Source organism: Melanerpes formicivorus, unplaced genomic scaffold, assembly GCF_026170545.1.
Source record: "Melanerpes formicivorus ecotype bairdi unplaced genomic scaffold, bMelFor1.0.p_v2 SCAF_9, whole genome shotgun sequence".
In the NCBI taxonomy this organism is placed as follows: Eukaryota; Metazoa; Chordata; class Aves; order Piciformes; family Picidae; genus Melanerpes; species Melanerpes formicivorus.
This window is the reverse complement of record NW_027142361.1, coordinates 12,623,035-12,694,380: the sequence shown is the minus strand read 5'-3', so window position 1 is coordinate 12,694,380 and position 71,346 is coordinate 12,623,035. Positions and strand designations below refer to the sequence as shown.

General features: G+C 48.6%; 2 protein-coding genes across 7 annotated transcripts in view; both read left to right on the top strand.

Moving 5' to 3' along the window:
* The window catches only part of HADHB (hydroxyacyl-CoA dehydrogenase trifunctional multienzyme complex subunit beta), a 21,013-nt gene extending 17,889 nt beyond the window's left edge, over window positions 1–3,124 (top strand). For all 6 annotated transcript variants that reach the window (XM_068143044.1, XM_068143046.1, XM_068143043.1 and 3 more), the window contains exon 9: window positions 2,752–3,124. In XM_068143044.1, the coding sequence (XP_067999145.1) occupies window positions 2,752–2,964 (213 nt within the window). In that variant the 3' untranslated portion in view covers window positions 2,965–3,124. The remainder of the gene's footprint in view (window positions 1–2,751) is intronic.
* A 19,286-nt stretch (window positions 3,125–22,410) lies between these two features.
* Window positions 22,411–66,644, top strand: LOC137443388 (interferon-induced very large GTPase 1-like). The gene is given in 13 exon segments (XM_068143040.1): window positions 22,411–23,106; window positions 28,936–28,939; window positions 33,429–34,203; window positions 36,486–36,770; window positions 37,227–37,385; window position 37,617; window positions 50,490–50,708; window positions 51,290–51,518; window positions 51,979–51,985; window positions 54,519–55,638; window positions 57,633–58,712; window positions 63,934–65,972; window positions 65,974–66,644. Coding segments are annotated over 13 exon segments (6,951 nt in total). The 5' UTR covers window positions 22,411–22,664; the 3' UTR covers window positions 66,565–66,644.
* The last annotated feature ends 4,702 nt before the right edge of the window (window positions 66,645–71,346 follow it).

The following is a 71,346-nucleotide window of genomic DNA, read 5'->3' as shown; positions in this document are numbered from 1 at the left end:
TCCCCACAGTCACTGGGGACATCCCCAACTAGGTCAGGCTGCCCAGGACCTTGTCAAGCCTCACCTTGAATATCTCCAGGAAAGGACCCTCAACCACCTCCCTGGGCAACCTGTTCCAGTGTTCCACCACCCTCATAGTGAAGAACCTCTTCCTGATTTCCAATCTAAATCTGCCCTTCTTTAGTTTGAAGTCATTTCCCCTTGTCTTGCCATTGCAGGCCTTTGTAAACAGTCTCTCCCCATCCTTCCTGTAGGACCCCTTCGGGTACTGGAAGGCTGCTATTAGGTCACAGTATCACCAAGGTTGGAAGAGACCTCAAAGATCATCAAGTCCAACCTCTCACCACAGGTCTCCCCAGAGCCTCCTCTTCTCCAGGCTGAACAACCCCAGCTCCCTCAGCCTGTCCTCATAGCAGAGGTGCTCCAACCCTGTGATCATTTTTGTGTCCCTCCTCTGGGCCCTCTCCATCAGCTCCATGTCCTTCCTGTCCTCAGCACAGGAGAATATTGCACCTGTTGGAGTGGGTCCAGGTGAGGTCATAAAAATGCTCCGAAGGCTGAAACCCCTCAGCTGTGAGGACAGGCTGAGGCAGTTGGGTTTGTTCAGCCTGGAGAAGAGAAGATTCTAGGGAGACCTTCTTGTGGCCTTTCAGTGCTTAAAGGAGCAAATAAGAAAGATGAGGGCAGACTTTTTATCAGGGCCTGTTGTGACAGGACAAGGGGTGATGGTTTTAAACTAAACGAGTGGAGATCCAGACTAGATAGAAGGAAGAAATTATTCACACTGAGGGTGATGAGATGCTGATCCAGGTTGCCCAGAGAGGTGGTAAATGCCTCATCCTTGGAATCATTCCGAGTCAGGTTGGATGAGGGTCTGAGCAACCTGCTGTAGTTGAAGGTGTCCCTGCTGACTGCAAGGGGTTTAGCTAGATGGCCTTGAAAGGACTCTTCCCGCCCAAACCAGTCTGTGGGATGATGCTGAAGAAGTCACACTTTTAGTAGATTTCAGATGTAATGCAGCTTTGACAGGGATTCAGTGCTGAGCCCCATCCTGTTCAATATCTTTATTGGTGATCTGGATGAGGGGATTGAATCCATTATCAGTAAATTTGCAGGTGACACCGAGCTGGGGGCAGGAGTTGATCTGTTAGCGGGTAGGAGAGCTCTGCAGAGAGACCTTGCCAGGCTGGACAGATGGGCAGGGTCCAAGGGCATGAGATTTAACACATCCAAGTGCCAGGTTCTACACATTGACCACAACAACCCCATGCAATGCTACAGGCTGGGGTCAGAGTGGCTGGAGAGCAGCCAGGAAGAGCGGGACCTGGGGGTACTGGTCGATGGCAGGCTGAAAATGAGCCTGCAGTGTGCCCAGGCAGCCAAGAGGGCCAATGGCATCCTGGCCTGCATCAGGAACAGTGTGGCCAGCAGGAGCAGGGAGGTCATTCTGCCCCTGTATTCAGCACTGGTTAGGCCACACCTTGAGTCCTGTGTCCAGTTCTGGGCCCCTCAGTTTAGGAAGGATGTTGAGTTGCTGGAAGGTGTCCAGAGAAGGGCAACAAAGCTGGGGAGGGGTTTGGAGCACAGCCCTATGAGGAGAGGCTGAGGGAGCTGGGGTTGCTTAGCCTGGAGAAGAGGAGGCTCAGGGGTGACCTTATTGCTGTCTACAACTCCCTGAAGGGAGGTTGTAGCTAGGAGGGGGTTGGTCTCTTCTCCCAGGCAATCAGCACCAGAACAAGAGGACACAGTCTCAAGCTGTGCCAGGGGAGGTTTAGGCTGGATGTTAGGAAGAAGTTCTTCATAGAAAGAGAGATTGGCCATTGGAATGTGCTGTCCAGGGAGGTGGTGGAGTCACCATCCCTGGAGGTGTTTAGGAAGAGACTGGCTGGGGTGCTTGGTGCCGTGGTTTAGTTGATTTCATAGTGTTGGGTGATAGGTTGGACTCAATGATCTCAAAGGTCTTTTCCATCCTGGTTTATGATGTTATTCATGAGGAAGCTGTATGTCTGCCACTGCTCTCTGGCTTGCAGGCTGCCTGTGTAGCAGAGATGAGATCCAAAGTCCAAATAAGAGATGAAAGTGGCAGACTTTAATGTGTGCAAAGGATCTTCCTGTGTGCTGCTGGTAAAATTGAAGTCCAGCTGAGCCCACCTGGTGCCTCTGGTTTTGCTGGAGGAGGTGTTTGACAAGGCCTCAGGATGCATTGTTTCACTGTGACCCAAACAGTCACAGAATCAACCAGGTTGGAAAAGACCTCAGAGATCATCAAGTCCAACCTATTACCTAATACCTAACACCACCTGACAACTAAACCATGGCTCCAAGTGCCACATCCAGTCCTTTTTTGCACACCTTCTGGGACAGTGACTCCACCACCTCCCTGGGCAGCACATTCCAATGACTGTGAAGAACTTTCTTCTCACCTCGAGCCCAAACCAGTCACCCATTGTAGCAGAGTCCTTGTTAAATGACCAAGGCAGCTGCTCTTTGTCTGTATGTGCAAACCCAGTGCAGCTCTTGAACCCAGCAGGCTGCACCTCCATTTTTAATCACATTTCCTAAACCCATTGCAAGTTCATCTCATCCTTCTCACCAGCTAGTTTCCAGCATGGTAATTGCATAACTCAAGTATTAACTGCTCTGCCTAACCCAGGGGGCTGACTCTGCAGGACTGAACCAACACCTCAGCTCAGTGTAACTGCCCAGGGGGAAGGAATTTTTATCTCCTGACTTGATTTTTCTGTCTTGTAGCTCCCAGCTGTGGCAGAGTTCTCCACCAGCGAGACGATGGGGCACTCTGCTGACCGTCTGGCTGCTGCCTTTGCCATTTCCCATTTGGAGCAGGATGAGTACGCCCTCCGCTCACACACCCTGGCCAAGAAAGCCCAGGATGGAGGCTTGCTGCTCGATGTGGTACCCTTCAAAGTGCCAGGTGGGACATATTTCATTGCTGGCAGGTACTAGTTGTAGGTAGTTAGGACCCGGCGTTCGGAAGATCTCGCGTTGTACGGGAAGATAGGGCCCCTCTCCTGATAGCCAGTAGTGTTTAGTTTACGGAAGTGATGTAAATTTTAGTTATATAGTGTAGTGTTGTTCACTAATAAACGCCATTTGCCATCCACCACATTGGTGTCGGCGAGCTGATGGACCGAGTGGCCTGGGGTTGGCCGCCGTGCTGTTCCTGAACCAGGTCGCCACGCCTACGACAGGCAACAAGTGGTGCCGAAACCCAGGAATTCGCCTGGAATTGGGTGAACGGCAGCCAGAGCGGCTGGACCAGCCCAGCGGGGAGGACGCTTCCGGACCAACAAGGAGGATGGAAGCCCTTGTGAAGGTCGTGTCGCAGTTACAGAAGCAGTGGGGTATTGATTGTGAACCCGAAGAATTTATTCTCGCAGTTGCGAGGTTGTTGCAGCTTGGGGCTATAAGTCAGCCGGTGGACATTCTCCACCAAGAAACGTGGAGCAGATGCACTGAAGCGCTAGCTCTGGAGACGATGTCCTCAGGCTGTGGGAAGGATCTTAAGTCGTGGGGGAAAGTTGTGCGGGCTCTGCAGAGGGCCAGGCAGGAGAAGGAGATCTGGAGGGCGATGAAGGACTGTTTGTCGGCTGTCCCGAGGTGGGGAGTTGGGACAGCCATGCGGACTTCGTGCCCCCCAGATGATGGCAATTCTACCGAGCCTGAGGAATTGCAGGAGGGTGATACGCCCCCCGAACCCCGACTCACTCGCGGAGGGACAGAATCAAGCCAAATCCTTCTGGGGTGAGTTAGCCGAGGAGGCCTGGGGTGCCGCGGGGAAATCGGAGTCTGAGGACGTCTGGGCTAGACCTCCGCCATATGCGCCCCAAGATGGTGCCAAACGAAAAGGGGAAGGGTGGGGCGAGCATTCTACCGGCGGGAACAGGGAGGAGGCGTTACAACCAATAAGCGCACACAAATGGGAAGGGGAGGAGAACGAGAAGGAGAAAGGTGGTGGGGGCGAGCCAAGCAGGGAGGAGCGGCCCGCCCGCGAGGGAAGTGGGTGGGGCCGGAGCGTGAGTGAGGGGTGGAAAGCCAATCAGAACGACTATTTGGAAAAATACCTTTACAGGGCAAACCCCCCGCCGAGTAGAAGGCGGAGCGAGCCAAGAGGGAGGGAATGGCCTGCCTGCAAGGGAGGTGGGCGGGGCCAGGGCCCAACAAAAAAGTACTGGAATTTAAAAGCAGCCGGTCAGTCGAGTTCTGACTCTGGGTCAGATACTAGCCAGGCCGAGTGGCTCGCAACTGATTCAAACTCTGAGGAGGAGGAGGTGGGGGTAGACAGAGTCAAAAGACAAAGTATCCCCATCCACTATAAAGAGGGACCACGAGGGGGAAAAATTCCTCTCACGGATTGGAGGAAAATAAAGATTGCATGTGCTGATTGGGCCCCAGCAGCCACACTAGCGTTCCCGGTCCGGGTGACGGACAGGGGACAAAGGGTCCACACGCCAATAAACCCTAAGGATGTGCAAGCGATTGTTAAAGCAATTGCAGACAAAGGGCTTAATTCTGCCATGGTCTCCACCCTTATAGATGGGGTTTTTGGGGGAGATGACATGCTCCCGTTTGATATAAAGCAAACCTGTAGATTGATTTTTGATGGGGCAGGGATGATTGTATTTAAACAAGAATGGGAGGACAACTGTACAAGGCAACTAGCTCAAGTAACTGGGGCAGATCACCCGCTCCACAGCTCCAGCCTGCAGCGGCTAATGGGTACAGACCCAACAATGATTACCCCCCAGGCACAGGCCCAAGGCCTGCGGGCCCATGAAGTTATGACAACTACTTGTGCAGCTAGAGAGGCCATTCGTACAGCTTCTAGAGTTATCGCCAAGCCATCGCCATGGTCTGCAATAAAGCAAAATGAAAGTGAGAGCTTCACGCAATTTGTGGATCGTCTCCAGGCAGCGGTCGATTCTTCGACCCTGCCTGCGGAAGCAAAAGGCCCAGTCCTTGCAGACTGCTTACGTCAGCAGTGTAATTCAAAAACCAAAGATATTTTGCGATCGCTGCCAGCGGGGTCAAGTCTCGCAGACATGATTAAGCATGTCGTACATGAAGAGCATTTGGCCCCAATTCAGGTGGCTGTTCGCACTGCAATAGCTGACGTGATGGCATGTTTTAGATGTGGCCAGGCAAGCCACGTTGTGGAAAACTGCCCTCGGTTGGGGGATTTGCCAACATCGTTTCCCCTGCGCCAGAATCAACCCAGAGGACCGTGTTGGGCCTGTGGAAAGAAAGGACATTTTGCTAAGGATTGTAGATCTAAAAATCAGGGAAACGGGGTGGGGAGAGGGCACTCGGGCCGCGTATGGCCCTCTCCCACTTGGAACATGAGGCGGCCCAACTATGCCAACCTCAGATGGGGCAAAGCGTTTTCGAACTCGCTGCCCCTTCGAGAAGCGACCAACTTTATGGTCCAACCGATGATCCAACTGAATCTGCCTCTATCTCAAGAACAGCAAGCACCATCCCTTGGGGGCGAGACCTTAGGGTGGCCCTGGCAGTGTGACAACCCACCAGTGGTGTGGGTGATCTGTTCTCTCTATAATGCCCCCAATGGCACCACCATTAATGTCCCCTTCTTGATTGACACTGGAGCAGATGTTACGGTTATTCCTGAGACAAATTGGCCTCCATGCTGGAAATTGGAAGATGTCCCCATGGTGGGTGGAGTTGGGGGATTGACTCGAGCTCGGAGGAGCGTTCAGTTGGTAGCAATTACAATTTACAGTGAAACGGGACTGGAGAAAACCATCACCCTTTTTCCATATGTTATGTCAGGAGTCCCACCCCTGTTGGGAAGGGATGCTCTAGCTTTATTAAAAGCCAGGGTGACAAATTTATTCTAAGGGCCACTGCTGCACATCCACTTCCACCGATTAAATTGACGTGGAAATCTTCCGACCCAGTATGGGTCGAGCAGTGGCCCTTATCAAGGCCTCGAATGGATGCTCTTCTTGAGCTGGTTGATCGCGAGCTGCAGCGAGGGCACATAGAGCCTTCTACTAGTCCGTGGAATACCCCAGTTTTTGTAATACCCAAACGAACTGGTGAAGGGTTTCATCTCCTTCATGATCTGCATGAGGTAAATAAGAGAATTCAACCAATGGGTCCGGTTCAAACGCTGTTGCCTATGAACTCTATGATACCAGAAGGACAACCTTGTGCTGTCCTCGATATTAAGGACTGTTTCTTTTCGATACCCCTGCATGAGGAGGACAAGGAGCGGTTTGCTTTTTCTTTTGTGTTTCCAAACAGTCAACGCCCTAACCTACGCTTCCAGTGGAAAGTGCTGCCCCAAGGAATGATCAACTCACCTACTATCTGCCAGATTACGGTGGATCGGGTATTGGTACCAGTTCGGCGTAGTGATCCAACTGCGACTATCATTCGATATATGGATGATATTTTGATCGCTGCGCCGTCAGGAAGTCAGGTGGACCAGTTGGTGTCAACAATTTCAGAGACTTTAAAAGCAAATGGGTTTGAAATCACGAGTGCAAAGATCAGAAGAGGACCATGTGTAAGTTTCTTGGGAGTGGAGATCACAAGCTCTTACGTGACCCCCCCCAAATGAAGATTCGTCGGGACATCAAAACACTCCGTGATATGCAACAGTTAGTGGGGTCTTTGCAATGGCTCCGTAATATTGTCCTGATACCTCCCGAAATCATGGCCCCCCTGCACGATCTTTTAAAAGGACAGAACCCATGGGAACCAAAAACTCTAACAACGGAAGCAATGAACTCTCTTGATTTTATTGAGCAACAGGTATCCTCAAGTTCACTCGCAAGATGGAACCCTTGTGTACCACTTGATCTATATGTGCATTTTACGGCTGTGGGAGGGGTAGGGGCATTGGCCCAGGGCCCCCCTGATAAAGCTCAACCAATACAATGGATAGTCCTGGGAAAACCGTCATGTGCATTCTCTCCCAGAGTTGAGTGCCTTGGTAACCTCATTATGAAAGGCAGAGAACTCGCCCTAAGACACCTAGGCATTGAACCTGTCAGGATATACCTACCCTTCCGTAAACAGCTCCCAACGCAATCAGTGGCGATGTCAGAGCATCTAGCCATAGCCCTTGCTGGATTTGGTGGGAGAGTTCAGTATGCTACAAAGCCCCCCTGGACTCAACTGTTGGCAATTGTTAATATTGACCTTCCACAGAAGATCATGGACCGGCCCCAACCAGGACCAACGGTCTTCACAGATGCATCCTCAACGACCTCAACTGCAGCAGCAGTATGGCAATCGGGAGGAGAATGGCACTGCATTAAAATGACCGACTGCGCTCTTTCGGTCCAGCAGCTAGAAGTGACGGCTGTAGTACTAGTGTGCGGACTGTTCCCAACAGAACATCTCAACATAGTAACTGACTCAATGTTTGTAGCCAAACTTTGCTTGGCCATGTCAGGACCTGGTGTGTCAACATCCACAGCAGCCCTAATGCTGGAAGAAGCACTTTTTTCTCGAAAGGGCACCATATCGGTCATCCACATCAAGAGCCACAGCCCAATTAAAGGATTTTTCCAGACTGGTAACGACAAAGCAGATGCCACTGCAAAAGGATTGTGGACACTAAGAGACGCCCGTCAGCTACATGAGTCTCTCCATGTTGGAGCTAAAGCGCTAGCGAAGACATGTGGGATTTCAGCCACTGATGCAAAACACATAGTAGCTATGTGTCCTTACTGTCAAAAAGCACCACTGTGGTCCAGTGGAGTTAATCCCAGAGGTCTTAAAGCCTCTGAGGTGTGGCAGACGGACTTTACGCTCTGTCAGTTGCTGAAGCCTCGAGCGTGGCTAGCGGTTACTATAGACACATATAGCGGGGTGATTGTGGCCACTCAACACCTTAGGACTGACTCCAAAGCAACCATTCAACATTGGCTTACGGCCATGGCATGGCTTGGTGTCCCTAATCAGATCAAAACAGACAATGGTCCCAATTTTGTGTCTAAATCAATCCAGGCATTTGCTCTGAAATGGGGTATCACCCTAACACACGGCATCCCGTATAATAGCACGGGACAGGCCATAGTAGAATGAGCGAATCAAACTTTGAAAACTAAATTGGAGGTATTAGCAAAAGCAGAAGGTTTTGTCAACATCATTCCCCCAGCAGACCAAGCATGCCTCCTGGCGACAGCTTTGCTAGCACTGAATCAATTCCCCAGGGGGGAGGAGGTGAATAGCCCCACTCAAAAACATTGGGCCACTAGAGCACTAGAGGAAGGCCCGTTGGTCATAGTTAGAAATGAACTGGGAGAATGGGAACAGGGGTGGAAATTAGTTCTGACAGGCCGAGGGTATGCTGCAGTTAAAAAAGATGGTAGAGTTAAATGGTGTCCACTTAAGTCCATTAAACCAGATCTTCAGAATAAAACTAATGAAAGCTGTGAGTTTCTTTTCACAGGACCAGATCATTGGACACCCTTGTGATCCATATACCCCAGTGGCAAGAGAAGATGACGAGGTGGCAAGTGTCCTATCCAAGACTGAGAGTTCCCCACTAGCAGAATCCAACGGCAAAATAGAATAGAATAGAATAAACCAGGTTGGAAGAGACCTTCAAGATCATCGCGTCCAACCTATCATCCAACACCACCTAATCAACTAACCCATGTAACCAAGCACCCTATCAAGTCTCCTCCTGAACACCTCCAGTGACGGCGACTCCACCACCTCCCCGGGCAGTCCATTCCAATGGGCAATCACTCTCTCTGTATAAAACTTCCTCCTGACCTCCAGCCTGAACTTCCCCTGGCGCAGCCTGAGACTGTGTCCTCTTGTTCTGGTGCTGGCTGCCTGGGAGAAGAGACCAACCTCTGCCTGTTTACAACCCCCCTTCAGGTAGTTGTAGAGAGCAATAAGGTCACCCCTGAGTCTCCTCCTCTCCAGGCTAAGCAGCCCCAGCTCCCTCAGCCTCTCCTCATAGGGCTTGTGTTCCAAGCCCCTCACCAACTTTGTTGCCCTTCTCTGGATACCTTCCAGCAAGTCAACATCCTTCCTAAACTGAGGGGCCCAGAACTGGACACAGTACTCGAGGTGTGGCCTAACCAGTGCAGTGTACAGGGGCAGAATGACCTCCCTGCTCCTGCTGGCCACACTGTTCTTAATGCAGGCCAGGATGCCATTGGCCCTCCTGGCCACCTGGGCACACTGCAGGCTCATGTTCATCCTACCATCAACCAGCACCCCCAGGTCCCTCTCTGCCTGGCTGCTCTCCAGCCACTCTGACCCCAGCCTGTAGCACTGCATGGGGTTGTTGTGGCCAATGTGCAGAACCCGGCACTTGGATGTGTTAAATCTCATGCTGTTGGACTCTGCCCATCTGTCCACCCTGTCGAGGTCTCTCTGCAAAGCCTCTCTACCCTCTAGCAGATCAACTCCTGTCCCCAGCTTGGTGTCATTGGCAAATTTACTGATGATAGACTCAATGCCTTCATCCAGATCATCAATAAAGATGTTTGTGGTGGGTTGGAAGGGTAAGGCCAAGAAGCCTCCTCCCTTCCCCCTTGTAAGGTAAAGGGAAAGAAAAAAATTGAAGGGAAAGGAAAAAAAACTCAAAAGCTGAATTAGCAAAGCAGTGGAGCTTTATATTTACAAAGCAATGGAGGATATGCAGGGGAATATTTACAAATTTACAATATTTACAATATATACAAAGATATACAACAGAGTAACACAGAAATGAGAGTAACCCCCCTCGGCAGAGGGGGTTCCCCACCTCCGCTCTCCCCTCTCTCCCTCCCCTTTTCCCTAGAGTAGGTCAGAAAAAGAGAGAAAGAAGAAAGAAAGAAGTTAAAAGCAGTTTCGTATTAATTAGAAAGGAGTCAATACAGGCCTTCTATCTTATCGGTTTCAAGGCCGAAGTCTTGGCAGAAAGCCCAGCACAGAGAGAGCTGCTACCCAAAGAAGAGGCGGAAGCAAGACTGAAGATAAAGTGCCGGAGTGCCCAGGATATCTTTCCTGCACTCCCAGTTCAGAAGGTGCTTCCTCCCACTTCACCAATGAAATTAGTTTAAATTATTCTTTCCGTTTACCAACTTCCGTCCACCATATTCCCTTTCTTAAGGGGACAACGTCAACCGGCCACAGTCCACCCCTTCTAAACAATTTCATTGGCCGTTCATACTGTCCATTCAATCCAAAACTATATTTACAGTTCATGAGTAAAGTTCATAGTCCATTCCAGCTATGCTCAGATGTAGATGATTCCAAAGTCCAAGAAAATCAGAAAATGAGAAAAATGGAAAACAGTTCATTTCTTCGCGGACGAAGCAAAGAAAAAGGAAACAGGGATTTTCAGGGTCTCTTAGTTGACTCAGGGCTCTCAGGGATTTCAGGGTTCGTGCACCGTAGACTCCTCGTTGATTCTTCTTCTGGACGTGATGTAGCTGTACAGCAGTTCGAAATTAACCTCTTTCAGCTAAAGTTAAATTTCTTTGTGGAATACACTGAATTTCACCATTCTCTTGCATTACCCAATAAGTGTGACCTGGAACTTCAGCTGAAACCACCCCTCGGACAGGTTTAGCCTCTCCTGAGGGTGAAAATACCCAAACAGTTTTACCTAACAGAATCTTTTCTCTAACAACAGGAACTCTGTCACCTTCTACTTTCCGTAGCAAATCTGAATGTGCAGGTCCAGCTCGGTTCACTGAACCTCTACTATTTACCAGCCAGGTTGCTTGTGCTAAATGTTTTTCCCAGTTTTTCAAAGATCCACCCCCCATGGCTTTAAGAGTGGTCTTCAACAAACCCTTGTAGCGTTCAATCTTCCCTGAAGCTGGTGCATAGTAGGGAATGTGGAATATCCACTCAATACCGTGCTCTTTTGCCCAGTTCTTGACAAGGTTGTTCTTGAAATGAGTTCCGTTGTCTGACTCAATCCTCTCTGGAGTTCCGTGTCTCCACAGGATCTGTCTCTCCAGACCGAGAATGGTGTTGCGTGCAGTTGCATGTGGAACTGGATAAGTTTCCAACCATCCAGTGTTTGCCTCTACCATAGTAAGCACTTATTGCTTACCAGAACGAGAACGTGGTAGAGTGATGTAGTCAATCTGCCAAGCTTCACCATACTTGTACTTGGACCATCTGTCACCATACCACAAGGGCTTAAGTCGTTTTGCCTGCTTAATAGCAGCACAAATGTCACAGTCATGGATAACTTGTGTGATAGCATCCATGGAAATGTCTATGGATCTGTCACGAGCCCATTGGTATGTTGCATCTCTGCCTTGATGTCCTGACGAATCATGAGCCCACCGAGCTAAGAATATCTCACCTCGGTGTTTCCAGTCGAGATCAAGATTAGAGTCCATGTCTACTTGAGAAACTCTTGCAGCTAGATCTGCCTGATGGTTGTGTTGCTGTTCCTCAGTAGCTTTCCTCTTGGGAATGTGAGCATCAATGTGTCTCACTTTCACTGGAATTCTCTCGATTCGATCAGCAATGTCCTGCCACAGGTTGGCTGCCCAAATGGGTTTTCCTTTTCTCTGCCAACCATTCTTCTTCCTGTTCTTTAGCCAACCCCATAGAGCATTGGCTACCATCCATGAGTCGGTGTAGAGATAAAGCTTTGGCCATCTCTCACGTTCAGCCACGTCGAGAGCTAGCTGGACAGCTTTTACCTCTGCGAACTGACTGGATTCTCCTTCTCCATCTTTCGCCTCTGCAACTCGGCGTGTTGGACTCCACACTGCAGACTTCCACCTTCGCTTGTTCCCAACAAGACGACAGGAACCGTCTGTGAACAAAGCATATTTCTTTTCATCATCAGAAAGGTCATTGTAAGGAGGAGCTTCCTCAGCACGAGTCACTTTCTCCTCTGGAGGTTTAGCACAGTTGATACCTTCAGGCCAACTTGAGATCACCTCCACTGGACCAGGTCTTTCAAGATTTCCCATTCGAGCTCTCTGTGTTATCAGAGCCATCCACTTAGACCATGTTGAGTCTGTGGCATGATGTGGTGTGGAGCCTTTGCCTTTGAACATCCAATTCAAAACTGGTAATCTGGGAGCTAGAAGAAGTTGCGATTCAGTTCCAATTACTTCAGAAGATGCTTTCACCCCTTCATAGGCAGCTAAAATTTCTTTCTCTGTTGGAGTATAATTAGCCTCTGAACCTCTGTAACCTCGACTCCAGAAACCAAGAGGTCGTCCACGTGTCTCACCTGGAGCTCTTTGCCACAAGCACCAGGTTGGACCATTGTCGCTTGCAGCCGTGTACAAAATGTTCTTAATGTCTGGACCATCTCGGACAGGTCCCAGACCCATTGCCTGAATCACCTCTTGCTTTATCTGGTCAAAGGCTGCTTGTTGTTCAGGTCCCCAGTGGAAATGGTTTCTCTTTCGAGTCACATCATACAGAGGTTTCACAATCTGACTGTATCCAGGAATGTGCAGTCTCCAAAATCCCACTATCCCCAAGAAACGTAGGGTCTCTTGCTTGTTTGTGGGATTTGCCATGGTAGAGACTCTATTTACCACATCCACTGGAATGTGTCGGCGTCCATCCTGCCATCGCACTCCCAGAAACTGAATCTCTGTGGTAGGTCCTTTCACCTTGTCTCGTTTGATGGCAAAACCTGCATTCAGAAGAATGTCAATGATTTTGTTACCTTTCTCGAAGACTTCCTCAGCAGTTTTACCCCAGATGATGATGTTGTTGATGAACTGGATGTGTTCTGGAACACTGCCTAGATGTCTTTCTATTCCATTGTCCCTCGAGAGAGTTCCTAACTGAGCTGCTGACTTGTCTCCAACTGTTAGAGCTGGAGCACCTGTATCGTAACACCTACTAAGCCAAGCTAGAACTGGCTCCTTATCTGCCCTGGTGAAATCTTTACGGACATTTCGCAATTCCTCACGTGGTGACGAACATTCTGAAATATCATCTTCCTCCTCGTCTCCCTGAATTCTTTGTCCATATAATCCTGCTGTCATTCTCCTAAGGATCTCTTTAAGCTGAGAACCACCTTTGCCAGCTGCTTTCCTAACTTCATCTCTATCCTGCTTTGATCTCACTAGGTTAGCTAGATCTTTAAAACAAACCTTCTCTTCCTCCTGAGCAGGATCTTTTAGAGTAGAGGGCCCCTCACCAGGATCAGTCTCCACCTCTTCTCCATCTTTGGCCTTTCCACCTCTAGTCTTTAAAGGAGCCACCTTAACTGGAGCTGTGTTTGAATTTACAGCCACCTTAATGGAAGCTGACAGGTCCTGAGATAAATCAGCTGCTGGGGCAGTGACTTCCGGTCCCACCGAGGGAGTAGGCGGAAGTGACGTTGCTCCGTTAATGGCCGACGGAGAAGAAGAAGAAGGAGTAGGATCCATGTTGATGCCGGCCACCGCCCTTGGCAGCTTGCTAGAATCAGCAAAGTCATTTAGAGCTGCTTTGCCAAATAACTTTTTAGCCTTCTTTTTAACTGACACAGATTCTGCACATTCCTCGTCACTAGATGACTCTGGGACTGATCGAGAGCCACGGCGTTTTCTTTTTGATCTAGTTTTAATAACAAAACACGCCCTGGACACCTTTTTCTCTCGCCACAAGGAATACAGAGAAAACACATTAGTTATCTCCAGCAGCAGAATTATACACATCACATAAATCACCTTTGGATCCCAGGCATCACCTAAAGTTACTCTCTCCTCAGGCGGAATCCTAAAACCCTTTATCTCAATTGGGAGAGTGGTGGAGGTAACATTCCTGTATCTCACTGGCCATAATAAATTAATACATTTTCCATACCATAATCTAACTCTATACATAACCCACATATAAATTGTCCGCACCAAATATTTACCCAGGTAATCCAAAATCAAACCCAAACAATATCTGTAAACCAGAGCCCCAAAAATTGAAAAGAATAATTGCTCCACAAACCACAATACCTTCATGTTTGCTAATTCAGCTGGAAAACACTAAATCAATCAAGTAATAAATTGAACTAATTATCTGCCGCACGTTGGGTACGCCAATAAAAAAAAAATGTGGTGGGCTGGAAGGGTAAGGCCAAGAAGCCTTCTCCCTTCCCCCTTGTAAGGTAAAGGGAAAGAAAAAAATTGAAGGGAAAGGAAAAAAAACTCACAAGCTGAATTAGCAAAGCAGTGGAGGTATTGTGGTTTGAGGGGGGTTTCCCACCTCCGCTCTCCCCTCTTTCCCCCTTTCCCCAGTGTGGGATAGAAAGAGAAAGAAAAGAGAGAAAAAAAAAATGTTAGAAGCAGTTTGTGTTAATTGGAAGGGAGTTAATACCGGCCTTTATAAGGTCTTCAAGGCCGAAGCGTTGGCAGAAAGCCCAGCACAGAGAGAGCTGCTACCCAAAGAAGAGGCGGAAGCAAGACTGAAGATAAAGTGCCGGAGTGCCCAGGATATCTTTCCTGCACTCCCAGTTCAGAAGGTGCTTCCTCGCACTTCACCAATGAAATTAGTTTAGATTATTCTTTCCGTTTACCAACTTCCGTCCACCATATTCCCTTTCTTAAGGGGACAACGTCAACCGGCCACAATGTTAAAGAGGATGGGGCCCAGCACTGATCCCTGGGGGACTCCACTACTGACTGGTCGCCAGCTGGATGTGACACCATTCACCACCACTCTGGGTTCGGCCATCCAGCCAGTTCCTAACCCAGCTCAGAGTGCTGCTGTCCAAGCCATGGGCTGACAGCTTGGCCAGGAGTTTGCTATGGGGGACGGTGTCAAAGGCCTTGCTGAAGTCCAGGTAAACTACATCCACAGGCCTCCCCACATCCACCAGGTGGGTCACCTGCTCGTAGAAGGAGATCAGGTTGGTCAGGCAGGACCTGCCCTTCCTAAATCCATGTTGGCTGAGCCTGATCCCTTGGCCATCCGCAGAGGGGGGCTGTGATGCCTTGAGCCATCTAAAGAATGTTTACCTAGTGTTATTCTCAGTTATCACATAAGGAGCCAGTTCTAGCTTGGCTTAGTAGGTGTTATGATACAGGTGCTCCAGCTCTAACAGTTGGAGACAAGTCAGCAGCTCAGTTAGGAACTCTCTCGAGGGATAATGGAATAGATAGACATCCAGGCAGAGCTCTCGGTAAGGTTAATCTGTGGATACGCCTTTTAATGGCGGCTGCCCTGAGATACCCTTCCTGAGATGATCTTCCATGGAACCCTAAACCCTGGACTACCATAGACGAGGGAATTAAGCGCTTGAGAGAATTTGCTGTTAGAGAGCTACTCTATGGTGAACATGAAACTCTGAATCCTGATGACATTCCTGTGGGTATTGGTCTTGCTAAAGAGATCATCAAACTTGCTCCTTCTAATTATGCAAACATTCTGGCAAGCAGAATTGTGTCAAGAAGTTATGGTGGAGCTTCTCCCACGGTTGGCCAATTCAGTGATCAAATGAGACAATTGGAGGATAGCATGACACGTGGTTCTTTGGTTTCGGCCATTAAAACTATGTCTGGTGATATACAGAATTGCATAAGAGAGTTAAATGATGAATTTAGAAATTCCATATCCCAATTGGCACAAAGGGATAATTTCAATTCTCCCTCCAGGTGGGTACAAGTTTCATCTGTGAGGAATACACGTCCTCCAAGGAGGTCATTCCAAAACATATCAAATCAAAACAGACCACCAAGGCAGTCACGTAGAACTATTTGGATAACTCTGCGTGATCAGTTTGGTGAGAACATGAACCGCTGGGATGGCCAACCAACTTCTAATCTTTTCAGGAGACTGAGGGAATTGCAAAGTGGCAGAACCCGAGGTAGCAATACCAGAAGGGTAGCTGTTACTTCCACAGTTCCCCAGAACGACTCTTGTGGCTCCAACAGTGGCTCCAGTTATAACATGCAAAGTTATAACCCTGCAAACTATGTGCAATGCACATGTGGGCATGTTCCCCATAACTAGGGGTGCCCTGCCTCCCGCCAGGGGGAGGAGAGGGATAACAGAGATGATAGAATCTATTGGGATGTGTACATCCAGTGGCCTGGCACTTCGCAATTTCGGAAGTACAGGGCCTTGGTTGACACAGGAGCTCAGTGCACCATAATGCCATCAAATTATCAGGGATCAGAGTCTATAACTATTCTGGGAGTCACTGGTGGATCTCGAGAGTTAAGTAAGGTGGAGGTTAATATAAGTTTAACTGGTAAACAATGGAGGAAGCATACAGTTGTGACCGGACTTGATGCACCTTGTATTTTGGGAATTGATTTTCTAAGAGAAGGGCGTTTCAAAGACACTAGAGGTTACAAATGGGCTTTTGGAGTAGCTTCTATAGAAATTGATGGACAAAAATTAAAGCTGTCTGCTAGACCTGAGCTCTCTGATGAATCTGCGGTTGTGGGACAACATAAGATACAGGACATTAAATTGCCGGTTGCTTCTCAGACTGTGCATCACAGACAATACAGAACCAACCGTGACTCTTTGTTGCCCATTAAGAATCTGATTCGTCAGTTGGATAGTCAGAAAGTTGTCAGCAAAACTCATTCACCTTTCAACAGTCCAGTGTGGCCTGTGCGGAAGCAGAATGGAGACTGGCGTCTGATGGTAAACTACCGAGCCCTAAATGAAGTGACACCACCTATGAGTGCAGCAGTACCAGACATGATGGAGCTGCAATATGAGCTGGAATCCAAAGAGCCCAAATGGTATGCTACCATAGACATTGCTAATGCATTTTTCTCTATTCCCATAGCAGAGGAATGCAGGCCTTACTTTGCTTTCACTTGGAGAGGAATCCATTACACTTTCAACAGTTTGCCAATGGGCTGGATCCACAGCTCAAGCATCTGTCATGCAGTGATCCACGATGCTCTGGAGAAAGGCGGTGCTCCAGAACACATCCAGTTCATCGATGATATCATCGTCTGGGGTAAAACTGCTGAGGAAGTCTTCGAGAAAGGTAACAAAATCATTGACATTCTTCTGAATGCAGGTTTTGCCATCAAACAAGGTGAAAGGACCTACCACAGAGATTGAGCTGCCTATGAAGGAGTAAAAGCATCTTCTGAAGTAATTGGGACTGAATCACAATTTCTTTTAGCTCCCAGATTACCAGTTTTGAATTGGATGTTCAAAGGCGAAGGCTCCACACCACATCATGCCACAGACTCAACATGGTCTAAGTGGATGGCTCTGATAACACAGAGAGCTCGAATGGGAAATCTTGAAAGGCCTGGTCTAGTGGAGGTGATCTCAAGTTGGCCTGAAGGTACCAACTGTGCTAAACCTCCAGAGGAGAAAGTAACTCGTGCTGAGGAAGCTCCTCCTTACAATGACCTTTCTGATGATGAAAAGAAATATGCTTTGTTCACAGATGGTTCCTGTCGTCTTGTTGGGAACAAGCGAAGGTGGAAGTCTGCAGTGTGGAGTCCAACACGGTGAGTTGCAGAGGCGAGAGATGGAGAAGGACAATCCAGTCAGTTCGCAGAGGTAAAAGCTGTCCAGCTAGCTCTCGACGTGGCTGAACGTGAGAGATGGCCAAAGCTTTATCTCTACACCGACTCATGGATGGTAGCCAATGCTCTATGGGGTTGGCTAAAGAACTGGAAGGAGAGTGGTTGGCAGAGGAAAGGAAAACCCATTTGGGCAGCCGACCTGTGGCAGGACATTACTGATCGAGTCGAGAGAATTCCAGTGAAAGTGAGACACATCGATGCTCACATTCGTAAGAGCAAAGCTACTGAGGAACAGCAACACAACCATCAGGCAGATCTAGCTGCAAGAGTTTCTCAAGTAGACTTGGACTCTAATCTCGATCTCGACTGAAAACACCGAGGTGGGATATTCTTAGCTCCGTGGGCTCACGATTTGTCAGGACATCAAGGCAGAGATGCGACATACCAATGGGCTCGTGACAGATCCATAGACATTTCCATGGATGCTATCACACAAGTCATCCATGACTGTGACATTTATGCTGCTATTAAGCAGGCAAAACGACTTAAGCCCTTGTGGTATGGTGACAGATGGTCCAAGTGCAAGTATGGTGAAGCTTGGCAGATTGACTACATCACTCTACCACGTTCTCGTTCAGGTAAGCAGTACGTGCTTACTATGGTAGAGGCAAACACTGGATGGTTGGAAACTTATCCAGTTCCACATGCAACTGCACACAACACCATTCTCGGTCTGGAGAGACAGATCCTGTGGAGACACGGAACTCCAGAGAGGATTGAGTCAGACAACGGAACTCATTTCAAGAACAACCTTGTAAAGAACTGGGCAAAGGAGCACGGTATTGAGTGGGTATTCCATATTCCCTACTATGCACCAGCTTCAGGGAATATTGAACGCTACAACGGTTTGTTGAAGACCACTCTTAAAGCCATGGGAGGTGGATCTTTGAAAAACTGGGAAAAACATTTAGCACAAGCAACCTGGCTGGCAAATAGTAGAGGTTCAGTGAACCGAGCTGGACCTGCACATTCAGATCTGCTTCAGAAAGTGGAAGGTGATAGAGTTCCTGTTGTTAGAGAGAAGAATCTGTTAGGTAAAACTGTTTGGGTATTTTCACCCTCAGGAGAGGCTAAACCTGTCCGAGGGGTGGTTTCAGCTGAAGGTCTGGGTCACACTTATTGGGTAATGCAAGAGAATGGTGAAATTCAGTGTATTCCACAAAGAAATTTAACTTTAACTGAAAGAGGTTAACTTCGAACTGCTGTACAGCTACATCGCGTCCAGAGGAAGAATCAATGAGAAATCTATGGTGCACGAACCCTGAGATCCCTGAGAGCCCTGAGTCAACTAAGAGACCCTGAGATTCCCTGTTTCCCTTTTCTTTGCTTCGTCGGCGAAGAAATGAACTGTTTTCCATTTTTCTCATTTTCTGATTTTCTTGGACTTTTGAATCATCTACATCTGAGCATAGCCGGAATGGGCTATGAACTTTGCTCACGAACTGTAAATGTCATCTTGGATTGGATGGACAGTGTGAACAGCCAATGAAATTGTTTAGAAGGGGTGGACTGTGACTGGTTGACGCTGTCCTCTTAAGAAAGGGAATATGGTGGATGGAAGTTGGTAAACTAAAAGAAGGATCTAAACTAATTTCATTGGAAGAGTAGGAGGAAGCACCTTCTGAACTGGGAGTGCAGGAGGGTATACTGGGCATTCCGGCACTTTATCTTCAGTCTTGCTTCCGGTCCTCCACAGGGCAGCAGCTCTCTGTGCTGGGCTTTCGGCCAAGGCTTTGGCCTTCAAACTGACAAACCTGATAAGGCCTGTATTAATTCCTTTCCCATTAACACAAACTGCTTCTAACTTTTTTTTTCCTCTTTTCTCTCTTTCTAACCCACTCTGGGGAAAAGGGGGAGAGAGGGGGAGAGCGGAGGTGGGGAACACCCTCAGTAGAGGGGGGAACTCTCATTTCTGTGCTACTTTATTGTATATCTTTGTATATATTGTAAATATTGTAAATTTGTATATATTCCCCTGCATATCCTACATTGCTTTGTAAATATACAGCTCCACTGCTTTGCTAATTCAGCTCTGAGGTTTTTTTTTCCTTTCCCTTCAATTTTCTTTCCCTTTACTTTACAAGGGGGAAGGGAGGAGGCTTCTTGGCCTTGCCCTTCCAACCCTACAACACCAGTCGAAACAATGCAACTCCACAATTGCCTTTTTCAAGCCATCCAGGGTGCCGCAACCAACCGCTTCCATCCATGGTCCAAAACCACACGGATACATGTCCGAGGCACTCTGCCCCCCACTAGGCGTACCCGTACCAAGACATGACAGCATCCGGCTGCACCCCCCCCCCCCCCCCCGAAAAGGGAAGGGCTGCACTACAGCTCACTGAGAATAAGGGAGGTGGAACCAGGCGCTCGGTGCCAATTTTGTAACTGATCCAAAAATATCGGGGAAAGAGATTGGAGCCGGCCCTACGGCAGCTCGTGTGCACGGCCGGGACCACCGCCACCGCTCCTCTGAGCGCACGGCCGGGCCTGCCGGCGCCGCACGGCACACAGCAGGGCTCCGCCCACCTCTACTGCCACAGCACAGAATCAAAATCACCTCCACCCCTCAGACACTCAAACGGCTTCTCCAGAGAAAGCCATACACGCGTTCTCAGAGCCCTTGAAAACGGCTTTCCAGCTGGAGTCCCCATCGGCCCCCCAGGGTTTTGGGAGCTGGCTCGCCCGCTCGCAGCGGCTGGCTCTATCCCCGCAGCGAGAACAGACCTGACTCTGATCTGCTCGCCGCTGCCCCTCCCCCACTTCGCTCCCTGCCGCAGAGAAAGGGCAGGTTCTGCATTCTCAAGCAGTACCCCGATGCCGATGGTGAAGAACCACTCCTGCTTGAAATAGCAGGAGAAGGTCCGTGCCACCGGCAGCGCACCAGTTATCCCCCCACAATCCACAAGAACTTACACGGCCGCCCCGGCAACATCACTTGAGCCCCCAACTGCCAAACCCAAACCGACGCCCAGAACTAAATTTAAACTCTCCATATTTTGCAATCGATCTGCAGAGTGGGCAGAACAGCCAGCCCAAAGTTGGTGCGCCAAAATGTAATGGGTTGAGGCAAACCCCCTCCCCACCACACGCAGAAATAACGACTCAAACAAACAAATTGCAAAAGTGATGGAAAGTTTAAATAGAAAACAATGAGTGCGTGCAGAGAATTAGAAACACAGTGACAAGAAGAAACCCCAAAACAGACCCAGAGAGATCCCATCCCCACCTGAGGGTGCACCCAAAACCCCCAGGGCTCCTGCTTCCCCCCCCTCCCACTGCTAGGCTAATCTCAGCTGGCCAGATCTGAGACTGCCCATCCCCCCATGGCCTTGGGCCTAACCAGGCCCATGGCCGGGAGATCTCTCCCCCAGTTACCAGGTGGCGGAGAGGAAGGAAAGAGGAAGTGCCAGACCCCACCGTGAAACTTATAGTGGTGCAAGGGATCATGGTAGGAAATAACCTAATTTCCTGTGTCCACCCACTGGGCTGGACTTCTGGACACAGGAAACACCCCTGTAGCAGAGGGCACCCAGCCCAAACTACGACAATGGGATATAAAGTGAAGTGGGACCAATAAAGAAAACCACACGGGGATTCAAATGGCACAGGGTGGTGTCAGAGATAATGCCAAAGCCTCAATTTCTCCAGATACTAATGATCATAGAATCACAGAATAGTTCCTTATGTCCAACCTAAACCTCCCCTGGCACAACTTGAGGCTGTTTACTCTTGTCCTATTGTTTGTTGCTTGGGAAATTAGACCAACCCCCACCTGGCTTCAGTCTCCTTTCAAAGACTTGTAGTGAGTGAGAAGATCTCCTTTGAGCCTTCTTTTCTCTAGGGTGAGGGGTTTGGAACACAAGCCCTATGAGGAGAGGCTGAGGGAGCTGGGGTTGCTTAGCCTGGAGGGGAGGAGACTCAGGGGTGACCTTATTGCTCTCTACAGCTACCTGAAGGGAGGTTGTAGCCAGGTGGAGGTTGGTCTCTTCTCCCAGGCAGCCAGTACCAGAACAAGAGGACACAGTCTCAGGCTGTGCCAGGGGAGGTTTAGGCTGGATGTTAGGAAGAAGTTCTATACAAAGAGAGTGATTGCCCATTGGAATGGGCTGCCCAGGGAGGTGGTGGAGTCACCATCATTGGAGGTGTTCAGGAGGAGGCTTGATGGGGTGCTTGGTGCCGTGGTTTAGTTGTTTAGGTGGGTTGGATTGGTTGATGGGTTGGACGCGATGATCTTGAAGGTCTCTTCCAACCTGGTCTGGTCTGGTGTGGTCTGGTCTGGTCTATTCTATCCTATCCTATCCTATCCTATCCTATCCTATCCTATCCTATCCTATCCTATCCTATCCTATTCTATTCTATTCTATTCTATTCTATTCTATTCTATCCCTGGAATGGGTTTTCCAGGGAGGTGGTTGAGGCCCCATCCCTGGAGGTGTTTAAAACCAGGCTGGATGAATCTCCGGCCAACCTGATCTATTGTGGGGTGTCCCTGCCCATGGCAGGGGTGTTGGAACTAGATGATCCTTGTGGTCCCTTCCAACCCTCACTGATTCTATGATTGTATGATTCTATGATACAAACTGAGCTTCAGGGTTGAACCTGCAAATGGGAAGCAGCAGGCATATCCATTGTCCCAGGGTGGAGACCTCCAGGTTTTGGGGTACCCCAAGCTGGGCTCCAGCAGCTGGGTAGCAGGAATCTCCAGGAGCTGCTGAGGAGTGGCTGACTCAACTGGGGTTGTTGACCCTGGAGAAGAGAAAGCTTAGAGTAGACATTCTCACTCTCTACAACTCCCTGAGAGGTGGTTGGAGTGAGGTGGAGTCAGTCTCTTCTCCCAAGAAACAAGCAATAGGATGAGAGGAAATGGCCTAAGATTGCACCAGGGAAGGTTTAGGTTGAACACAAGGAACATAAAGGTTGTCAAGCCTGGAATGGGTTGCTCAGGCTAGTGGTGGAGTCGCCATCCCTGGAGGGGTGTAAGAGCCGTGCAGATGTGGTGCTGAGGGACATGGTTTAGTGGTGACTGGGCTGAATGCTGGGTTAATGGTTGGACTTGATGATCTTAAGTTTCTCTTCCAAAGAAAACAGGTCTGTGATTCTAGAATTCTATGAGACCCCTCTGACAAGAGGCTGAGGCCTTCTACAAGGTAATTTAAAAAATGTCTGTTTTCTTCTTCTGCAGCCATGGATTCCCAGGAGGACAAACTAGGGGATGATGAAAAGGCACATCTTGCTAAAAAACTACTGGCAGAAGCATGTGAGAAAGAAGGACTGGATGAGCACATCCAGAAGGAACCGGAGCAGCAGGAGTTATTAGTGGTCAGGGAGGAGAATGTCTCGGCCACAGAGGTCCTGAGACGGGCATCAGGGGGACTGGCCCTGCAGGGCATCTACAGAACCAGCAGCCTTGCCGATGCGCTGGCAAAGCGAGACCAGCTGATCAGGGTTCCTGATGGATTCAAGCTTGCTGGTCCAGAGCATGGATCACTGCTTGAGAGGAAGGAGTTCTCCTCCTCTGCAGAAGAAGCCAATTTCACCAAGTCCATGGAGCAGCTGAGATTCAGCATCAGTGTTTCAGCCAAAGGCAGGTACTGGGGATTTAGTTTTGAATCTGATGTAGATTACAGTAGGGATATGGATATCAGCGATGGAGATAGGAATCAATACGACTGACCAATATGATGGAGTATTGTTCCTTTATTGTTCCAGTGTTGCAGGCCGATGGTGCAGGCCTGAGGTGCAGGCCTATGGAGCAGGCCTGTAGTGCAAGTATAGCACAGTAAAGTGAAGAAGAACAGGAGACAGGAAAGGCAGAAGTGCATAGCAAGGCAATTGCTACAACTTATATAAACTCAGAGTGCCCTGTTGGCATAGCTCCATTGGTTCCCTATGAGTGACCACACATTGCACTATTACAGATTATTGGTCCAACTACTAATGACACAACGAGGTTCTTGATGCAGGTGCATGTCCTGTTGTCCCAAGATAACAGTCCAGGTTTATAGCTACCAGTGTCCTGTTTTAGTTACATGCTGCAGGCACAGCACTGTTTTGCTCCACTGCTAGCTGACTCTGCATTTATGCTGAGCATGGCCTGCCACCATTTTATTTTTATTTTAGAATAAACCAAACCAGGTTGGAAGAGACCTTCAAGATCATCGCGTCCAACCCATCAACCAATCCAACCCACCCAAACAGCTAACCCATGGCACCAAGTACCCTATCAAGTCTCCTCCTGAACACGTCCAATGACGGTGACTCCACCACCTCCCTGGGCAGCCCATTCCAATGGGCAATCACTCTCTCTGTGTAAAACTTCTTCCTAATATCCAACCTGAACCTCCCCTGGTGCAGCCTGAGACTGTGTCCTCTTGTTCTGGTACTGGCTGCCTGGGAGAAGAGACCATCATCCACCTGTCTACAACCTCCCTTCAGGTAGTTGTAGAGAGTGATAAGGTCACCCCTGAGTCTCCTCTTCTCCAGGCTAAGCAACTCCAGCTCCCTCAGTCTTTCCTCATAGGGTTTGTGTTCCAAACCCCTCACCAACTTTGTTGCTCTTCTCTGGCCTCGTTCCAGCAAGTCAACATCCTTCCTAAACTGAGGGGCCCAGAACTGGACACAGTACTCGAGGTGTGGCCTAACCAGTGCGGTGTACAGGGGCAAAATGACCTCCCTGCTCCTGCTGGCCACACTGTTCCTGATGCAGGCCAGGATGCCATTGGCCCTCTTGGCTGCCTGGGCACACTGCAGGCTCATGTTCAGCCTGCCATCGACCAGTACCCCCAGGTCCCTCTCTGCCTGGCTGCTCTCCAGCCACTCTGACCCCAGCCTGTAGCACTGCATGGGGTTGTTGTGGCCAATGTGCAGAACCCGGCACTTGGATGTGTTAAATCTCATGCCGTTTGATTCTGCCCATCTGTCCAGCCTGTCGAGGTCCCTCTGCAGAGCCTCTCTACCCTCCAGCAGATCAACTCCTGCCCCCAGCTTGGTGTCATCAGCAAATTTACTGATGATGGACTCAATGCCCTCATCCAGCTCATCAAGAAAGATGTTAAAGAGCACAGGGCCCAGCACTGATCCTTGGGGCACACCACTAGTGACTGGCCGCCAGCTGGATGTGGCACCATTCACCACCACTCTCTGGGCTCAGCGATCCAGCCAGTTCCTAACCCAGCTCAGAGTGCTGCTGTCCAAGCCATGGGCTGACAGCTTGGCCCGGAGTTTGCTATGGGGGACGTGTCAAAGGCCTTGCTGAGGTCCAGGTAAACAACATCCACAGGCCTCCCCACATCCACCAGGTGGGTCACCTGATTGTAAAAGGAGATCAGGTTGGTCAGGCAGGACCTGCCCTTCCTAAATCCATGCTGGCTAGGCCTGATCCCTTAGCCATCCTGTAAGTGCTGTGTTATTGCACTCAGGATGACCTGTTCCATGATCTTGCCTGGCACTGAGGTCAGGCTGACAGGCCTATAATTCCCTGGCTCATCCAACCGGCCCTTCTTATGGATGGGCACCACGTTGGCCAGCTTCCAGTCTTCTGGGACCTTGCCAGTGAGCCAGGACTGCTGGAAAATGATGGATAGTGGCTTGGCCAGCTGTCGTGGGTTGGAAGGGTAAGGCCAAGGAGCCTCTTCCCTCCCCCCTGTAAGTAAGGGGAAAGAAAAACTGAAGTGAAAGGAAAAAAAAACTCACAAGCTGGATTAGCAAAGCAGTGGAGCTTTATATTTACAAAGCAATGTAGGGTATGTGGGGGAATATATATATACAAATTTACAATATTTGCAATATATACAAAGATATACAATAAAGTAACACAGAAATGAAAGTTCCCCCCTCGGAAGAGGGGGTTCCCCACCTCCGCTCTCCCCTCTCTCCTCCCCTATTCCCCAGAGTAGGTTAGGAAAGAGAGAGAGAGAGAAAAAAAATTAGAAGCAGTTTGTGTTAATTGGAAAGGAGTTAATACAGGCCTTTATCAGTTCTCAAGGCCGAAGCCTTGGCAGAAAGCCCAGCACAGACAGAGCTGCTGCACTGTGGAGAGGCGGGAGCAAGACTAAAGATAGAAGTGCCGGAGTGCCCAGTTTACTCCCAGTTCACTCCCAGTTCAGAAGGTGCTTCCTCCCACTCTTCCAATGAAATTAGCTTAGATTATTCTTTCCGTTTACCAACTTCCGTCCACCATATTCCCTTTCTTAAGGGGACAGCGTCAACCGGTCACAGTCCACCCCTTCTAAACAATTTCATTGGCCGTTCATACTGTCCATCCAATCCACAACGATATTTACAGTTCGTGAGTAAAGTTCATAGTCCATTCCGGCTATGCTCAGATGTAGATGATTCAAAAGTCCAAGAAAATTAGAAAGTGAGAAAAATGGAAAACAGTTCATTTCTTCGCCGATGAAGCAAAGAAAAGGGAAACAGGGAATCTCAGGGTCTCTTAGTTGACTCAGGGCTCTCAGGGATCTCAGGGTTCGTGCACCGTAGATTTCTCGTTGATTCTTCCTCTGGACGCAATGTAGCTGTACAACAGTTCGAAGTTAACCTCTTTCAGTTAAAGTTAAATTTCTTTGTGGAATACACTGAATTTCACCATTCTCTTGCATCACCCAATAAGTGTGACCCGGACCTTCAGCTGAAACCACCCCTCGGACAGGTTTAGCCTCTCCTGAGGGCGAAAATACCCAAACAGTTTTACCTAACAGATTCTTTTCTCTAACAACAGGAACTCTATCACCTTCTACTTTCCATAGCAAATCTGAATGTGTAGGTCCAGCTCGGTTCACTGAACCTCTGCTGTTTACCAGCCAGGTTGCTTGTGCTAAATGTTTTTCCCAGTTTTTCAAAGATCCACCTCCCATGGCTTTAAGAGTGGTCTTCAACAAACCGTTGTAGCGTTCAATATTCCCTGAAGCTGGTGCATAGTAGGGAATATGGAATATCCACTCAATACCGTGCTCTTTTGCCCAGTTCTTTACAAGGTTGTTCTTGAAATGAGTCCCGTTGTCTGACTCAATCCTCTCTGGAGTTCCGTGTCTCCACAGGATTTGTCTCTCCAGACCGAGGATGGTGTTGCATGAAGTTGCATGTGGAACTGGATAAGTTTCCAACCATCCAGTGTTTGCCTCTACCATAGTAAGCACGTATTGCTTACCAGAACGAGAACGTGGTAGAGTGAAGTAGTCAATCTGCCAAGCTTCACCATACTTGTACTTGGACCATCTGTCACCATACCACAAGGGCTTAAGACGTTTTGCCTGCTTAATAGCAGCACAAATGTCACAGTCATGGATGACTTGTGTGATAGCATCCATGGAAATGTCTATGGATCTGTCACGAGCCCATTGGTATGTTGCATCTCTGCCTTGATGTCCTGACGAATCGTGAGCCCACCGAGCTAAGAATATCTCACCTCGGTGTTTCCAGTCGAGATCAAGATTAGAGTCCATGTCTACTTGAGAAACTCTTGCAGCTAGATCTGCCTGATGGTTGTGTTGCTGTTCCTCAGTAGCTTTGCTCTTAGGAATGTGAGCATCGATGTGTCTCACTTTCACTGGAATTCTCTCGATTCGATCAGCAATGTCCTGCCATAGGTTGTCTACCCAAATGGGTTTTCCTTTTCTCTGCCAACCATTCTTCTTCCTGTTCTTTAGCCAACCCCATAGAGCATTGGCTACCATCCATGAGTCGGTGTAGAGATAAAGCTTTGGCCATCTCTCACGTTCAGCCACGTTGAGAGCTAGCTGGACAGCTTTTACCTCTGCGAACTGACTGGATTCTCCTTCTCCATCTTTCGCCTCTGCAACTCGGCGTGTTGGACTCCACACTGCAGACTTCCACCTTTGCTTGTTTCCAACAAGACGACAGGAACCGTCTGTGAACAAAGCATATTTCTTTTCATCATCAGAAAGGTCATTGTAAGGAGGAGCTTCCTCAGCACGAGTTACTTTCTCATCTGGAGGTTTAGCACAGTTGATACCTTCAGGCCAACTTGAGATCACCTCCACTAGACCAGGTCTTTCAAGATTTCCCATTCGAGCTCTCTGTGTTATCAGAGCCATCCACTTAGACCATGTTGAGTCTGTGGCATGATGTGGTGTGGAGCCTTTGCCTTTGAACATCCAATTCAAAACTGGTAATCTGGGAGCTAAGAGAAGTTGTGATTCAGTTCCAATCACTTCAGAAGATGCTTTTACTCCTTCATAGGCAGATAAAATTTCTTTCTCTGTTGGAGTATAATTAGCCTCTGAACCTCTGTAACCTCGACTCCAGAAACCAAGAGGTCGTCCACATGTCTCACCTGGAGCTTTTTGCCACAAGCACCAGGTTGGACCATTGTCACTTGCAGCCGTGTACAAAATGTTCTTAATGTCTGGACCATCTCGGACAGGTCACAGACCCATTGCCTGAATCACCTCTTGCTTTATCTGGTCAAAGGCTGCTTGTTGTTCAGGTCCCCAGTGGAAATGGTTTCTCTTTCGAGTCACATCATACAGAGGTTTCACAATCTGACTGTATCCAGGAATGTGCAGTCTCCAAAATCCCACTATCCCCAAGAAACGTAGGGTCTCTTGCTTGTTTGTGGGATTTGCCATGGTAGAGACTCTGTTTACCACATCCACTGGAATGTGTCGGCGTCCATCCTGCCCCCGCACTCCCAGAAACTGGATCTCTGTGGTAGGTCCTTTCACCTTGTCTCGTTTGATGGCAAAACCTGCATTCAGAAGAATGTCAATGATTTTGTTACCTTTCTCGAAGACTTCCTCAGCAGTTTTACCCCAGACGATGATATCATCGATGAACTGGATGTGTTCTGGAGCACCGCCTTTCTCCAGAGAATCGTGGATCACTGCATGAGAGATGCTTGAGCTGTGGATCCAGCCCATTGGCAGCCTGTTGAAAGTGTACTGGATTCCTCTCCAGGTGAAAGCAAAGTGAGGCCTGCATTCCTCTGCTATGGGAATAGAGAAAAATGCATTAGCAATGTCTATGGTAGCATACCATTTGGCCTCTTTGGATTCCAGCTCATACTGTAGCTCCATCATGTCTGGTACTGCTGCACTCATAGGTGGTGTCACTTCATTTAGGGCTCGGCAGTCTACTGTCAGATGCCAGTCTCCATTCTGCTTCCGCACAGGCCACACTGGACTGTTGAAAGGTGAATGAGTTCTGCTGACGACTTTCTGACTCTCCAACTGACGAATCAGATTCTGAATGGGCAACAAAGAGTCATGGTTGGTTCTGTATTGTCTGTGATGCACAGTCTGAGAAGCAACCGGCAATTTAATGTCCTGTATCTTATGTTGTCCCACAACTGCAGATTCATCCGAAAGCTCAGGTGTGGCAGGTAGCTTCAATTTTTGTCCATCAATTTCTATAGAAGCTACTCCAAAAGCCCATTTGTAACCTCTAGGGTCTTTGAAACGCCCTTCTCTCAGAAAATCAATTCCCAAAATACAAGGTGCGTCAGGTCCGGTCACAACTGTATGCTTCCTCCATTGTTTACCAGTTAGACTTATATTAACCTCTACCTTACTTAACTCTTGAGATCCACCAGTGACTCCCAGAATAATTATAGACTCTGACCCCTGATAATTTGATGGTATTATGGTGCACTGAGCTCCTGTGTCAACCAAGGCCCTGTACTTCCGAAATTGTGAAGTGCCAGGCCACTGGATGTACACATCCCAATAGATTCTATTATCTCTGTTATCCCTCTCCTCCCCCTGGCGGGAGGCAGGGCACCCCTAGTTATGGGGAACATGCGTACATGTGCATTGCACATAGTTTGCAGGGTTATAACTTTGCATGTTATAACTGGAGCCACTGTTGGAGCCACAAGAGTCGTTCTGGGGAACTGTGGAAGTAACAGCTACCCTTCTGGTATTGCTACCTTGGGTTCTGCCACTTTGCAATTCCCTCAGTCTCCTGAAAAGATTAGAAGTTGGTTGGCCATCCCAGCGGTTCATGTTCTCACCAAACTGATCACGCAGAGTTATCCAAATAGTTCTACGTGATTGCCTTGACGGTCTGTTTCGGAATGACCTGTTTTGGAGTGACCTGTTTTGGAATGACCTCCTTGGAGGACGTGTATTCCTCACAGATGAAACTTGTACCCACCTGGAGGAAGAATTGAAATTATCCTTCTGTGCCAATTGGTATATGGAATCTTTCAGATCCTTCATGCAATTCTCTATCTTTCCAGACAGAGTTTCAATGGCTGAAACCAAAGAAACACATGTCATGCTATCCTCCAACTGTCTCATTTGATCACTGAATTGGCCAACCGTAGGAGATGCTCCACCATAATTTCTTGACACAATTCTGCTTGCCAGAATGTTTGCATAATTAGAAGGAGCAAGTTTGATGATCTTTTTAGCAAGACCAATACCCACAGGAATGTCATCAGGATTCAGAGTTTCATGTTCACCATAGAGTAGCTCTCTAACAGCAAATTCTCTCAAGCGCTTAATTCCCTCATCTATGGTACTCCAGGGTTTAGGATTCCATGGAAGATCATCTCGGGAAGGGTATCTCAGGGCAACCGCCATTAAGAGGCGTATCCACAGATTAACCTTACCGAGAGCCCTTCCTAGATGTCTATCTATTCCATTATCCCTCGAGAGAGTTCCTAACTGAGCTGCTGACTTGTCTCCAACTGTTAGAGCTGGAGCACCTGTATCATAACACCTACTAAGCCAAGCTAGAACTGGCTCCTTATCTGCCCTGGTGAAATCTTTACGGACATTTTGCAATTCCTCACGTGGTGACGAACATTCTGAAATATCATCTTCATCTTCGTCTCCCTGAATTCTTTGTCCATATAATCCTGCTGTCATTCTCCTAAGGATCTCTTTAAGCTGAGAACCACCTTTGCCAGCTGCTTTCCTAACTTCATCTGTATCCTGCTTTGATCTCACTAGGTTAGCTAGATCTTTAAAACAAACCTTCTCTTCCTCCTGAGCAGGATCTTTTAGAGTAGAGGGCCCCTCACCAGGATCAGTCTCCACCTCTTCTTCTCCATCTTTGGCCTTTCCACTTCTAGTCTTTAAAGTAGCCACCTTAACTGGAGCTGTGTTTGAATTTACAGCCACCTTAATGGAAGCTGACAGGTCCTGAGATAAATCAGCTGCTGGGGCAGTGACTTCCGGTCCCACCGAGGGAGTGGGCGGAAGTGACGTTGCTCCGTTAATGGCCGACGGAGAAAAAGGAGGAGAAGGAGTAGGAGAAGGAGTAGGCGCCATGTTGATACCAGCCGACGCCCTTGGCAACTTGCTAGAATCAGCAAAGTCATTTAGAGCTGCTTTGCCAAATAACTTTTTAGCCTTCTTTTTAACAGACACAGATTCTGCACATTCCTCATCACTAGATGGTTCTGGGACTGATCCAGTGCCACGGCGTTTTCTTTTTGATCTAGTTTTAATAACAAAACAAGCTCTGGACACCTTTCTCTCTCGCCACAAGGAATACAGAGAAAACACATTAGTTATCACCTGCAGCAGAATTATACACATCACATAAATCACCTTTGGGTCCCAGGCATCACCTGAAGTTACTCTCTCCTCAGGCGGAATCTTAAAACCCTTTATCTCAATTGGGAGAGTGGTGGAGGTAAAATTTCTGTATCTTACTGGCCATAAGAAATTAATACATTTTCCATACCATAGTCTAACTCTATACATAACCCACATATAAATTGTCCGCACCAAATATTTACCCAGGTAATCGAAAATGAAACCCAAACAATATCTGTAAACCAGAGCCCCAAACCACAACACCTTCATGTTTGCTAATTCAGCTGGAAAACACTAAATCAATCAAGTAATAAATTGAACTAATTATCTGCCCCACGTTGGGAGCCAATAAAAAAAATGTCGTGGGTTGGAAGGGTAAGGCCAAGAAGCCTCTTCCCTCCCCCCTGTAAGTAAGGGGAAAGAAAAATTGAAGGGAAAGGAAAAAAAAACTCACAAGCTGGATTAGCAAAGCAGTGGAGCTTTATATTTACAAAGCAATGTAGGGTATGCGGGGGAATATATATATACAAATTTACAATATTTGCAATATATACAAAGATATACAATAAAGTAACACAGAAATGAAAGTTCCCACCTCGGCAGAGGGGGTTCCCCACCTCCGCTCTCCCCTCTCTCCCCCCCTATTCCCCAGAGTAGGTTAGGAAAGAGAGAGAGAGAGAAAAAAAATTAGAAGCAGTTTGTGTTAATTGGAAAGGAGTTAATACAGGCCTTTATCAGTTCTCAAGGCCGAAGCCTTGGCAGAAAGCCCAGCACAGACAGAGCTGCTGCACTGTGGAGAGGCGGAAGCAAGACTAAAGATAGAAGTGCCGGAGTGCCCAGTTTACTCCCAGTTCACTCCCAGTTCAGAAGGTGCTTCCTCCCACTCTTCCAATGAAATTAGCTTAGATTATTCTTTCCGTTTACCAACTTCCGTCCACCATATTCCCTTTCTTAAGGGGACAACGTCAACCGGTCACACCAGCTCATCTGCCAGCACTCTCAGCACCCTAGGATGAATCCCATCTGGTCCCATGGACTTGTGGGGATCCAAGCTGCTAAGGAGAGTTCCAATCACCTCCTCATGGAACATAGGGAAACTGTGCAGCTCCCTGGCTCCTTTTGCCAGCTCTGCAGGCCAGCTGTCAGGAAGACATTCTGTCCTTCTAGTAAAAATTGAGGCAAAGAATGTGTTAAGTATCTCTGCCTTTTCCTCATCCCTTGTTACAACATTTCCCTCCATGTCAATCAACGAGTGGAGGTTGTCCTTTCCCTTCCTCTTGCTATTGATGTATTTATAGAAGGACTTTTTGTTGTCCTTCACAGTAGAGGCCAGTTTAAGCTCCAAGTGTGCTTTTGCCTCCCTAATTTTCTTCCTACAACACCTAGCAACATCCTTAAACATTCTGTGGGTTGCCTCCCCTCTCTTCCAAAGGTGATACACCCTCTTTTTTTCCCTTAGTTCCATTAAAAGTTCATTAACCATCCAGGCTGGCCGTCTTCCCTGGTGGCTCATCTTCCAGCACATTGGCACAGCCTGTCCCTGAGCCTTCAACAATTCTTCCCTGAAGTAGGTCCAGGTCTCCTGGTCCCCTTTATTGTTAAGGGCTTTATCCCAAGGAGCCCGCTGAATTAGTTCCTTGAGTAGCCTGAAGTCTGCCCTCCGGAAGTCCAGAGTGGAGGTCTTCTTGCTGCCCCTCTTAGCTTGACCAAAAACCGAGAATTCAATTATCTCGTGGTCACTGGTCCCCAAACACCCTCCAACCACCACATCGCCCACCAGCCCTTCCCTGTTGGTGAAGAGGAGGTCAAGCATAGCCTTGCCCCTGGTAGGCTCTCGCAGCACCTGGGATAAGAAGCTGTCCTCCATGCATTCTAAGAATCTCCTAGACTGTCTTCTCTCTGCTGTGTTGAGATCCCAGCAGATGTCAGGCAGGTTGAAGTCGCCCATGAGAACAAGGTCCGGAGATCTTGAGACAGCCCTAAGCTGCCTATAGAATGCTTCGTCAACATCTTCCTCCTGGTTGGGTGGTCTATAACAGACTCCAACCAGGGTGTCTGCCCTGCTGGTCTTCCCTCTAATTCTTATCCACAAGCATTCAACCCGATCGTCCCTAATCTCCGTCTCAATGGCATCTAGTGCCTCCCTGATGTACAGGGCCACCCCTCCACACCTTCTTCCTTGCCTGTCTCTCCTGAAGAGCTTGTAACCGTCAATTGCAGCGCTCCAGTCATGTGAGTCGTCCCACCACGTCTCTGTGATGGCAACTACATCATAACTTTCCTGCTGCATCAAGGACTCCAGCTCCTCCTGTGTGTTACCCATGCTTCGTGCATTAGTGTACATGCACTTCAGATGGGCTGCTGGTTTCTGGACCATGTCAGGCTCTAGGCCTGTACTGCCAGATTGCTCACACTGCTCGTCTCTGTCATTGCCACATAGGTCCTCACAAACAGAGAGCACGCAGCAGAGCCACTCTGAGCAGCGATACATTTGCACCACCAAGTACCAGTACATCCCTCTGGCCTCCTGCTACTTCCAAAAGCATCAGCTTCACCTTTCAGAAGTGTCTGTGAAGGAGCTGAAGGAACTTGAGCATCTTTTGAGCATCACTCCGGAAGGAGACAGACCCAACATGCTGAAGAGCACATGTGCAAGACTCTTCAGAAGGTTTGGGTCCCATGTGAACCAGGGTCCCCTCCATTTTGGGGGGATATTCTGGTGGAAGGCAACTACAGAAGGATTCAGGGCTGAGTGACAGGAGGAGATGAAGTGACAAGTCTCTGAAGCACTCAATAGCTATGTTGGGGCTGGCTACAGCATCTTAGTTGCCAGTGTGGCAGGAAATGCGGATGTTTCAAAGTCCAGCTCCCAAGCTTCTTTCCAGGGAAGAGATGGAAGGAGTGCCTACACAGCAGTCCAGCTCTATGAGACCATAACAGGGGGCCCACCAGGGACAGATTCACTTCCTCAGTGGAAATTTGGGCTTGTAACTAATAACGCAACCTGGTACGTCATCAACCGAGGTTTTCAGCTGATCCCAGTGTGGGATATAATCGTCTCCAACCACACCCATGATTTTAAGTCCATCTATCAAGTGGCCAGCAGCTTCAGGGCTGCCTATGAAGTGCTGACAAATCACAGCATCGACACCATGTTTGGAGAGGAACTGCTCAGTGCAGCGCTAGACGCCAGAGATTTTGTGGAGCACATGAAGGCACAGGAATTGGCGGTTCCCATGTGCCGGAAGGCAAGCCGGCGGGGAAGGCGACCGGCCTGGATGAGCAAGCAGCTCCTGGAGGATTTAAGGGGGAAGAGGAGGCTGTATCACCTTTGGAAGGAGGGGAAGGCTTCTCGAGGTATGTTCAAGGAAGCTGTTAGATTATGTAGGAATAAAATTAGGGAGGCTAAGGCCCAGCTGGAACTGAAGCTGGCCACCTCTGTCAAAGATAATAAAAAGCATTTTTATAAATATATTAACAATAAGAAGAAGGGCAGGAAGAACCTGAACTCCCTAGTGGACCTGGAGGGGAACACAGTTACTGAGGATGAGGATAAAGCTGAGGTCCTGAACACCTTCTTTGCCTCAATGTTTAACAGCAAGGCAGGAGTTCAGGACGAGTGGTCTCCGGAGCTGGGCGTTGGGGTCGGGGAGCAGAGTAATACCCTGGAAATCCATGAGGAGTTAGTTCGGGACCTGCTGAGCCACTTGGATATCCACAAGTCCATGGGACCAGATGGGATCCATCCTAGGGTGCTGAGAGAGCTGGCGGATGTGCTAGCTAGGCCACTCTCCATCATTTTCCTCCAGTCCTGGCTCACTGGTGAGGTCCCAGATGACTGGAAACTGGCCAACGTGGTCCCCATCCACAAGAAGGGTCGGATGGAGGAATCTGGAAACTACAGGCCAGTCAGCCTGACCTCAGTGCCAGGGAAAGTGATGGAGCAGATTATCCTGGCAGCAATAACTGCGCACCTGAAGGATGGCCAAGGGCTCAGGTCCAGCCAACATGGATTTAGGAAGGGCAGATCCTGCCTCTCCAACCTGATCTCTTTCTATGATCAGGTGACCCGCCTGGTGGATGTGGGGAGGCCTGTGGATGTGGTCTACCTAGACTTCAGCAAGGCCTTTGACACCGTCCCCCACAGCAAACTGCTGACTAAGCTGTCAGCCTGTGGATTGGACCACTACACTCTGTGCTGGGTTAGGAACTGGCTGGAGGGCCGGGCCCAGAGAGTGGTCGTGAACGGTGCCGCATCCAGCTGGAGGCCAGTCACCAGTGGTGTCCCCCAGGGATCAGTGCTGGGCCCTGTCCTCTTCAACATATTCGTTGATGATCTGGATGAAGGGGTAGAGTCAGTCATCAGCAAGTTTGCAGATGACACAAAGTTAGGGGCAGATGTTAGTCAATTAGAGGGTAGAAAGGCTCTGCAGAGGGACCTCGACCGACTGGAAAGATGGGCAGAGTCCAATGGGATGGCTTTCAACAAGTCCAAGTGCCGAGTGCTGCACTTTGGCTATGGCAATCCCATGCAGAGCTATAGGCTGGGGTCGGAGTGGCTGGAGAGCTCCCAGACAGAGAGGGACCTGGGTGTGCTGATCGACAGCCACCTGAATATGAGCCAGCAGTGTGCTCAGGTGGCCAGGAGGGCCAATAGCATTCTGGCCTGCATTAGGAATAGTGTGGCCAGCAGGAGCAGGGAGGTCATAGTGCCCCTGTACTCTGCTCTGGTTAGGCCACACCTTGAGTACTGTGTCCAGTTCTGGGCTCCTCAGTTTAAGAAGGACATTGAGACACTTGAGCGTGTCCAGAGAAGGGCAACAAGGCTGGTGAGAGGCCTTGAACACAAGCCCTATGAGGAGAGGCTGAGGGAGCTGGGATTGTTTAGCCTGGAGAAGAGGAGGCTCAGGGGTGACCTTATTGCCCTCTACAACTACCTGAAGGGTGGTTGTAGCCAGGAGGGAGTTGGCCTCTTCTCCCAGGCAACCAGCACCAGAACAAGGGGACACAGTCTCAAGCTGCGCCAGGGGAGGTTCAGACTCGAGGTGAGGAGGAAGTTCTTCACCGAGCGAGTCATTCGGCATTGGAATGGGTTGCCCAGGGAGGTGGTTGAGTCATCGACCCTGGAGGCGTTCAAGGGGAGATTGGACGTGGCACTTGGTGCCATGGTCTAGTCATGGGGTCTGCGGTGTCAGGTTGGACTCGATGATCCTCGAGGTCCTTTCCAACCTAAGTGATACTGTGATACTGTGATACTGTGACCTGAGGTTGTTTAGCCTGGAGAAGAGGAGGCTCAGGAGAGACCTTATTGCTGTCTACAACTACCTGAAGGTAGATTGTAGCCAGGAGGGGGCTGGTCTCTTCTCCCAGGCAACCAGACATGGTTTAGTATTCATGAGGTGTTGGGTGACAGGTTGGACTTGATGATCTTTGAGGTCTTTTCCAACCTTATTGATTCTATGATTCTATGATTCTATGATTCTATGATTCTATGAAGGCCTGGGATACGAGAGTGGATGAAGGGAAGCTCCTAACATTAATAGATTTCAAGCAGAATCAGAATGACAAAACCAAAAACCATAGCGTGTGGATCAACATATGCCTGTCGGATAAGGCACTGCAGGAATTCTTGCTGAATACCGTTATGTTTTGCAAGAGGTCACCTCCAGAAAACATCACCTACATCAAGGACCTGATGAGGCGCCTTCGGGATCCTCATGTCTATTCTGTCAAGGAGTTCCCCAGGTCTTCCTTCATTATGGAATGGATCTTTAATACTGTCGTAGGGTTGGGGGAAAGGCTGGGCCCTTTCCCCCCCCGTGAGTAGAGGGAAGAAAATTGAAAGGAAAAAAAAATGCACAGCCGGATTAGCAAAGGAGTGTGTGCTGTATATTTACAAAGCAGTTTAGGGAACGCAGGTTTATGTACAGAATTTATAGTATTTACAATATATACAGAAATATACAACAAAGTCACACAGAAATGAGGGTTCCCTCCTCTGCTGAGGGGGGTTCCCCACCCCTGCTCCCCCTTCACTCCACCTTTCCCCAGAGAGGGTTAGAAGGAGAGGAAAAGAGAAAATGTTAATTAAAAAGCAGCTATGTGTTAGAATGTTCGAAAAGGTGCTTCCCCCCAATCTACCAATGAAATTAGTTTAGATCCGTCTTTCGTTTACAAACATTCCACCACAATGTCCCCTTCCTTAAAGGGACAGCCTTAAATGGTCACAGATACCGAGCACACCCTTCCAGAAACTCCTGATGTTTCTGAGCTCAAAGACCTCACCAAGACACTGCTGCAAATGAAGAATTACATCCAGCAAGTTATCTACGCACCAGAAACCTCTGCGTCTGTGATTCATGAAGCCAAGATAAAAGCTACCTTGACTGTAAGCCTAGTGTCGAGGGTTGAGGGGAAGGCCTCAGCCTTCTCCCCCCCCTGTGAGTGAAGGGGAAAAAAAAAATGAAAGAAAACCACAGCCAGATAAGCAAAAGGAAAATGTGCTGTATTTACAAGCGGGGCTGCAGGATATATATATATATGTACACAATTTACAGTATTTACAATATATACACAGAAATATACAACAAAGTAATACAGCAACGAAATTCCCTCCTCTGCTGAGGAGGGTTCCCCCTCCCATACCCCGCTTTTCTCCCCTTTTTCCCCAAAGAGGGTTAGAAAGAGAGAAAAAGAGCAATTGTTAATTAAAGCAGAATATGTTAGTAGAGGCCTTATCTGTCCAAGGTCAGTCTGGCCGAAAGCCCAGAAGCTGCAAGATGTGAAAGGAGGGGGAAAAAGTGCAAGACTGCGACTACTCTCTGCTGGACTCAGAGTTCAAAGCCGTAATCTACCCATCCACCAATGAAATTAGTTTAGGCCTGTCTTTTGTTTATAAAACATTTGGCCATGGTGTCCCTTTCTTAAAGGCATAGCCTCAAACGGTCACAGTGGAAGAGGCAGCACACTTCTGGCTTCAGCCCATTGCAGTTCCACTGTGGCTCACTTGGTAGAGCATGGGACTATGAGTGTTGAGATCATGGGTTCAAATCCTGCACTGGGCTGATGCAGAGGTGTGCCTCCTTCTTTGCGCCTGACGTGCGGCAGATAATTAGCTTGATTTATTGCTTTATAGCCAGATTAGCAAAACATGAAGGTACTATGGATCTTGGAGTGCATTTTCTTTTCAATTTTTGGGGCTCTGTGTGACCGTTTGAGGAGGTGCCTTTAACAAAGGGACACCATGGCCAAATGTTTTATAAACAAGACAGGTCTAAACTAATTTCATTGGTGGAGGAGCAGAGCACTGCCTTCAGTTTTGATTGCCAGTGAGACTGGTCTCACTCAGTCTCAGTCTTGCATCTTTCTCTCCCTTCTTCAGCTCACAGCTTCTGGGCTTTCGGCCAGACTGACCTTGGAACTGATAATCGCAAGGCCTGTACTAACTGCTTTTAATTAACAATTGCTCTTTTTTCTCTCTTTCCAACTCTCTTTGGGGAAAAAGGGGAGAGAAGGGGGTACAGGGGGAAACCCTTCCTCCTGGCGGAGGAGGGGAATCTCATTCCTGTGTTACTTTTTTGCATATTTCTGTATATATTACAAATAATGTAAATTGTGTACATATATATATATATATCCTGCAGCCCCTGCTTGTAAATATAGCACATTCCCTTGCTAATCCGGCTGCGTTTTTTTTTTTTTCCTTTCTTTCATTTTTCTTCCCTTTACTTACGGGGGGGGAAGAAGGCTTGTGGCCTTCCCCTCAACCCTCGACATTTTTTTCTTGGCTTCCCAACGTGTGGCGGATAATTAGCTTAATTTATTGCTTTACTGTTTTACTGCTTTACTGATTTATTGTTTTATAGCCGGATTAGCAAACACGAAGGTGCTGTGAATATTAGAGCGTTTATTTTTTTCAATTTTTGGGGCTTTGGTTTACAGATATTGTTTGGGTTTGATTCCGGATTACCTCGGTAAATATATGGTGCAGACAATTTATTTGTGGCTTATGTATAGAGTTAGACTATGGTATGGAAAATGTGTGGATTTCTTCTGGCCAGCGAGATACATAAATGTGACCTCTAGCACTCTCCCAACTGAGATATAAGGGTTTAAGATCCCACTGGAGGAGAGAGTAACTTCAAGTGATGGCTGGGATCTGAAGGTGATTTATTTTATGTGTATAATCCTTCTTTCGGTGATAATTAACGTGTATCTGCTAATTTCTCTGCGTCGGGAGAGGAAGGTATCCAGACCGTGTTTTGTTATTAAAACTAGATCAAAGAGAAAACGGCGTGGCTCTGGGTCAGTCCCAGAGATGTCTAGTGATGAGGAGTGTGGAGAATCTGTGTCAGTTAAAAAGAAAGCTAAAAAGTTAATTGGAAAAGCTGCTCTGAACGATTTTGCTGCTGATTCTGGCAAGCTGCCAGGGGTGGTGGCAGAAGCCAATATGCCGCCTCCTCCTTCTCCTCCTCCCGCTCCTTCTTCGGCCATTAATGGAGCCAGGTCATTTCCGTCTTCTTGCATGGTGGGACCGGAAGCCACTGCCCCAGCAGCTGATTTATCTCAGGACCTGTCAGCTTCTGTTAAGGTGGCTGTAAATTCAAACACAGTTCCAGTTAAGGTGGCTGTTTTAAAGACTAGAAGTTGAAAGACCAAAGCTGATCCAGGAGCTAATGGAGGAGAAGAGCAGGAGTCTGACCCTCTACTAGAAAAGATCCTGCTGAGGAGGAAGAGAAGATTTGTTTTAAAGATCTAGCTGACTTAATGAGAGCAAAACAGGATAGAGATGCAGCTAGGACAGGAGCTGGCAAAGGTGGTTCTCAGCTTAAAGAGGTCCTAGAGAAAATGGCAGCAGGATTATTAGGACAACAAGTTGGGGAAGAGGAGGAGTCAGATGACATTTCCGACTGTTCCTCTCCAAGGGAAGAATTGCGAAATGTCCATAAAGATTATACCAGAGCAGATAAGGAGCCAGTTCTAGTTTGGCTTAGTAGGTGTTATGATGACGCAAAGTTAAACCTCCTTGCCTCCCCTCACCTTCCCCGCTGCTCTTGGAAAACAGATATGGAGCACTGGAAATTGAGGGTGAGGTGGTCCTGATGCCGGAGGACACACCATCTGGGGTTCTCCCTAAGGCTAGGCAGCCTAAGGTTAAACAGCCTAAGGCAAAGCAGCCTAAGGACAGTCTTCTGCTGGCATCAGGACCTGTTCCCTCAAAAAAAAGAGGAGGGTAATTGTTATTGGTGATTCCCTTCTGAGGGGAATGGAGGGCCCTATATGTCGGCCTGACCCATCTCATAGGGAACTCTGTTGTCTGCCAGGAGCCCAAGTTAATGATGTTACCAGTAGGCTGCCTAAACTGGTGCAGCCCTCTGACTACTACCCTTTACTAGTTATGCAGTTAGGGAATGATGATGTTGCAACCAGAACTCCCAGGGCTATCAAAGGTGACTTCAGGGCCCTGGGAGACCTGGTTGAGGGGTCAGGGGCACAAATAATTTTTTCATCAATACCCTTAGCTGCAGGAGGGAATACCATAAGGAACAGGTCAGCAGCTATAGTTAACAAGTGGCTTAGAGGCTGGTGCAGTCAAAAGAATTTTGGTTTTTTTGATATTGGGAAACTTTCTACTGCACCAGGCCAGCTGGCAACAGATAGAGTACATCTGTCCCAGAGAAGGGGAAAGATCACTGTATATGAGAACGGACTGTCCCCCAAAGGTAAAAAGATCCTGGGTAGGGAATTGGCGGGTCTCATCGACAGGGCTTTAAACTAGTTTGGAAGGGGGAAGGGGCTGAAAATAGTCCTCTCAGACAAGAGTCTGGGGGCGACAAGCTAGAGTCAGAGGTGAAACCAGCAGCCCAGCTGAAGTGCATGTACACTAATGCACGAAGCATGGGTAACAAACAGGAGGAGCTGGAAGCCTTGATGCGGCAGGAAAATTATGATGTAGTTGCCATCACAGAGACGTGGTGGGACGACTCACATGACTGGAGCGCTGCAATTGACGGTTACAAGCTCTTCAGGAGAGACAGGCGAGGAAGAAGGGGTGGAGGGGTGGCCCTTTACATCAGGAAGGCACTAGATGCCATTGAGATGGAGATTAGGGACGATCGGGTTGAATGCTTGTGGATAAGAATTAGAGGGAAGACCAACAGGGCAGACACCCTGGTTGGAGTCTGTTATAGACCACCCAACCAGGAGGAAGATGTTGACGAAGCATTCTATAGGCAGCTTAGGGCTGTCTCAAGATCTCCGGACCTTGTTCTCATGAGCGACTTCAACCTGACTGACATCTGCTGGGATCTCAACACGGCAGAGTGAAGACAGTCTAGAAGGTTCTTAGAATGCATGGAGGACAGCTTCTTATCCCAGGTGCTGCGAGAGCCTACCAGGGGCAAGGCTATGCCTGACCTCCTCTTCACCAACAGGGAAGGACTGGTGGGCGATGTGGTGGTTGGAGGGTGTTTGGGGTCCAGTGACCACAAGATAATTGAATTCTCGGTTTTTGGTCAAGCAAAGAGGGGCAGCAAGAAGACCTCCACTCTGGACTTCCGGAGGGCAGACTTTGGGTTACTCAAGGAACTAATTCAGAGGGTTCCTTGGGATAAAGCCCTTAAAAACAAAGGGGTCCAGGAGAGCTGGACCTACTTCAATGAAGAATTGTTGAAGGCTCAGGGACAGGCTGTGCCAATGTGCTGGAAGATGAGCCGCCGGGGCAGACGGACAGCCTGGATGGTTCATGAACTTTTAATGGAACTGAGGGAAAAAAAAGAGGGTGTATCACCTTTGGAAGAGAGGGGAGGCAACCCACAGAATGTTTAAGGATGTTGCTAGGTCTTGTAGGAAGAGAATTAGGGAGGCAAAAGCACACTTGGAGCTTAAACTGGCCTCTACTGTGAAGGACAACAAAAAGTCCATCTATAAATACATTAATAGTAAGAGGAAGGGAAAGGACAACCTCCACTCCTTGGTGGATACGGAGGGCAACATTGTAACAAAGGATGAGGAAAAGGCAGAGATACTTAACACCACCTTTGCCTCAATTTTTACTAGAAGGGCAGAATGTCTTCCTGACAGCTGGCCTGCAGAGCTGGCAGAAGGAGCCAGGGAGCTGCACAGTTTCCCTATGTTCCATGAGGAGATGGTTGGAACTCTCCTTAGCAGCTTGGATCCCCACAAGTCCATGGGACCAGATGGGATTCATCCTAGGGTGCTGAGAGAGCTGGCAGATGAGCTGGCCAAGCCACTATCCATAATTTTCCAGCAGTCCTGGCTCACTGGCAAGGTCCCAGAGGACTGGAAGCTGGCCAACGTGGTGCCCATCCATAAGAAGGGCCGGTTGGATGAGCCAGGGAATTATAGGCCTGTCAGCCTGAACCTCAGTGCCAGGCAAGATCATGGAACAGGTCATCCTGAGTGCAATAACACAACACTTACAGGATGGCCAAGGGATCAGGCCTAGCCAGCATGGATTTAGGAAGGGCAGGTCCTGCCTGACCAACCTGATCTCCTTCTATGATCAGGTGACCCACCTGGTGGATGTGGGGAGGCCTGTTGATGTAGTCTACCTGGACCTCAGCAAGGCCTTTGACACCATCCCCCATAGCAAACTGCTGGCTAAGCTGTCAGCCCATGGCTTGGACAGGAGCACACTGCGATGGGTTAGGAACTGGCTGGATGGCCGAGCCCAGAGAGTGGTGGTGAATGGTGTCACATCCAGCTGGCAGCCAGTCACTAGTGGTGTGCCCCAAGGATCAGTGCTGGGCCCTGTGCTCTTTAACATCTTTCTTGATGAGCTGGATGAGGGCATTGAGTCCATCATCAGTAAATTTGCTGACAACACCAAGCTGGGGGTAAGAGTTGATCTGCTAGAGGGTAGAGAGGCTCTGCAGAGGGACCTCGACAGGCTGGACAGATGGGCAGAATCCAACGGCATGAGATTTAACACATCCAAGCGCCGGGTTCTGCACATTGGCCACAACAACCCCATGCAGTGCTACAGGCTGGGGTCAGAGTGGCTGGAGAGCAGCCAGGCAGAGAGGGACCTGGGGGTACTGGTCGATGGCAGGCTGAACATGAGCCTGCAGTGTGCCCAGGCAGTCAAGAGGGCCAATGGCATCCTGGCCTGCATCAAGAACAGTGTGGCCAGCAGGAGCAGGGAGGTCATTCTGCCCCTGTATACTGCACTGGTTAGGCTGCACCTCCAGTACTGTGTCCAGTTCTGGGCCCCTCAGTTTAGGAAGGATGTTGACTTGCTGGAACGAGTCCAGAGAAGAGCAACAAAGTTGGTGAGGGGTTTGGAACACAAGCCCTATGAGGAGAGGCTGAGGGAGCTGGGGTTGCTCAGCCTGGAGAAGAGGAGACTCAGGGGTGACCTTATCACTCTCTACAACTACCTGAAGGGAGGTTGTAGACAGGCGGATGATGGTCTCTTCTCCCAGGCACCCAGTACCAGAACAAGAGGACACAGTCTCAGGCTGCACCAGGGGAGGTTCAGGTTGGATGTTGGGAAGAAGTTCTATACAGAAAGAGTGATTGCGCTATGGAATGGGTTGCCCGGGGAGGTGGTGGAGTCGCCGTCATTGAAGGTGTTCAGAAGGAGACTTGATGGGGTGCTTGGTGCCATGGGTTAGCTGTTTGGGTGGGTTGGATTGGTTGATGGGTTGGACACGATGATCTTGAAGGTCTCTTCCTACCTGGTTTGGTTTATTCTAATAAAGTTTATTCTAATACAGGTGCTCCAGCTCTAACAGTTGGAGACAAGTCAGTAGCTCAGTTAGGAACTCTCTCGAGGGATAATGGAATAGATAGACATCTAGGCAGCGTTCTCAGAAAGGTTAATCTGTGGATACGCCTTTCAATGGCGGTTGCCCTGAGATACACTTCCCGACATGATCTTCCATGGAATCCTAAACCCTGGACTACCATAGATGAGGGAATTAAGTGTCTGAGAGAATTTGCTGTTAGAGAGATACTCTATGGTGAACATGAAACACTGAATCCTGATGACATTCCTGTGGGTACTGGTCTTGCTAAAGAGATCATCAAACTTGCTCCTTCTAATTATGCAAACATTCTGGCAAGCAGAATTGTGTCAAGAAATTATGGTGGAGCTTCTCCTACGGTTGGCCAATTCAGTGATCAAATGAGACAGTTGGAGGATAGCATGACATGTGTTTCTTTGGTTTCAGCCATTGAAACTCTGTCTGGAAAGATTGAGAATTGCATGAAGGATCTGAAAGATTCCATATACCAATTGGCACAGAAGGATAATTTCAATTCTTTCTCCAGGTGGGTACAAGTTTCATCTGTGAGGAATACACGTCCTCCAAGGAGGTCATTCCAAAACAGGACATTCCAAAACAGGTCGTTCCAAAATAGACCACCAAGGCAATCACGTAGAACTATTTGGATAACTCTGCGTGATCAGTTTGGTGAGAACATGAACCGCTGGGATGGCCAACCAACTTCTAATCTTTTCAGGAGACTGAGGGAATTGCAAAGTGGCAGAACCCGAGGTAGCAATACCAGAAGGGTAGCTGTTACTTCCACAGTTCCCCAGAACGACTCTTATGGCTCCAACAGTGGCTCCAGTTATAACATGCAAAGTTATAACCCTGCAAACTATGTGCAATGCACATGTGCACATGTTCCCCATAACTAGGGGTGCCCTGCCTCCCGCCAGGGGGAGGAGAGGGATAACAGAGATAATAGAATCTATTGGGATGTGTACATCCAGTGGCCTGGCACTTCACAATTTCGGAAGTACAGGGCCTTGGTTGACACAGGAGCTCAGCGCACCATAATACCATCAAATTATCAGGGATCAGAGTCCATAACTATTCTGGGAGTCACTGGTGGATCTCAAGAGTTAAGTAAGGTAGAAGTTAATATAAGTTTAACTGGTAAACAATGGAGGAAGCATACAGTTGTGACCGGACCTGACGCACCTTGTATTTTGGGAATTGATTTTCTGAGAGAAGGGCGTTTCAAGGACCCTAGAGGTTACAAATGGGCTTTTGGAGTAGCTTCAATAGAAATTGATGGACAAAAATTGAAGCTGTCTGCTAGGCCTGAGCTTTCTGATGAATCTGCAGTTGTGGGACAACATAAGATACAGGACATTAAATTGCCGGTTGCTTCTCAGACTGTGCATAACAGACAATATAGAACCAACTGTGACTCCTTGTTGCCCATTCAGAATCTGATTCGTCAGTTGGAGAGTCAGAAAGTCGTCAGCAAAACTCATTCACCTTTCAACAGTCCAGTGTGGCCTGTGCGGAAGCAGAATGGAGACTGGCGTCTGACGGTAGACTACCGAGCCCTAAATGAAGTGACACCACCTATGAGTGCAGCAGTACCAGACATGATGGAGCTACAGTATGAGCTGGAATCCAAAGAGGCCAAATGGTATGCTACCATAGACATTGCTAATGCATTTTTCTCTATTCCCATAGCAGAGGAATGCAGGCCTCAGTTTGCTTTCACCTGGAGAGGAATCCAGTACACTTTCAACAGGCTGCCAATGGGCTGGATCCACAGCTCAAGCATCTGTCATGCAGTGATCCACGATGCTCTGGAGAAAGGCGGTGCTCCAGAACACATCCAGTTCATTGATGATATCATCGTCTGGGGTAAAACTGCTGAGGAAGTTTTCGAGAAAGGTAACAAAATCATTGACATTCTTCTGGATGCAGGTTTTGCCATCAAACGAGACAAGGTGAAAGGACCTACCACAGAGATTCAGTTTCTAGGAGTGCGATGGCAGGATGGACGTCGACACATTCCAGTGGATGTGGTAAATAGAGTCTCTACCATGGCAAGTCCCACAAACAAGCAAGAGACCCTACGTTTCTTGGGGATAGTGGGATTTTGGAGACTGCACATTTCTGGATACAGTCAGATTGTGAAACCTCTGTATGATGTGACTCGAAAGAGAAACCATTTCCACTGGGGACCTGAACAACAAGCAGCCTTTGACCAGATAAAGCAAGAGGTGATTCAAGCAATGGGTCTGGGACCTGTCCGAGATGGTCCAGACATTAAGAACATTTTGTACACGGCTGCAAGTGACAATGGTCCAACCTGGTAGTTGTGGCAAAAAGCTCCAGGTGAGACACGTGGACGACTTCTTGGTTTCTGGAGTCGAGGTTACAGAGGTACAGAGGCTAATTATACTCCAACAGAGAAAGAAATTCTAGCTGCCTATGAAGGAGTAAAAGCATCTTCTGAAGTAATTGGAACTGAATCACAACTTCTCTTAGCTCCCAGATTACCAGTTTTGAATTGGATGTTCAAAGGTAAAGGCTCCACACCACATCATGCCACAGACTCAACATGGTCTAAGTGGATGGCTCTGATAACACAGAGAGCTCGAATGGGAAATCTTGAAAGGCCTGGTCTAGTGGAGGTGATCTCAAGTTGGCCTGAAGGCATCAACTGTGCTAAACCTCCAGAGGAGAAAGTAACTCGTGCTGAGGAAGCTCCTCCTTACAATGACCTTTCTGATGATGAAAAGAAATATGCTTTGTTCACAGACGGTTCCTGTCGTCTTGTTGGAAACAAGCGAAGGTGGAAGTCTGCAGTGTGGAGTCCAACACGCCGAGTTGCAGAGGCGAAAGATGGAGAAGGAGAATCCAGTCAGTTCGCAGAGGTAAAAGCTTTCCAGCTAGCTCTCGACGTAGCTGAACGTGAGAGATGGCCAAAGCTTTATCTCTACACCGACTCATGGATGGTAGCCAATGCTCTATGGGGTTGGCTAAAGAACTGGAAGGAGAGTGGTTGGCAGAGAAAAGGAAAACCCATTTGGGCAGCCAACCTATGGCAGGACATTGCTGATCGAATCGAGAGAATTCCAGTGAAAGTGAGACACATCGATGCTCACATTCGTAAGAGCAAAGCTACTGAGGAACAGCAACACAACCATCAGGCAGATCTAGCTGCAAGAGTTTCTCAAGTAGACATGGACTCTAATCTTGATCTCGACTGGAAACACCGAGGTGAGATATTCTTAGCTCGGTGGGCTCACGATTCGTCAGGACATCAAGGCAGGGATGCAACATACCAATGGGCTCGTGACAGATCCATAGACATTTCCATGGATGCTATCACACAAGTCATCCATGACTGTGACATTTGTGCTGCTATTAAGCAGGCAAAACGACTTAAGCCCTTGTGGTATGGTGACAGATGGTCCAAGTACAAATATGGTGAAGCTTGGCAGATTGACTACATCACTCTACCACGTTCTCGTTCTGGTAAGCAGTACGTGCTTACTATGGTAGAGGCAAACACTGGATGGTTGGAAACTTATCCAGTTCCACATGCAACTGCACGCAACACCATTCTTGGTCTGGAGAGACAAATCCTGTGGAGACACGGAACTCCAGAGAGGATTGAGTCAGACAACGGAACTCATCTCAAGAACAGCCTTGTAAAGAGGTGGGCAAAAGAGCACGGTATTGAGTGGATATTCCACATTCCCTACTATGCACCAGCTTCAGGGAAGATTGAACGCTACAACAGTTTGTTGAAGACCACTCTCAAAGCCATGGGAGGTGGATCTTTGAAAAACTGGGAAAAACATTTAGCACAAGCAACCTGGCTGGTAAATAGTAGAGGTTCAGTGAACCGAGCTGGACCTGCACATTCAGATTTGCTACGGAAAGTAGAAGGTGATAGAGTTCCTGTTGTTAAAGAAAAGAATCTGTTAGGTAAAACTGTTTGGGTATTTTCACCCTCAGGAGAGGCTAAACCTGTCCGAGGGGTGGTATCAGCTGAAGGTCCGGGTCACACTTATTGGGTGATGCAGGAGAATGGTGAAATTCAGTGTATTCCACAAAGAAATTTAACTTTAACTGAAAGAGGTTAATTTCAAACTGTTGTACAGCTACATCGCGTCCAAAGGAAGAACCAACGAGGAATCTACGGTGCACGAACCCTGAGATCCCTGAGAGCCCTGAGTCAACTAAGAGACCCTGAGAATCCCTGTTTCCCTTTTCTTCGCTTCGACGGTGAAGAAATTAACTGTTTTCCATTTTTCTCATTTTCTGATTTTCTTGGACTTTTGAATCATCTACATCTGAGCATAGCCGGAATGGACTATGAACTTTACTTATGAACTGTAAATATCGTTTTGGATTGGATGGACAGTATGAACAGCCAATGAAATTGTTTAGAAGGGGTGGACTGTGGCCGGTTGACGTTGCCCCCTTAAGAAAGGGAATATGGTGGACGGAAGTTGGTAAACGGAAGGAATAGTCTAAACTAATTTCATTGGTGAAGTGGGAGGAAGCACCTTCTGAACTGGGAGTGCAGGAAAGATATCCTGGGCAATCCGGCATTTTATCTTCAGTCTTGCTTCCGCCTTTCCATGGTGCAGCAGCTCTGCAGCTATCTCTGTGCTGGGCTTTCTGCCAAGGCCTCGGCCTTGAAGACAGATAAAGGCCGGTATATTAACTCCCTTCCAATTAACACAAACTGCTTCTAACTTTTTTTTCCTCTCTTTTCTTTCTCTTTCTATCCCATTCTGGGGAAAGGGGGGGAAGAGAGGGGAGAGCGGAGGTGGGGGACCCCTCTGCCTAGGGGGGTCACTCTCATTTCTGTGTTGCTCTGTTGTATATCTTTGTATATATTGTAGATACTGTAAATTTGAAAATATTCCCCTGCAAACCCTACATTGCTTTGTAAATATAGCTCCACTGCTTTGCTAATTCAGCTTGTGAGTTTTTTTTTCCCTTTCCCTTCAATTTTTTTTCCCTTTTACCTTACAAGGGGGAAGGGAGGAGGCTTCTTGGCCTTACCCCTTCCAAACCCACCACACTATGGTAGAGGCAAACACTGGATGGTTGGAAACTTATCCAGTTCCACATGCAACTGCGCGCAACACCATTCTCGGTCTGGAGAGACAGATCCTGTGGAGACACGGAACTCCAGAGAGGATTGAGTCAGACAACGGAACTCATTTCAAGAACAACCTTGTAAAGAGCTGGGCAAAAGATCACAGTATTGAGTGGATATTCCATATTCCTTACTATGCACCAGCTGCAGGGAAGATTGAACGCTACAACGGTTTGTTGAAGACCACTCTTAAAGCCATGGGGGGTGGATCTTTGAAAAACTGGGAAAAACATTTAGCACAAGCAACCTGGCTGGTAAATAGTAGAGGTTCAGTGAACCGAGCTGGACCTGCACATTCAGATCTGCTACAGAAAGTAGAAGGTGATAGAGTTCCTGTTGTTAGAGAAAAGAATCTGTTAGGTAAATCTGTTTGGGTATTTTCTCCCTCAGGAGAGGCTAAACCTGTCCGAGGGGTGGTTTCAGCTGAAGGTCCGGGTCACACTTATTGGGTGATGCAAGAGAATGGTGAAATTCAGTGTATTCCACAAAGAAATTTAACTTTAGCTGAAAGAGTTTAATTTCAAACTGCTGTACAGCTACATCGCGTCCAAAGGAAGGATCTACAAGGAATCTACGGTGCATGAACCCTGAGAACCCTGAGAGCCCTGAGTCAACTAAGAGACCCTGAGAATCCTTGTTTCCCTTTTCTTTGCTTCGCCGGCAAAGAAACAAACTGTTTTCCATTTTTCTCATTTTCTGATTTTCTTGGACTTTTGAATCATCTCTATCTGAGTATAGCCAAATGGACTATGAACTTTACTTACGAACTGTAAATGTCGTCTTGGATTGGATGGACAGTCTGAACAGCCAATGAACTTGTTTAGAAGGGGTGGATTGTGAACGTTTGAGGCTATGCCTTTAAGAAAGGGACACCATGGCCAAATATTTTATAAACAAAAGACAGGTCTAAACTAATTTCATTGGTTGATGGGTAGATTACGGCTTTGAACTCTGAGTCCAGCAGAGAGTAGTCGCAGTCTTGCACTTTTTCCCCCTTCTTTCACATCTTGCAGCTTCTGGGCTTTCGGCCAGACTGACCTTGGGCAGATAAGGCCTCTACTAGCATATTCTGCTTTAATTAACAATTGCTCTTTTTCTCTCTTTCTAACCCTCTTTGGGGGAAAAAGGGGAGAAAAGGGGGTACGGGGGGGGGGGGGAACCCTCCTCAGCAGAGGAGGGAATTTCGTTGCTGTATTACTTTGTTGTATATTTCTGTGTATATATTGTAAATACTGTAAATTGTGTACATATATATATATCTATATCCTGCAGCCCCGCTTGTAAATACAGCACATTTTCCTTTTGCTTATCTGGCTGTGGTTTTCTTTCATTTTTTTTTTCCCCCTTCACTCACAGGGGGGGGAGAAGGCTGAGGCCTTCCCCTCAACCCTCGACACTAGGCTTACAGTCAAGGTAGCTTTTATCTTGGCTTCATGAATCGCAGACGCAGAGGTTTCTGGTGCGTAGATAACTTGCTGGATGTAATTCTTCATTTGCAGCAGTGTCTTGGTGAGGTCTTTGAGCTCAGAAACATCAGGAGTTTCTGGAAGGGGGGGGGGAGAAGGTTGAGACCTTCCCCTCAACCCTCGACTCCTAGCTATTTATTCCTTACTTCAGTATCTCCAGGAAAGGGCACAGATAGATATAGAGCTATTGGTGCTCTTAATTACGACCAGCGTGGGATACCAGGTGGAAAGGATCACTTTTCGGTACCTCCTTCGATATCCAGAAATTCACTTCATGATGAAGGAATTGGAAATGGGGTATAAGGACTACCTGAGTCTGAAGGAGCAAGATGTTTACAGAACTGTAGCGGGTTGAGAGAGAAGGCCCAGCTCTCCCTCCCCCACAAAGAGGGAAAAAAAAAAACCACAGCTAACTCAGTCAGAGTAGCAAAGGAATGCTATATTTACAAGCAATATATGGAATGCAGGTTGTATATATACATAACATATACAGTATTTACAATATATATACAGAAATATACATCAAAGAAAAAAAAATACAGGAATGAAATTCCCTCCTCCAGACAGAGGAGGGTTCCCCCCCTGCACCCCGCTCTCTCCCCCTACCTCCTTTTTTTCCCAAAAAGGGTTAGAGAGAGAAAAGGCGGTTATTAAAGAAGAAAGCTCTTAAGACAGGCCTCCAAGCACATGCAGGATTAATGCTTATCTTATCCAAGGTCATTCTGGCAAGGTGCCCAGAAGCAGACAAGCTGGAAAGGGAGAAGGAAAGGAACAGAACTGAGAAAAATTCCAACTGCACTAAAACTATAAGCTGTGTTCTACCAATCTACCAAGTAAAGTCGTTTAGACCTGTCTTTTGTTTACAAAATATTCACCCAGAGTGTCCCAGCACTGTCCCTTTCTTAAAGGCACAGCCTCAAACTCACGAGAGCCCAGGCCTTCCTGTTGTTGACAGGTCTGACTGTAACACCTGAACACAAAAAAGTGTCCCCTGAAGGGAAGAATGAGCGTTTTGTTTTGATGGAAGATCAAATGAAAACGTTGTGGTCCGCTGAGATAAAAACGCTCCTTGAAAAGCACAAAGGATTTAAAGACTGGGTGATGCTGGAGAGTGACTTGAGTTCTTTCATTGAAGGACATGTGGATGACACATGTGATGAGTAAGTATTTGTTTACTCTCCTCTCTGTGCAGGCTTGCTAGCACAGCCAGGCAATCTCTGCCTGCTGCTCTCTACTTATCAGCTGGACCTAGCTAGATTCCTTCTGCTGAGCAGGATGGACACTTGCTGGGTTTTAAGGCAGCCTTTCAGAAGCATATCAGGACAGAGCTAAAAATACCAAGTATTGTCTATATACATACACACAAACCCACACTGCTTTAGTGCTGGGAGAGGGGAAAAAGAAGGGCTTTGTTAATGACTCAGTTGATTCAAGCTGCTCACATGTTACCAGACTGCCTAAACCCATCAGTTCTGACTGGGTGTGTTGGGGAAGGTCTGGCTGAGCACTGAGCCATCTTTCAGATTACAGCAGTCCTGATTCCATTTCAACTCCAGAAGCCACTAAACACTTCAGTGCCAAGAGGCAGCTGGAACTAGAGCAGCCTCCAGCCAGGAGCAGGCAGAGGGTTTGCTGGGCTCTGCTTTGCTCTTTTGTTGTTTGTCTTTACAAGAGGAGGCAGAAACATCACTCAGGAACATAAATATGGGCAGGACACAGCCACAGAAGTGTGGGAACTGTGAGCTGAGAACAAGCTGAGAGAGAAAGAGGCTCTTAATCAGGTTTGGGATGGGAGAGCTCTGGGGGTGGGACTTGCTGAATTGGGTGTACTTGGTTTTGTTTTCCTTGTGTTGAGAGGAAGAGACTCTGCTGGTACACAGGGGAGAGAAACACAGGCTCCAGACAGCCAGGAAGGGACTTGAGACAAGGGCTTGGGCTGATAGGAGAGGAAGGAATGGATTGAAGCTTGAGGAGGGCAGATTGAGACTGGAGATGAGGAGGAAGTTCTTGCCAGTAAGGGTGGGGAGACTCTGGCGCGGGTTGCCCAGGGAGGCTGTGGCTGCCTCCTGCCTGGAGGTGTTGAAGGCCAGGCTGGATGAGGCCCTGAGCAGCCTGGGCTGGTGGGAGGTGTCCCTGCCCATGGCTGGGGATTGGAGCTGGATGGTCTTGAAGGTCCCTTCCAACCCAACCTAAACCATCCTATGAGTCTGTGAGGGATAGGTTGGACAACTTCTTGTGTTCCCAAGACACAGTGAGGGAAGGCTGAAGCTCTTCTCTCCCCCAACCTGGCTGCTCTGTGGTGCTCTGTGCTGCAGGCAGCTTGCCTGGGGCCACAGCTGTGGGGGGAACTCAGCTCCGAAGGCAACTTCTGCAGAGTGGCAAAGGGACAGAGAGTTCCAAGTCCCTGGGGCTCTGCTACCAACATTTGAAACACATTAACAAACCTTTCATATTTACACTGAAATTTCTGCTGTAGTTCTTCAAGTTTCCACTGAAACTTCGCTTCCATCTCTTGGCCCTTTGAGCACTTGGCTTTAGCATGAGAAAGCAAAAGCAGCCCCAAACTGCTTTCTCTTTTTTTCATGCTGCTCTCCCAAACTTCTAAGGAAGTTCCTTAAGGCAAAATTCAGCTCCATGGCAGCAATTCCCATTCCTGGCCTGATAAACAGCCCTGCTGCTGAACTCTTCTGTTCCTCACCCTGTTGTGCCCTGTTGCTATGGCTTCAAGTTGACCCTGGCATCAAAAATTAATCAGACTCTGGTTTGTGCCTCTGACCACAAGCCATTGCCTCCTGAATTCAGAGAGCCACAGAACTGTCAGGCTTGGAAGGGACCTCAAGGCTCAGCCAGTCCCAAGCCCCTGCCATGGCCAGGGACACCTCACACTACAGCAGGTTGCTCACAGCCACATCCAGCCTGGCTGCAAACACCTCCAGGCAGGAGGCTTCCACCGCCTCCCTGGGCAACCTGTGCCAGGCTCTCACCACCCTCATGGGCAACAACTTCTTCCTAACATCCAGTCTCAATCTCCCCACTTCTAGTTTTGCTCCATCCCCCCCCAGTCCTGTCCCTCCCTGACACCCTCAAAAGTCCCTCCCCAGCTTTCTTGGAGACCCCTGCAGATCCTGAAAGGCCACAATGAGGTTTCCTTGGATCCTTCTCCTCTCCAGCCTGCACAGCCCCAACTCCCTCAGTCTGTCCTCAGAGCAGAGCAGCTGCAGCCCTCTGCTCCTCCTCGTGGCCCTTCTCTGGACACCTTCCAGCACCTCCAGATCCTTCCTGGCACAGAGGCTCCAGAACTGAGCTGACCACCAGGAGTGCAAGGCCAGGCCTGCAGAGGCAGAGGGCTGCTGTGGCTTTGCAGTTGTGCAGCAGTTTATCCCTGGGTGTCATGGTCAGAGGGCAGGCTGGCAGTGCTTCTGTAGCAGTGTCCCCACCTGCTGCCGGTGCACTTGGCAGTGGGCAAGCTGTGCTGGGCCCAGCAGGGGTGTAGCTAGGGCAGCTCAGAGCTGGCAGAGGCTTCCAGCCCCATTTGGGGAACAGAATTTGAAGTCTTTCCCAGGCAAGCACAGTTACTGAGGCTACCAAGATCCTGCTGCTGTGCTTTTCCTAAGCTGCCTGCCAGATGGGCTGACAGTTTTAGAAGCAGCAAGTTCCCACTGCAGGCAGTGAACTGTAGCTGTGGGAATCCCTTGCTGAGATAGCTGCTGCTGTGTGGGTGTGGATCTGTGGCATTCCCAGGGTGGGAATCACAGCATCCTGACAGGCACAAAGCCCTGGCTGAGTGCATTCTTTCACAGCCTCAGTTTGCTTTCCTTTTGCTCCATTCTCTTGGAGCCTGTCAGAAAGGTGAAGATGAGTTGCCCAGGGGCTTTTTTGTTTCCCTCCTGATTTGTCTTTGCTTTACTTGCTGTGTTCATTGCAGGCAGCTTCAGGACACTGGGACAAGTGTCAGTAAAGATGGCATTGAGAACCCACCCCCTGGGAATTTGTGCTGTGGGCATGCAGAGGATTTGAGTGCAGCTGAGGAAGTTCAAGAGGAGATTGGACGTGGCACTTGGTGCCATGGTCTAGTCATGGGGTCTGTGTTGATAGGTTGGACTCGATGATCCTCGAGGTCTCTTCCAACCTTAGTTATACTGTGATACTGTGAGTTGAAGACAACCAGTATAATCCAAGACATGGAAGACACTTTTCAAAGGGTAGAGCCTTCCAGTCACTCCACATCCAAAGCAGAAGGCAGTGAATCCCAAGCAAACCAACCCATTGCAAACCGAGAGTTTTTCCACTTGCTTCAGTGCCTTGGACTAGAAAGTCACTACCCAAGCAAAATGGGGACAGAAGAAGTCCATATCATATACAAGACACTTTTACATGACAGCCAGCCCAGCAAGGACAGTGAGCTACCATTTTACTTCTTGCAAAAGCATTTAACTGTGGATTATAGAGTGAGGTACCTGACTTGCAAGAATGAGAGCAACCCAGAAACAGCTGTGCCCAAACCCGTAGAGCAAGAGTGCGAAGCTTCAGATTCCTTTGATGATTTTTTCACTGATTTGGAGGAACAGGCATCTGAATCTGCAACCAGGGACAGTCATGTGCACCCCATGGACCTCCAGATGGCAATTTTCCATTGTGCTGATGACTTCCTGAGGCAATACATCTCAACAAAACTTACTTTCTGCCAGTTTGTGCTACCTCTTCTGGTGCCCAACCCCTGCACTTCACAGATAGAGTTCCCACTCTGGTCCCTCAGCCAAATCAAAAAGAGCTGGAAAGGGGCTGAGAAGCTGGCAGAGCAAGCAGGGATTAACAGTTACAAAAGCAAGCTCATTTCACAGGCAGAGACGCCCATCGTGTCCTTCATCCGGATTGGCAGCTCTCCCTCCTCTTCCAAGTCTCAGATACTGAACACCCTGCTGGGCAAACACAACACTTTTTTTAACCGCTGTTGCAAAGGCAGCACCAAAGACTGTTTGCTGATGAAAGGTGTTGTGGAGATCTCCTGGTACTGCCTGTGGGGCAGCGATGATGACAGCTTTGACTGCTGCGTGGCTTTCTGTAACCTGCGCGGGGACGCGAGGGATCACCAAGAGCAGCTGCGTTTTCTGCAGGAGATATCTGCTGTGAATGTGGCTCTCGTATGTGAGTCTGATCAGGGTGACAAGAAAGGGATGATGATTTTACGCCAGCTGTGGGAGTCACAGAGGCCTTTGGTTTGTCTTTTCACTGAAAAAGAGAAAGTTCCAGCTGGACGATCTAGCCGCAATGTAAGGATAGATATTACTTAAAAGGAAACTTACTTAAAAGGAAAATTACTTAAAAGGAAACTCTACAGGAAGTGGAGGGAAGGACAGGTAGAACAGGGGGAATACAAGGAAGCTGCCCGAGCAGCAAGAGTCCTGGTTAGGAAAGCCAAAGCAGAGTTTGAGTTGAATCTAGCCAGGGAGATTAAAGGGAATACTAAGAACTTTTACAGGTATATTAATGGGAAGAAGAAGACTAGGGAAGGTGTGGGCCCCCTCAGAAAGGAAAATGGTGACATGGTCACCTGTGATGAGGAAAAGGCTGAGGTACTTAATAACTTCTTTACCTCAGTCTTCACTGCAAGGGCCTCTAGCCACACTCCTGATGTTATGGAAGTCAAAGCCAGGGACGGGGAGGAAGAACTGCCCATTGTAAGTGCAGATCAGGTTCGTGATCATCTGAAGAACCTGAAAGTGTTCAAGTCCATGGGACCCGACGGGTTACACCCACGGGTACTGAGAGAACTGGCAGATGAGGTTGCTAAACCCCTCTCTATTATATTTCAAAAGTCCTGGCAGTCTGGTGAAGTCCCCACAGACTGGAAAAGGGGAAACATTGCCCCCATCTTCAAAAAGGGCAAGAAGGAGGAACCAGGGAACTACAGGCCAGTCAGTCTCACCTCTGTGCCTGGAAAGATCATGGAACAGATCCTCCTGGAGTCACTACTCGCTCAAAAGAATAGTGAAGAGGTGATTGGGAACAGTCAGCATGGCTTTGCCAAGGGCAAATCCTGCCTGACCAACCTGGTGGCCTTCTATGAGCAGGTGACAAAATTAATAGATGAGGGGCAAGCAACTGATGTCGTTTACCTGGACCTGAGCAAAGCCTTTGACACTGTCCCACACCACATCCTGGTCTCCAAACTGGTGACACATGGGTTTGATTGGTGGACCACTAGATGGATAAGGAACTGGCTTGATGGCCGCACCCAAAGAGTGGCTGTCAATGGCTCCATGTCCCAGTGGAGGCCAGTGATAAGTGGAGTCCCTCAGGGATCAGTCCTGGGACCTGTCTTATTCAACATCTTTGTGGGGGACATGGACAGTGGCATTGAGTGCACCCTCAGCAAGTTTGCTGATGACACCAAGCTGTGTGGTGCAGCAGACACGCTGGAGGGAAGGGAGGCCATCCAGAGGGACCTTGACAGGCTGGAGAGGTGGGCACAGGCCAACCTCATGAAGTTCAATAAGAGCAAGTGCAGGGTCCTGCATCTGGGTCGAGGCAATCCCAGGCACAAATACAGGCTGGGCAGTGACTGGCTGGAGGATAGCCCTGAGGAGAGAGACTTGGGGGTGCTGGTGGACAAAAAGCTCAACATGAGCTCTCAGTGTGCACTTGCAGCCCGCAAAGCCAATCAGATCCTGGGCTGCATCAGGAGAAGTGTGGCTAGCAGGTCAAGGGAGGTGATCCTCCCCCTCTACTCAGCCCTGGTGAGACCCCACCTGGAGTACTGTGTCCAGTTCTGGAGCCCCTATTACAAGAGGGATGTGGAGGTGCTGGAACGTGTCCAGAGAAGGGCCACGAGGATGATCAGAGGGCTGGAGCACCTCTCCTATGAGGACAGACTGAAGGAGTTGGGGCTGTACAGTCTGCAGAAGAGAAGGCTCCGAGGTGACCTAATTGTCGCCTTCCAGTATCTGAAGGGGGCCTACAGGAAGGCTGGGGAAGGACTTCTCAGGATATCAGGTAGTGATAGGACTAGGGGGAATGGAATGAAGCTGGAGGTGGGGAGATTCAGGCTGGATGTGAGGAGGAGGTTCTTCACCATGAGAGTGGTGAAACCCTGGAATGGGTTGTCCAGGGAGGTGGTCGAGGCCCCGTCCCTGGGGGTGTTTAAGAGCAGGCTGGATGAGGCTCTGTCCAGCCTGATCTAGTGTGGGGTGTCCCTGCCCATGGCAGGGGGGTTGGAACTGGATGATCCTTGTGGTCCCTTCCAACCCTGAATGAAACTATGAAACTATGAAACTATATCAAGAACAGAAATGAAGCAGAACTAGTGGGTGAGCTGACAAAGACAATCAAAGACCTCCTGGAAGGGTCTAACACACTTTTCAGCCTTGATGCCTGCTTGGACAAAGCTTGCAAGCATGGCTTCTTAGTTGATGAAGATGCAGAAGTGTGTGTGTCAGCCAAAGAAAAGGCAAAGGCGCTGGTGAAGCTTCTGAACAACGAGAAGTTGTTTGAGATCAAATCCCAGCTGCTGCCTCTTCAAGGGCAACTATGGTACACATGGTGCAAGAAGGACAAAGAACTCACTCGCCTGCAGGAAAAGAGGAATGAGAGCATAGAGCATCACCGGAGCAAAATTGAATCAGAGAAGGCACGAATAAGGAAAAAGCAATGCAACAAAGCATTCCCCCTCAATGAGCTGATGAGGTCATTCCTTGTCTTTCTCCAGTCACAGCCAGCAGATACCAAGAAATACTTCTTGGAGTGGATGAAGGTCTTTATGGATGACTTGTCTGCCGATCGCCTGGATGAACTCAGGAGAGATTATCACAAGTTATGGTCTGAAATCCTGGCCGTGAAGAAAAGCGATGAGAAAAATGGTCTGTTGAGAAAATTAGATGCCCTCTCCAATGAAATCAACAATTCCTCTATTGGCCTTGAGCACATTTTAAGAGAGGTAGGGCAGATTTATGAAGCTCTGGAATCGATGAACTCAAAGGATAAAAATTTTGCTGAACTACCTGACATTGCAGTTGATCTGATGGTTTCAGGATATCCCATTGAGCTGATGGATGGTGATGCATCTTATGTCCCATTACGGTGGATTGGAGCAATCTTTGATAGGCTAATTGAGAAGCTGGGAGACAAACGAGTGTTTGTTCTCTCAGTGCTTGGCATCCAGAGCACAGGGAAGTCAACCCTGCTGAATGCCATGTTTGGTCTCCAGTTTAATGTCAGCACAGGGAGATGCACGTGGGGAGCGTTTATGCAGCTAATTAAAGTGGACGTGAAGTTGCAAGATGTTGGCTTTGATTACATGCTAGTTGTTGACACAGAGGGACTTTGTGCTACAGAGATGGCCAACAAACAGTCCCTTAATCATGTGTAATGGATTGGGGCAAGCCCCCTCCACACCACAGGGAAGAAACAACGACTCAGACAAAGGGATTGCAAAAGTGATGGAAAGTTTAAATAGAAAAACAATTTAAAAACAAACACCAATGAAAGCTTTACAGAGAACCACAAGCACCGTGACAAAGGGAGAGATCCTACACCATGCCCAAGAACATCCCATGCCCACCTGGGGGTACACCCAAACCCCCCCAGGGCTCTTTCCTCCCCCCCCAACCCAGCCTTGGGCCTGGGTAGGCCCAAGGGAGGCGGCTCACGCCATTTTACCTAGGCTGCAGCTGGGGACGAAAGAGGAAGTGAAGGCCCTGCATAGTTTCATAGTTTCATAGTTTCATAGTTTCATTCAGGGTTGGAAGGGACCACAAGGATCATCTAGTTCCAACCCCCCTGCCACGGGCAGGGACACCCCACACTAGATCAGGCTGGACAGAGCCTCATCCAGCCTGCTCTTAAACACCCCCAGGGACGGGGCCTCGACCACCTCCCTGGACAACGCATTCCAGGGTTTCACCACTCTCATGGTGAAGAACCTCCTCCTCACATCTAGCCTGAATCTCCCCACCTCCAGCTTCATTCCATTCCCCCTAGTCCTATCACTACCTGAGATCCTGAGAAGTCCTTCCCCAGCCTTCCTGTAGGCCCCTTTCAGATACTGGAAGGCGACAATTAGGTCACCTCGGAGCCTTCTCTTCTGCAGACTGAACAGCCCCAACTCCTTCAGTCTGTCCTCATAGGAGAGGTGCTCCAGCCCTCTAATCTTCCTTGTGGCCCTTCTCTGGACATGTTCCAGCACCTCCACATCCCTCTTGTAATAGGGGCTCCAGAACTGGACACAGTACTCCAGGTGGGGTCTCACCAGGGCTGAGTAGAGGGGGAGAATCACCTCCCTCGACCTGCTAGCCACGCTTCTCCTGATGCAGCCCAGGATCTGATTGGCTGCAAGTGCACATTGAGAGCTCATGTTGAGCTTTTTGTCCACCAGCACCCCCAAGTCCCTCTCCTCAGGGCTACTTTCCAGCCAGTCACTGCCCAGCCTGTATTTGTGCCTGGGATTGCCTCGACCCAGATGCAGGACCCTGCACTTGCTCTTATTGAACTTCATGAGGTTGGCTTGTGCCCACCTCTCCAGCCTGTCAAGGTCCCTCTGGATGGCCTCCCTTCCCTCCAGCGTGTCTGCTGCACCACACAGCTTGGTGTCATCAGCAAACTTGCTGAGGGTGCACTCAATGCCACTGTCCATGTCACCCACAAAGATGTTGAATAAGACAGGTCCCAGGACTGATCCCTGAGGGACTCCGCTTGTCACTGGCCTCCACTGGGACATGGAGCCATTGACAGCCACTCTTTGGGTGTGGCCATCAAGCCAGTTCCTTATCCATCTAGTGGTCCACCCATCAAACCCATGTGTCACCAGTCTGGAGACCAGGATGTGGTGCGGGACAGTGTCGAAGGCTTTGCTCAGGTCCAGGTAAATGACATCAGTTGCTCGCCCCTCATCTATTAATTTTGTCACCTGCTCATAGAAGGCCACCAGGTTGGTCAGGCAGGATTTGCCCTTGGCAAAGCCATGCTGACTGTTCCCAATCACCTCTTCACTATTCTTTTGAGCGAGTAGTGACTCCAGGAGGATCTGCTCCATGATCTTTCCAGGCACAGAGGTGAGACTGACTGGCCTGTAGTTCCCTGGTTCCTCCTTCTTACCCTTTTTGAAGATGGGGGCAATGTTTCCCCTTTTCCAGTCTGTGGGGACTTCACCAGACTGCCATGACTTTTGAAATATAATAGAGAGGGGTTTAGCAACCTCATCTGCCAGTTCTCTCAGTACCCGTGGGTGTATCCCGTCGGGTCCCATGGACTTGAACACTTTCAGGTTCTTCAGGTGATCACGAACCTGATCTGCACTTACAATGGGCAGTTCTTCCTCCCCGTCCCTGGCTTTGACTTCCATAACATCAGGAGTGTGGCTAGAGGCCCTTGCAGTGAAGACTGAGGTAAAGAAGTTATTAAGTACCTCAGCCTTTTCCTCATCACTTGTGACCATGTCACCATTTTCCTTTCTGAGGGGGCCCACACCTTCCCTAGTCTTCTTCTTCCCATTAATATACCTGTAAAAGTTCTTAGTGTTTCCTTTAATCTCCCTGGCTAGATTCAATTCAAACTCTGCTTTGGCTTTCCTAACCAGGACTCTTGCTGCTCGGGAAGCTTCCTTATATTCCCCCTGTTCTACCTGTCCTTCTCTCCACTTCCTGTAGAGTTTCCTTTTAAGTAATTGTGTGTCCAGTAGCTCCTTGCCCATCCAGGCAGGCCTCCCAGCATTCTTACCTGCTTTTCTCTTTGTTGGTATACAGAGCTCCTGGACACAGAGGAGGTGGTCCTTGAATACTGACCAGCTGTCCTGGGTCCCTCTTCCCTCCAGGGCTTTGTCCCACGACACTTTGGCTAGCAGATCCCTGAAGCGATCAAAATCTGCACGCCTAAAGTCTAGGGTCATGAGCTTGGAATACTTCCTCCTGATTGCCCTGAGGATATTAAATTCAACTGCTTCATGGTCACTGCAGCCAAGGCTGTCTCTGAGCCTCACATTGCTTACCAGCCCTTCCCTGTTGGTGAGAACAAGGTCCAGCATAGCACCATTTCTTGTTGGTTCCTCTACCATTTGGAGGAGGAAGTTGTCTTCTATGCAGTCCAGGAACATCCTGGATTGCTGGTGCCTTGCTGTGTTGTCCCTCCAGCAGATGTCCGGGTGGTTGAAATCACCCATGAGGACCAGGGCTTGTGACCTGGAAGCCGCTTCTATTTGCCTATGGAGGGCCTCATCTGCTTGGATCTGCTGGTCAGGTGGCCTGTAGGAGACCCCCACAGTAATATCTCCTTCCCCTGTCCTGCCTTTAATTTTAACCCATACGCTCTCAACTAGCTCATCATCCCTCCCCAGGTGGAGCTCCACTGATTCCAACTGGCTATTGACATAGAGGGCAACACCTCCTCCTCTCCTTCCCTGCCTATCCTTCCTAAAGAGTTTATACCCATCTATGCCTACATTCCAGTCATGGGATTCATCCCACCAAGTTTCAGTAACAGCCACTATGTCGTGGCATCCCAGCAGCACAGTGGCCCTTAACTCATCCTGTTTGTTGCCCAAGCTGCGTGCATTCGCATAGAAGCACTTCAGCTGGGCTGGCCCTGTCCTCCTCTTGTGCCAAATCCCCTCGGTTTCCACAGAATGTCCTGGTGGATCATTCGTGGCCTGCCTCAGGGCAGCAAGCTGAGAGCCCTTACCAGCTCTCCTTCTCTCTACTGCTGGTGAGCTGCCCCTCTGTTTGTCACCAGCCAGCAGGAGACTATTAACCCCTTCCCCCTTCAAATCTAGTTTAAAGCCCTATCAATGAGCCCTGCCAATTCCTGCCCCAGGATTCTTATCCCCCTCTGGGACAAGTGTGTCCCATGAGTTGTTTTCAGCTCAGGTGCCTTGAAAACCAATCCATGATTGTGGAACCCAAAGCCCTGTTGATGGCACCAGCCCCTGAGCCATGAATTGATCTGTCGGCCCTTCCTCAGTGTGTCCTCATCCATTGCTGACGTTAGAGGGATGGCAGAGAACACGACTTGAGCCCCTGATCCCTTTAGCATTTGCCCGAAGGTTCTGAAGTCTTTTTTAATAGATTGTGAGCCTCTCATTGTTACATCGTCACTGCCCACCTGAAAGACCAGCAGTGGGTAGTAGTCTGAAGGACTCACGAGGTTGGGAATTCTATCTACAACGTCTTTTACTTGGGCACCAGGGAGGCAGCTGACCGCTCTATGAAATGGGTCTGGTCTGCATATTGGACCCTCTGTTCCCCTCAGTAGGGAGTCTCCTATGACGATGACCCTACGAGGTTCCTTTTCTGGGTAAGTTTTGATGGCTGGCCTGAGGCAACCTCTCATTGGTGCAGCTTCTGACCTTCTTGAGTCCTCGACCTTACCAATGACCTGTTCCTCCTGCAGAGCCTCATACCTGTTCTGTAACTGCACTGGAGGCAGCGTGCTGCTCACAGGAGCAGACTTCCTTTGTTTGCATTTCTTCCGTTGGGCAGAGACCTGTTCCCATTGGCCCTGCTCATGTGGGTTACTACAGGGAGGTTGAGAATCTTGCTTCTGGGAAGGTATCAAACTCCCTGTTCCCCTAAGTGTTACCCCCTGTTCTGGTTTAGAAGAGATTACATTATGGGAATCGTCAATTTTCTGCTCTCCATCTCTTCTAGCTCTTAGCCTTTCCACCTCTTCTTTTAGTTTGACCACCATGCTCATCAGATCACTGACCTGCTCACACCTGAAACAGGAGCCGCTCCCTCCAGCCTCCATATCGAGTGCCATGCTCCAGCACTCACTGCAGCCACCTACCTGAACATCTGCATGCTTGTGTGTGGTCTCTGTTTGGGTGCCCACTGTCCTTCTGCTAGCCTTTGCTCTAGTGGTGACCATCTTGCAGTAACCACCCTCTCCACACGGCTTTTTTTTTTTTTTTTTTTTTTTTTTTCCCCTGTCAGTGAGAAGGCTGAGCTGCGCTCCTCAAGCTGCCTCCTCTCTCTTCAGCCACGCACTGGGTTCTGTTTGGTTTGCGCGCGGTCTCTACGGCAACCCCTCCCCCAGCTACGTCACTGCCCTCCGGCAGGTATGCAATCCGAGCCCCCTGCCCCTCCTCCTCTCTTTGGAAAGTCCCAAGCCACCAGCCCCTTACCGCCTGAAAAGCAAGGGAATCAAAGCCAAAAGCCAAACTCCCAGAGCTGCGCTCCTCAAGCTGCCTCCTCTCTCTTCAGCCACGCGCTGGGTATAGGCATTTTATAGGGGAGCAGGGCATTATGGGAAATGGAATACCTGCCTGTGACCACTCCCTGGGCTGGGCCCACCCATAGGGACCTCCCAGGTGTGTTCTGTGCAGTGGCATCCGGGCCAGCACCCAGCCTAAACCACCACACGACATGACTCAGTTGGTAGGGCATGAGACTCTGAGTGTTGAGATTGTGGGTTTGAGCCTGCAATGGGCAGTGATGTCCTTTTTTTTATACCCTAGCTGGGCAGGGAGGGGGGAGTGGAACAGACTCAGCTTTCCCAGGGGGGAAACGCCCTTCAGGGAGTGTAAAGTGCCCGCAAGCCCTCCACCCTGCTTTCTTCTTTTGTTTTCAGAAAAAGGCGTTAACCCACCACATCATGACAATGAGCTGGCCACCTTTGTCATTGGCATTGGCAATGTGACTCTGATAAATATCTTTGGAGAAAACCCTTCAGAAATGCACGATGTCCTTCAGATCGCAGTGCAGGCTTTTCTGAGGATGAAGCAGGTAAAGCTTTCCCCGAGCTGCCTGTTCATACACCAAAATGTGGGAGAGAGAACTGCCAAGGAGCAGAACATGGAAGGCCAAAGACGTCTGCAGGAAAAGTTAGATGAAATGACAGTGATAGCTGCCCAGCAGGAACGCTGTGATGTATCCTGTTTCAGCGAAGTCATCTGCTTTGACATGAACACTCACATCCTCTACTTCACCCACCTGTGGGAAGGAAACCCCCCAATGGCACCACCCAACCCTACCTACAGCCAGAACATCCATGAATTACAAACCAAAATTCTCCAAGCTGCCAAGAAGGAGTCGCAGGGCAGTGTTTTGAGGCTCTCAGGCTTGAAGGTTCGTATTAGTGACCTCTGGAATGCTTTGCTGAATGAGAACTTTGTCTTCAGCTTCAAGAACTCTGTGGAGATTGCTACATACAAGAAACTGGAAACCACATTTAGTGAGTGGACCTGGCAGCTGAGGAGTCACATCTTGGACTTGCAGGTAAAACTGGACAATAAAATTCGTAATGGGGACTTGCAGAAGGTCACCACACAACACCTTGAAACATTAGTGCAAGAGACAAGTGATGCCATCATGAAAAGCATGGAGAAATAGTTCAGTGAAGACAGAGACAGTGAGATCCTGGTCCAGTGGAAGAGCAGCACAGAACTGAAGCTGAAAGAACTAAAAGATTCTCTTCTGCTTGAAACAAAGAAGAAATGTGAGAATCTCATTGAGCTAAAGAAGAGCCAGTGTAAACTGGAGGAGAGGAAGTCAGAGTATGAAAGTATGCTCCTTGAAAGGAGTAGGAAGTTGGCTCTGTCTCTGAAGGGACAGAGGCTCAGTGAAAAGCAACTGCAAGACAACTTTATTTCTCTCTGGGCTAAATGGATTGCTGAGGTCTCCTCCGATACTCCACCTCCAGAAGAAGTTGATATTGACGTGGAAATAGAAAATGTCCTTCTAGATCACTTCAAGGAGCCCAAATTACATGAATGAATCAGGACAGTTCCCAAATCTTGGCATTTTTGTGCTGATTTGGAGAAACACATTGTGAAGAAAAGAAGCTGGTACCCATGGCGCGCGACTCTTGATGATGCCGATGTGAACAGCATAAACCGCATCACGGAGAACATCATAGCATGTGTGAAGGCAAACATCGCCAAGAAGGAGAAAAGGGATTACAGCCGAAGTTTTATTCATGAAATACTAAATGAGGTACAGAGAGGCGTAAGCTCTGTCCCTAGCAATGCAAAATACAGTTTTAATAAAGATTACAGAATAGATCTATCGATCTGCCTGTGCAGGATGGTGGCGGAGAGGTTTAAAGCTATGCACAGGGTGTTCATGGAAGCAAATGATCCAAGCCTGTACCTGGAGAGAAAGCAAGAAGATTTCTTCAAGTGCTTCCAGATTTCCTGCCAAGGAGCCACTTCCATCACAACATTTGTTGTTTTTCTGTGTGACAAGATCCCTCCAGCTCTTCGCCATGCGGTTTACGAGAAGACGGCCCTTGCCATAGCTTGAGACATGAAGGGTAAAATCCCAGATTTCGGTGGCAACAGGTGCTCCCTGGAGGTTTGCCTCCTGAGATACCTGGCACAGGAAGAGGATTTTGAGAAATACAGGCAGTACCTGACCTGTCCAAAAGATACTTTGGAGAGTTACATCGAGACGCGTGTTAGGACGTACTGTTTAGACAAGAACAGGAGGCTGGAGAAGTTTTTAGATGAGTCCTTTACTCTCTTCTATGAAAGCATCCAGTCAGCAGTTTTTGCCTCAACCAAAGTTGTCAAAGACAGAAAACAAAAGAATAATAAAATCTCCCTTTGGCTGGATGAATTTTGCAAGACGCTTGGAGAGGTGCTGAACCTGCCCAGGACAGAACTGAAGGGCATTGAACATCAGGAGATAGGGGGACATAGAGTTCCTGAATAATGCCATGACAGAAGCACTGCTTTCCCTGAAGAATCAACTCAAAAATGAGCTTGTTGATGCTGATATGAGCTCGTTTGAACGGCAGCCTCACACAATCCTGGCTGAGCAGTTTTCAGGGTGCTGGGAGAAGTGTCCCTTTTGTGGGGCTGTTTGCACAAACACCATACCAAACCATGATGGAAAACATCGGGTCATCTTCCATCGTCCAGAAGTTTTAACAGGATACAAGTGGCGTTACACAGACCACCTGATCATCAATATTTGTTCTAGCTGCGTTTCAAGTGAGATTTCATTCCATCTTGGTGACAGCACATGGATCCCCTACAAGAGATACTGGGATGCAGGACCTCCTTATTCCACTTGGAACATCCCCCCCGATCCATCCATGCAAGCATACTGGAAATGGTTTGTGTCTCATTTCAGCAAAGAGTTGGAGGAGCTCTACAGTGGGAGATTCGAGGGCAAAGGAAAAATCCCTGAATTGTGGCAGAAAATTACAAAGCAGGAAGCACTTGCTGAACTGGAGAAGCATTATTGCTGTCTACAACTACCTGAAGGGGGGTTGTAGACAGGCAGAGGTTGGTCTCTTCTCCCAGGCAGCCAGCACCAGAACAAGAGGACACAGTCTCAGGCTGCGCCAGGGGAGGTTCAGGCTGGAGGTTAGGAGGAAGTTTTACACAGAGAGAGTGATTGCCCATTGGAATGGGCTGCCCAGGGAGGTGGTGGAGTCGCCATCACTGGAGGTGTTCAGGAGGAGACTTGACAGGGTGCTTGGTTGCATGGTTTAGTTGATTGTGTGGTGTTGGATGATAGGTTGGACACGATGATCTTGAAGGTCTCTTCCAACCTGGTCTATTCTATTCTATTCTATTCTATTCTATTCTATTCTATTCTATTCTATTCTATTCTATTCTATTCTATTCTATTCTAGCCTAGTTGTTCATCATTGGAATGGGCTGCCCAGGGAGGTGGTGGAGTCACCGTCCCTGGAGGTGTTCAAGAGGGGACTGGATGTGGCACTTGGTGCCATGGTCTAGTCATGAGGTCTGTGTTGATAGGTTGGACTCAATGATCCTCGAGGTCTCTTCCAACCTTAGTTATACTGTGATACTGTGTGATACTGTGATATGAAGGAAAAGACACAATTGCTTTGCATTTTAGAAGGAAATGCTGCAAATCTATCCACAAAAGGTTGTTATGATTACAATAGCATAGAATAGCATAGCATAGAGAGAAGAGAAGAGAAGAGAAGAGAAGAGAAGAGAAGAGAAGAGAAGAGAAGAGAAGAGAAGAGAAGAGAAGAGAAGAGAAGAGAAGAGAAGAGAAGAGAAGAGAAGAGAAGAGAAGAGAAGAGAAAAGAGAAGAGAAGAGAAGAGAAGAGAAGAGAAGAGAAGAGAAGAGAAGAGAAGAGAAGAGAAGAGAAGAGAAGAGAAGAGAGAGAAGAGAAGAGAAGAGAAGAGAAGAGAAGAGAAGAGAAGAGAAGAGAAGAGAAGAGAAGAGAAGAGAAGAGAAGAGAAGAGAAGAGAAGAGAAGAGAAGAGAAGAGAAGAGAAGAGAAGAGAAGAGAAGAGAAGAGAAGAGAAGAGAAGAGAAGAGAAGAGAAGAGAAGAGAAGAGAAGAGGTGAGGTGAGGTGAGGTGAGGTTGGAAGAGACCTTCGAGATCATCAAGTCCAACCTATCATCCAACACCATCTAATCAACTAAACCATGGCACCAAGCACCCCATCAAGTCTCCTCCTAAACACCTCCAGTGATGGCGACTCCACCACTTCCCTGGGCAGCCCATTCCAATGGCCAATCACTCTCTCTATGAAGAATTTCTTCCTAACATCCAGCCTAAACCTCCCCTGGCACAGCTTCAGACTGTGTCCTACTTGTCATGGGTTGAGTTGGATCTGCTGCTGTTATTCATACCACGCTGCAGCCATGCCAGCTTTGAAACTGAAAGTGCTAACTGGAGCAAAGTATTATGGGGCTTGAAATTCAGATTGCAACACAAGAGGCTTCCTGTTCCAGTTGCTGCTTTTGGGTTCCAGGGGCTTGGGTGTTGGCTCTTTTCTGCAGGCAGGGCAGTGATATGGGTGGGAGTTGGGTAGCTGCTGGTTTTGCTTTTCTGTTTTGTGCTGGTTTTGTTTTCCTGTATTTCACTGCACTTCTGCAAACAGGCTAAGCTATGGTAATCATGCATTGTATTATTAGACTAATTAGATTACTAGCTCAGGTAATTATGCATTATGATATCTTACATTATATTAAACTCTTATCTTTCTCTATTTTAACCCTGGGTTTTGTGTGTTCCTTTTCCCCTCCCCCTATTGGGGGAGCAGGCAGGTTAGCCTTTGCATTAACCCCTGACATTAATATGGCCTCAAGCCACATGAAGTAACCAGCCATAGCTCAGAAATTCACAGAATCACAGATTGGTAGGGGTTGGAAGGGACTTTTGGAGATCATCTAGTCCAACCTCCATGTTAAAACTGGGTCACCCACAGCAGGTTGCCCAGGATTGTGTCTGGGCAAATTTAGAATCTCTCTAAAGAAGGAGACTCCACAACTTCTCTGGGTAGCCTCTGCTAGGGCTGCAGCACCCTCACAAGAAAGTTTTTCCTCATGGTCAGGTGGACTTTCTGCGTTCTAGCCTGTGCCCATTGCCTGTTGTTCTGTTACTGGGCACCACTGAAAAGGGTCTGGCTGCATCCTCTTGCCCTCTGACCTTTAGCTATTGCTAAGCATTGAGAAGATCCCCTTAGGTTGTTCTTCTCCAGGCTAAACAGCCTTAGGGCTCTCAGCCTTTGCTCATCAGAGAAATACTTCATTCCCCTCATCAGTTTGGTAGCCTCTGCTGGACTCTCTCCAGTACTTCTTTCACTCTTGAAGTAGAGAGTCCATAACTAGCCCCACTACTCCAGATGTGTCCTCCCTAGGGCAGGGGGTGGAAAAGTACCAATTTTATCAGCTGATGTGGAAAAATAAGTGACATTGGCAAAAAAAAAAAGTTGTTTTCCAGGATGAAAAGCTTGTGACACTTGAAGAAAGGTCTGCAGAAACCGAAAGCAGCTTGACCCTGGCTGCAGGCTGTGCTGGTTTGTGTTTGGGGATTCTCATTCCATTATTGATACCTTATTGATAAGATGAGCTGGTAGATCAGTAGCTATTCTGTCATTAAAACAGTTCACAGAACAGCCCAGAACTGGACACAGTATTGAAGGTGTGGGGAACATGCCTTCAAGTTACACAAGGGATGCAGTAGCTCAGCCTGCCTGTAACTACAGTTCTCAGTGACACTGACCCACTCAAGACAAATCATCAGGGAAGGGTGAAGACCTGCCCATGGTGGGATGTGAATCTAAAGCTCACCAGTGACTACCTGGTAGAAGTGTGTCTGATGAACAATGGGAAAGATGGGGGCTGGAGAAGGCAGGTAAAGAGGCTATGGATGCTAGGGTGGTGCTGGAAGTGGAGGTGGAGAGACACAGTGTACCAGCTTTGCTTTTACTTTCTCTTCTCCCCTTCCTTGCTTTATCTTAGAATTGTAGAATCATTTTAGTTGGAAGAGACCTTTAAAATCACCACGTTCAATCACTTATCCAGCACTGCCAGATCACCACTAAACCATGTTTTGCAGCAACGCATCAACACAGCTTTTAAACCCCTCCAGGGATAGCCTATTTCAGACATTGATATCCCCTATGGGGAATAAATTGTTCCTCATGTTCAACTGAAACCTCCCCTGGTGCAACTTGAGGCTATTTCCTCTTGACCGATCACTTGTTCTTTGGAGGAAGAGACCAACTCCTACCTCACTACAGTCTCCTTTCAGGGAGTTGTAGAGAGTGAGAAGGTCTCCCCTCGGCCTCCTTTTCTCCGGGCTAAAAGCTCCCAGTTCCCTCAGCTGCTCCTCACAAGACCTGTGCTCTAGACTCCTCACAAAGATGATGCTTTTCTTTCAGGCTGTGGCCAGGGAGCATCTCAAGATGACCTCCCTTGGGTAGTGTCCAGAGAAGGGCAACAAAGCTGGGGAGGGGTTTGCAGCACAAGCCCTATGAGGAGAGTCTGAGGGAGCTGTGGTTGCTTAGCCTGGAGAAGAGGAGGCTCATAGTTTCATAGTTTCATAGTTTCATTCAGGGTTGGAAGGGACCACAAGGATCATCTAGTTCCAACCCCCCTGCCATGGGCAGGGACACCCCACACTAGATCAGGCTGGACAGAGCCTCATCCAGCCTGCTCTTAAACACCCCCAGGGACGGGGCCTCGACCACCTCCCTGGACAACGCATTCCAGGGTTTCACCACTCTCATGGTGAAGAACCTCCTCCTCACATCTAGCCTGAATCTCCCCACCTCCAGCTTCATTCCATTCCCCCTAGTCCTATCACTACCTGAGATCCTGAGAAGTCCTTCCCCAGCCTTCCTGTAGGCCCCTTTCAGATACTGGAAGGCGACAATTAGGTCACCTCGGAGCCTTCTCTTCTGCAGACTGAACAGCCCCAACTCCTTCAGTCTGTCCTCATAGGAGAGGTGCTCCAGCCCTCTGATCATCCTTGTGGCCCTTCTCTGGACACATTCCAGCACCTCCACATCCCTCTTGTAATAGGGGCTCCAGAACTGGACACAGTACTCCAGGTGGGGTCTCACCAGGGCTGAATAGAGGGGGAGGATCACCTCCCTCGACCTGCTAGCCACACTTCTCCTGATGCAGCCCAGGATCTGATTGGCTTTGCGGGCTGCAAGTGCACACTGAGAGCTCATGTTGAGCTTTTTGTCCACCAGCACCCCCAAGTCTCTCTCTTCAGGGCTACTTTCCAGCCAGTCACTGCCCAGCCTGTATTTGTGCCTGGGATTGCCTCGACCCAGATGCAGGACCCTGCACTTGCTCTTATTGAACTTCATGAGGTTAGCCTGTGCCCACCTCTCCAGCCTGTCAAGGTCCCTCTGGATGGCCTCCCGTCCCTCCAGCGTATCTGCTGCACCACACAGCTTGGTGTCATCAGCAAACTTGCTGAGGGTGCACTCAATGCCACTGTCCATGTCACTCACAAAGATGTTGAACAAGACAGGTCCCAGGACTGATCCCTGAGGGACTCCGCTTGTCACTGGCCTCCACTGGGACATGGAGCCATGGACAGCCACTCTTTGGGTGCGGCCATCAAGCCAGTTCCTTATCCATCTAGTGGTCCACCCATCAAACCCATGTGTCACCAGTTTGGAGACCAGGATGTGGTGTGGGACAGTGTCGAAGGCTTTGCTCAGGTCCAGGTAAATGACATCAGTTGCTCGCCCCCTCATCTATTAATTTTGTCACCTGCTCATAGAAGGCCACCAGGTTGGTCAGGCAGGATTTGCCCTTGGCAA